The following is a 60,948-nucleotide window of genomic DNA, read 5'->3' on the forward strand; positions in this document are numbered from 1 at the left end:
ATCCCCCACTCAACTAGATGTCAAGGTCCTATTCGAATACGATGGATGAACATCAAATGAACTGTTGTAACTCAACAGTTACCTGTACAAAAATACAAAAAGTTCCTTTGCTTGCAAAAAGCTGCCCAAAACACCAATCATTAGATTAGAAATACCTGCAAGCTGGAGTAACAAATCAGGCAATAAGGGTAAACCCGAGAGGTAGTTTCTGTAAGCAGGGCAATAAAGATTGGGGTAGAAACATCACCAGAATGTGGGGGAAAAACAAAAGAAGATTTCTACCAACGACCGGTTCTCCGAACTGCTAGAAAGTTAACAACCAGTTCTCCCGAATACATACGAACTGGCTGAATCCTACCACTGGTTATTACTCTCATGCCTTCTGTGCATAGTTGCAAACTTTCTGCATGATTGGAATAAGCTCACATTTGAAATTTCAAGCCAACCACTATTACAGATATAGTAGTCTGGCCTTATCATCCAACACCAAGAAACAAAGTCATATATTTGCTTGATGACATGGAACCTTTGAGGATTCTAGGTCTTGGTAGGATCTGCTTACCAACAGTTTCCAAATGCCCCAGATTCCTGGGGGAAATATATGCTTTTTCTACAAAATCAGACTCTTTGCAAATTGTTATTGTTCCGAAAATCAGTTTAAACCCTCTAACCTTTAAAAAAAAATCTGTCTTAAATTCCCTTCTCGTGTTTTATAGTGTAATTTAAGATACCAGTCTATATTTATCGTCAACATACATGCGTCAATTTCATTTTACACCAGTCCTCAAGGAGCATGCCGGCCTTACTTGTAATCTTATGTGATTGCAATGCAATTGCTCATAATGTTATGAAGTGAGCAATCTTTTGGTAACCAGGGACAGAGTGAAAAAGCCAGACTTGTGCAGCTGGAAAGGTAGCATTTTCCAATTTTCTCTTACTTTAGGAGTATCTTTTGCAATGTTATTCCCACAACAATCCTTTTAGTTTATGCTGGGCAGAGAAATACCAGATGGCATTCAGTTAATATGTAAAAAAGATGTGGAGACTCTAGAAAGAGTGCAGAGAAGTGCAACCAAGATGATTAGGGGACTGGAGGCTAAAACATATGAAGAACGGTTGCAGGAACTGGGTATGTCTAGTTTAATGAAAAGAAGGACTAGGGGAGACATGATAGCAGTGTTCCAATATCTCAGGGATTGCCACAAAGAAGAAGGAGTCAAGCTATTCTCCAAAGCACCTGAGGGTAGAACAAGAAGCAACGGCTGGAAACTAATCAAGGAGAGAAGCACCTTAAAACTGATAGAACAATTAATGAATGGTACAACTTGCTTCCAGAAGTTGTGAATGCTCCAACACTGGAAGTTTTTAAGAAGTTGTTGGATAACCATTTGTCTGTAGTGGTGTAGGGTTTCCTACCTAAGCAGGGGGTTGGACAAGAAGACCTCCAAGGTCCCTTCCAACTCTGTTATTCCATTCCATTCCATTCCATTCCATTCTATTCTATTCTATTCTATTCTATTCTATTCTAATATTAAGATGCTGGGGCATTCTGGGAGTTTAAGTCCACACATCTTAATGTTGCTGAGGTTGAGAAACACTGGTTCTGCATCCTACTCTTGAAGTTTTTAAGAAAGGGCTGAATAGCTACCTGGATGCATGGATTGTTTCTAGCACAATGCTGATGGTTGGATTGGATGATCTTAGGATCCCTTCCAAGTCCACAACATTTTTAATTCTATGAACTTCATCTTCACAGCACCATTGGAATAATTGTGGAAGGATAACAAAGGAGGCTGCAGCAGAAAAATTGTTCTGTTACTCTGGAATCCTATTTATTGTCCAGGAAACATTTCTGAGGCACAATTACGATGACATTTTTGGAAAAATTTCATGAGCCACTGTGGTGCAGTGGTTAGAGCGCAGTACTGCATGCTACTTCTGCTGACTGCCGGCTACCTGAAATTTGGCAGTTCAAATCTCACCAGGCTCAAGGTTGAACTCAGCCTTCCATCCTTATGAGGTTGGTAAAATGAGGACCCAGATTGATGGGGGCAGTATGCTGACTCTGTAAATCTCTTAGAGAGGGCTTTAAAGCATTGTAAAGCAGTATATAAGTCAAAATGCTGTTGCTATCAGGCTGCTCTCTATTTAGCAAGAATGGGAAAGCCATGAGAAAGACACAAGGATTGTTTAAACTTGGACAGAAGCAGCTTACGTATTTGCCTTGAGAGAATTCATAGACTCCATTTACAGAGTTTTATGTCAGATGAAGACATTTCATTATCCACCATTTGCTCAACTAAACACCTGAGTGACCTTCCCAAGAAGAATGAAGATAGCATTTGAGGGATTACATCAATCTATATATACTGAGTATCAGAGGTGGTATTCAGCCGGTTTTCTCCGGTTCAGGCAAACCTGTAGCGGCGGCTGCAGGAGGCTTCACCCACCAGCTCCAATGCATGTGTTCACATCTGGGAACTGGTAGGGAAGGTAAGTTAATTCCATCACTGCTGAGTAAATATATTTAGCTTGATGGGAATCAGTGTCCCATCAAGCTTGATGGGAATCGGTGCCCATGGGCGCCACCTTGGTTTCCTGTCCTATGTCATAGGAGGGAAGGTGTTAGGTAAGCTCCCTGTTGAGAGAGCGAGTACCTTCAGAGAAGCGTTGTTAGAGTTGTGTTGGAGAACACACAAACCAGCATACAGAGACACTGCAATTTAAATAGGCTTTTACTTTCGTGGAAATAGAGATATCAGAGTCCATCAAACAGTCCAAGTCATACATGGATAAGACAGTTAGTCATCAATGTCTTTCAGATAAGGGATAAACCAAATAACATAGTCCAGTATCATATAATCGGTTCAGTACACAAAGTTTGCTAGCAGTTGCAAAACTTACAATAGCTCACGGCACTCAAATCAGATCTGAGCCGAGGTGGCGCAGTGGTTAAATGCAGCACTGCAGGCTACTTCAGCTGACTGCAGTTCTGCAGTTCGGCTGTTCTGCAGTTCGGCTGTTCAAATCTCACCGGCTCAGGGTTGACTCAGCCTTCCATCCTTCCGAGGTGGGTAAAATGAGGACCCGGATTGTTGTTGGGGGCAATATGCTGACTCTGTAAACCACTTAGAGAGGGCTGAAAGCCCTATGAAGCGGTATATAAGTCTAACTGCTATTGCTATTGCTATTGCTAGATCAGCCCAGCATCTAACAAACAGAGAGCTAACAGTCATTCTGGCTCCCTCTTATGGCCGATTGAGGAACACAGCATCCAATCACACTTTACAGTATGATTTAAAGAAACAGGTATAGGATTGTTACATGATTTATATATTGCCAACCCAACCGTTAGTATTATATTCCTAACAGAAGGTAAATGAATTCCACTGCTGCTGAGTAGATATACTCAACTTGATGGGAATTGGTGTCCCCATCACAGCTTGATGGGAATCGGTCTCCATGGGCGCCACCTTGGCTTTCTGTCCTAGTTCATTTAGAACTCTAGAAAATCAGTCCTTTGAAAGCACATGGCAATACAGATTCGATTACCTCACTGCCCCAGAATTTAGCATTATTTATTTTATATTTCCACTGTTGGTATAAATATATGGAAGGGATTGTTTTCTAATCTTGCTGTCCATACCTCCTGCATAGGATCAAGACTGTGCTGTTGCCACATAGCAGACAAGCCATTTTGTGCTACAGACATTGCATTTGGACTTTTAGCTACGATAAATAATTGATGTGATAACTCCCTATGAATTTGTAATTTTTTTTATTTCTGTTATGTTAAAAATGACTATCTGGTGGGCAATTTTTAGACAGACCTGGGGCATGTGTAAATAGCGCAGATGTTAATGTGTTTTATAGTCAACTAGCTGATAACCCAGAGTTGCATGGGTATTTATTTATAGGGGGAAAATGTCCGGACCAAACATAATTTCTAATGTCAGATTTTTTCCCTTACCAGAGGGAGCCCCCTTGTTGAGTACTGTGAAGCCGTTACCATGACAACTCCACTGCGCTGTACAGTAGAAGCCATTTTACGGCAGTACAGTAGAAGCCATTTAAGGCACAAGAGCTGTATCTTAACAGAATACACACCCCAGAGGGGTTTAGGGATGTCTTACCCCCCACAATATTTTTCCCAGAGAGTAAGACATCTGTGTACCAAATTTGGGAGTAGCCCCACGGCAGAATTGGGGGCAAATAAATTTAACAAATAACTAGAGAGACCCTTTGTACTAAAAATAAACCTTTACGGTTGTGCTCCTTATTTAAAGAAATGCAGGTTAGTGAAGATGTGAGGATAGATGCATGGGATTAGAGTAAGGCTGGAGGCTTGGCTATCCTGGATGCAGTTAACACTTTATATTGCATCTAGTGTACTGTACAGTTTGACCCATTTAGCCTTGATCTTAAATTTGTCTTCTAGGCAGCACTGGTAGCAATAGGAAGAGGCAAGTATCTTGAGATAAGCACGTCAATAGATCGTCTGTGTCACAAATTCAGTCTGAAGAAGGAGCACAATACTGAAGAGAAGAACCAAGCTTCATTGCACTGAACTTTGGGTGCCTGTTTTGCAAGTAAAGAGGGAACCCAAACAGTGGAAAAATACAGATTTGTATAGCCCAAAGATGCTTTTTCAGGAGGCAACTCGACTTTCTTGTTTTCTCTTTTGAAGACGTTTCGATTCTCATCCAAAATGCTCTGTTAGGATAGTGCGGATGGAAGGAGAAAGAAAAGAGGCATGTGACAGCAGAGGTGCACGATAGCAAAGAAAAGTGGACATCCGGAGGGACGCTCCCCTTAACCCTTAGCGCTGGGGGCTGCTTCATCGCGCACCTCCTTTCTTTCTCCGGCCCCTTTCTTTCCTTTGCTTGCTCTAGCAGCACCCCGGTGGTAGTAGCCAAGCAAGGGAAGGAGGTGCGTGATAAAGCAGCCCCTGCCACCAAGGGAGAAAAGGAGCGCCCCTCTGCTTAACCCCACACTGTCATTTCTTTGGCCCTTGTGACCAGGCAACGCAGGGGAGAAGTGGAAGGAAAAGCAGTAGGAGGCGGGTGGGAGAGAGAGAAAGAGGGAAGAAAGACTCACCTGTCCACGCACTGTTTCTCCCAGACAGGTGGTGCTGGCATTGCTATGACATGTGTCTTGGTTAGCCCACTCTAACAAGCGAAGAAGGCACTGGCCACAAACTGTCTTCCCGCATTCAAACTAGCCCGCCTCTTCTTTCCCCTCATGGGCTCTCTGGAGGGAAGGTCTCTCCCAAGACCGGCTTCTTTCCTGCCCTCCTGCGGCATCAATCTTTAGGGGGAGGGCATGGACCATTCAGCGCTGAAGTAGAAGCAGCCATAGCGGCGGGGAAAGCGACACTTCTTTGCCAGCTTCCCAGCTGGGAAACAGAAATTTTAGCAGGTTTGGTGGGTGTGGCTAGGTGGGGGGCTGTGACTGAGTGGGCATGGCCGTGAGTGACATCAAGTTGGCCACATCCACTTAGTCACATGCCCGCCCCCCCACCTAGCCATGCCCACTGAACCAGTAGTAACAAATTTTGAAACCCACCCCTGCATCAGAGACCGATTTCATGGAAGACAATTTTTCCACAGACTGGGGCGTTGGAGGAACGCGCAATCTAAAAACCCTCACATGTGGAGTTTACAGTGGAATTTGCACTTCTGTGAGAATCTAATGCCTGAATATCTGAGGTGGAGCTGACACTATGATGCTAACACTGGGAAGCGGCTGCAAATACCCAAATTGAGCTTTGCTTGCTCGCACACCATTCACTTCCAGCTCTGGGGCTTGGTTCCTAAGGCAAGTTGGGAACCAGTGATGGATTTTTAAAAATTTACTACCAGTTCTATGGGCATGGCAGGGGAAGGATACTGTAAAATCTCCATTCCCTCCCCACTCCAGGGGAAGGTTACTGCAAAATCCCCATTTCCTCCCAATCAGCTAGGACTCAGGAGGCAGAGAATAGATGGGGGCGAGGCCAGCCAGAGATGGTATTTACCAGTTCTCCGAACTACTCAAAATTTTGACTACTGGTTCTCCAGAACTGGTCAGAACCTGCTGAATACTACCTCTGTTGGGGACCCCTGCCTTATCTAATTATTAGGCAAAATGACCCTTTCAGGAAGTCAACAGAGCGAAGGAAGTTTGTTATGAAGGAGATGGAGCTTTTAAATCCTCAAATGATGGAAGATGGAACAGCTGGGGGTTTTTTCAGGTTGCCATTTTGTTAGGACAGATTTTGGACTCAGCTGTGAGCTTGTAGGAAATTTATGTTCTTTGGTTTGATGGGATTGCAAAGGGTTGTTTGTGCAGGAAGGGTCAATTTGGGTTTGGTGGATTAGGCAAAGAGAAGAGCTGGGTTTAACCTTGGCCATGTCCAACAGGGAAAAGGGTGTGACTGCCATTGTGTTAGGTTTATTTTCTGTACGATATCTTGTTGGTGATGTCAAAGATAGTACTGAGTCTTATTTACCTGCTAAGGGGCACTACTTTATATTAGCCAATGTGTAATCAAGAGCTGCAATTTTTCCTAATCCTCTGCCTTGTAGGGTACAAGCAGAGAAATTCCGACAACCCTGTGTCAGAAGTCACAGCTGTGTTTCCCACTTCTTCACCACTGATTACTATTTGTCAGATCATGTTGCCAGAGCCAAGACGAAAGCCATGTGAGCAGATGGCATATTTTTCTTTCAGTATATACCCAAGGCATTTGCAGAAATATTGTAGTTGCTAAGCTACTGCAGGGCAGTTCTGCTACAGTTTTTAAAACACCTGGAAATAGTGCCAACAGTGAACTTTCAGGGGATAAACAGGCAAAGGAACTGAGATTTCAAATTCAGACAAGACATATTTGGGGCAAAGGAGAGGGGAGCGGAAATCAGTTCTCCTGCAGTAGCTTTTCTGCATTGTAATATTATTTTATTTGGGCCACTAGCTGCCTATTAGCAACAACATTCACACTTTTGTCAGTTATATGAAAATATGCATGATATCTTAAGCTCTGTCATTTGAGGCCATCCATTTATTAATTTGTATAGAATATCAGAGGCGTTAAAACTGGAATTCTCATTGCTGTGGCTCACCAGCAGCCAGTAGAGCTGGCAGCAGATTCAGACAGTGAGGAGGTTGGGGAGGAACAGGGGCCAGTCCTGGAGTCTGGGGAAGGCTCTGATGAGGGCTCTGTGTCAGAGGCAGAGAGGGGACCAGAGCTGTATGTCAGTTATCAGCTGCATTCAGAGTCAGACATCTGTGAGGCAGATGAACAGCTGGAGCCTGTTCCTAGTGTGTGCATGAGCAGAGTTGCCAGACGAAGAGAACAGCTAAAGTACAGGGGTTGACTTGGGAGTAAGGCCACAAATGGACAATGAATGGCCCCTCACAGAGGAAATAAAAGAGGAGCGAAAGGGGAGTGGAGTTTGCAGGAGACAATCAGTTCGCTTAATTGGTTTGTGATTCTCCGAGACTCCTTGCCAAGTTTTGCAGATATTGGCCTGTCAACTCTCCAACCCAGATAAGGTCTGTGACTGTAAATCCTCCCTTGAAAGACTTTGCTGGATGCCAATGAACAGAATTCACAGTCAATTAATAAAAGGGTTTTTTGTCGGGACCAGGAATTTGCTTCATGTTCTCAGGAAGCCTCGGTCAGAACCAAGGGTGGGTTGCTGCCGGCGTTGTTGCCGGTTTGCTGTGCACGCACTTTTCACCAAAGCGCATGCGCAGAAGGATCTCATATTTGCGTGCTCTCACATTTGCGAACCAGTAGGAAAGGTAAGTGTATACCACCCCTGCATCAAACTTTTTTTTTTACCTCAGTGGATGACTCTTTCACTTCTTCACAAAACAGACTATAGTAAGAAATCTCTTCAAAGCCAGCACATAAACAGTCAAACTGTCTTTCTCTTTGCTAAATGTGTTCAGAGTAACACCTGTGTTAACAACATGGGAATTACCTACCTGTCTGAGTAGGCCTAACCCACCTACCAGCATTTAATAGCAATAGCAGTAGCAATAGCAGTAGACTTATATACCGCTTCATAGGCCTTTCAGGCCTCTCTAAGCGGTTTACAGAGAGTCAGCATATTGCCCCCAACAATCTGGGTCCTCATTTTACCCACCTCGGAAGGATGGAAGGCTGAGTCAACCCTGAGCCGGTGAGATTTGAACCGCTGACCTGCTGATCTAGCAGTAGCCTGCAGTGCTGCATTTAACCACTGCGCCACCTTGGCTCTTCTCACCCAGAGGCCCATCCAATGTATCTAGTAAGGCCACAAATAGCACATTAAAGCATCTTTCTCCCATCCTTGCTAGAAGTATTCTAATATGTAACGAGTATAAAATGTTCTCTTCTTCCCAACTCCATCCTCTTGGGTTCAACCTCCAATCTCTCAGCTCTCAGGTTCTCCAAGCGCAGAATCTCTGGAGTGTGTATCAGTAGTGTAGCATTTTCAGCACTCGGTCAATAATACTGAAATAGGTATATGTTGTGGCCCAGCAGGAGCTGTTGGAGTTGCCACCAGACTCTGACAGCGAGGGGCCCTATGAGTCGCTCTGGAGGATGTGGAGGACCCTGGACAGGGTTCTGACTCTGAGCAAGGTGCAGAGAGGCTGATTGGCCACCAGGAGGCACCTGAGCCTTGGACCAGTGGGGAGGAGACAAGGGAGTGTGAGTCTGAGGTCAGCAGTGAGTTGTTCCTGGATGCCCGGCACCGAAGAGCTAACTGTCAGGAACAGTTGCGCAGTTACAGGAGGTAATTGCACTCAGCTGGTGGTCATTAGGCTCCTCTCCAGACTATAAAAGGACTGCTTGTGCACATGCCCCTCTTGCAGAAGTCAATGCAGGAACGAATGTTGGAGAACATTTTTGTGAGCTTGGCAGGCTGGATTGCTGCCAGGACTTATCTGTGCTGGATTGCTGCCCAAGCTTGTCTGTGCTGGTTTGCTGCCAAGGACCTGTCTGTCTATTAATTAAATGCAGTAACTTATCTTTGGCTCAGAGTGTGTTAGTGTGGGATGAGGGGGGTCAGAATAGGTATACTAGGCAACTACCTATGCATTCCGACCATAGTAACTTTGTGGGGATTGTTTGTCCAAGTATAACTACCATACATTGTGTTCACATCAATGCAGACATCCTAATTCTTGCCTATAATATAATTGACTCCACATGAGGAGAGCTTGGCTAAGCTTGGATTCCAACAAATATCCTAAACTTTCCAAACTTTTCTAACATAGCCAAATGGCCATTAATGTGACATCTTTTCAGGGTGAAGACAGCAGTAGGTATTTATAGCATGAATCAGGCATCTGTTTCAGTTCATAATCAGACATTATGTTCTCTATTTCCAAAAGACAACTACACGTCCATATATATATTACGTTCTTCCATATCACGATTCCTTATCAGGTAGGTAAATTGATTAACATTAAAGCATGTGATCATCAGACTCCGAGAAGACTCTGGACTGTTGGTATATTTTATTTTCCAACCTATTAACATGATCTACAATGACAAAAACATTGTCCAAATAAAGAAATAGATGGTGGCAGGATGCAATTTCCCTGTAACATCTTTTCCCCCCCTGATTTTTACATGTAGTGCTAGAATGAGGAATGGTTAAATAGCTTTATTTCACGCAAGAGCACTTTCTTACAAAAGGGAAAGCTTTTAACTTGATGTTGCTCTCTCCAAACATTATTTCCATTCTATTAAGCTGTCTGCTGTCCATCAAACTTCTTGCAGATCTCCCTGGAATAATCAGCTGCCACCACTCTTGAGCTGTAGAGCAGTAGGCTTTTTCTTGTCAAATGTTTCAAACCAGCATGTGGTATGAGAGGTATTCATCTTTGAACATACCTAGAGTAGGATACCAATGGCTGAATATATTCAATGCCTATTTATTTAAGGAACTTCTCAGCAGCTATATCCCAGTATTAACTGAAATAACAATATCTGATTACAGTCTATTATGCAACCATTCTGTGCCCTAATCTCTTCCCGCCACTGTGTCCTTCCATATTTCCTATGCCTAACTCTACTTTCTGATTTCTGTCGTCATTTATCCTTTCTCTCTTTCCTTATCTCATGCATTGTGAAGAACACTATAGTCCATAAGGTCTCAGCGTCCCTTCTTATATGCTAATTCCAAGCATCAATAATATGCTAATACTATATTCTCTGGAAATATACACACTAATAATGAATTAATTCTAAATATGGGTGGAACAATGCATGCAAGAGATTCAATAATTATTTTTATTTCAGGGTTTTACATCTATATTTGGAAGTAATTCCCATTACATTTAGTAGGTAACTCTTTAGTAATTGTTTATGAATCTGCTAGTGTTATGTGATTGAAGAATATATATCTGAATTAAATGTACACCTATAACGTATATTAGAATAGAATAACAGTTGGAAGTGACCTTGGAGGTCTTCTAGTCCAACCCCCTGCTTAGGCAGAAAAACCTACACCACTTCAGACAAATGGTTATCCAACATCTTCTTAAAAACTTCCAGTGTTGGAGCATTCACAACTTCTGGAGGCAAATTGTTCAACCAATTAATTGTTCTGTCAGGAAATTTCTCTTCAGTTCTACCTTGCTTCTCTCCTTGATTAGTTTCCACCCATTGCTTCTTGTCCTACCCCCAGGTGCTTTGGAGAATAGTTTGAGCAATCAAGTGTTATCAGCTGTTCTAACAAGATCTAAAGATCTTGGAAACTGTAATTTCATGAAATCTTGATGATTTGTTAGTTATTCCATAGTCGTAGAATTTAAATCCCCATGGTTCTCTAGTAGAGAGAATAAATGGTATCTTAAACCTGGATCACATGCGCTTGGATTTCAATGTGCAAATTCATTTCAAGAAGACAATAAATGAGAAATTCATATCACAAATGTGTCATAGTTGTTTAAAGAAGAAAGCTTTCATTTATTGTCTCTTCTCGGATCTTCTTCAAAGCCACAAAGAGAGCTTATTTTGGATATTCAGGTGACTATAACAGTATAGGAGAAAACATGCTTAAATTCCTTTAGAATTCAGTGCCTTGTCTCTCCTCTTAGACATATCTGAAGAAGACAAACATACAGGTAGGAACAGCAAAAGTGAAAAAAGTCACTATCTCCACCTCTGGCATTGCCAAGCTCCAAGCCATATAATGTAATGTAATGTACATATAATGTACAGAGGCAATGTAGTCAGTAAAGCAGTGTTTTGCAAACTTAGTCACTTGAAGATGTGTGGACTTCAACTCCCAGAATTCCCTAGCAAGCTAGGCTTACTGGGGAATTCTGGAACTTGAAGTCCACACATTTTCAAGCAGCTAAGGGTGGGAAATACTGCAGTAATCTGTCCCTGAAATTCCACTCGCCAATGCCAGTCCCGGTTGCTACATGATCCGTTCATGTTTGTGTTAGCAACTTCTCTGGAGAACGTTTACAATGGTTCAGTGTATAGCACTGTGTTTTTTCCATATGTCCAGTTCTAAATTTTCCCCTTTATGCAACATTTAAGAATATAAAGTTGACTGTGGGAAGTTAGCACCCACCCTTCTCCTAGAAAAATGAAATATTTTAGGAAATATTAAAAGGGCAGAATATTTCCCCTAAAAGGGAGGCAGAAACTCATTCCCCCCCCCCACTTGCCAATGGACCATTAAGGCTTGGGCCAGTCTATTCTACATAACAAAAATCTACCTCCTTCAGGCAGAGCCATAATAGGAATCCCAAAGCCCTTTCATTACATCATCATCCAGCAAGAGTCAACCAAGCTTGGGACACAGGACACCCTACAGAGTTGCCCCTGCATGGCCCCATGGGAGTCTGACAACCAATCAGAATACAAGCTCAAATTCAAAAGCCCAGAGAGGGCACAAAACCCAGGCACTCTCCGCATCGCTTCCCTTTTTGCCCAGGGCCAAAAAAATTGTGTGATCCTGTCCACCATGAAACCATCTTCCCAAGCAGTCTCCGTGTTTCCAGTATCTATTTTTCCACTTGGAACTGAACCCAGATCAGTGGTGGGTTGCTCTTACCGTCACTACCGGTATGCTGATCGCGGTCTGTCCGTGCACGAGCCTGACGTGCACTGTGCACACGCGTGATGTGCACTATGCATGCATGCGCAATCCACTGCCCCTGCGACACCCAGCTGCTTGTTGGAGCGTGTGCAGGCACCGCATGATGTGCGCGCATGCACAGTGTGCCTTTTGGCATAAAAACAGCCTATAGAGCATGAGCGGGTGGGTGAGCCAAATAAGCCACCCTACTGTACCTTGCCACTACCGGTACGGCCGTACTGGGCCATACCCGCAGCAACCCACCTCTGTATGCCTCTGTTCTGTGAATGTCAATTTAACACAAGGAGAACCTTCAGTGAAGATCAAGCAGCTCTGCTAAACATCTGAGACATCATTAATCCTGCTCAACAGGTGTTGTTGCATGAAAGTCTAGCTAAGACTTAAATATTTGACCTGGTTTATGACTCCGGGCCAAACATGAACGCTCGCGGGGTCTCTCACTCAATCCATTTAAGAACTAGAGATGAGTGCAATAGAACAACAAGCAATGACTCTCATTGTTTTGATGTTCTGCGGAATTTTATTGTGAACCACTTTGACATTTTTAAAAGATGTGGAGGTATAAATATTTTAATAAAAGACAAGTCAACAAGTATAAGCTTGTTAGGCTACCAGCCTTAGCTGGGCAATCAAGAAATAATTGGGTTCCTGGGGTTTTAAGTGCTGTGCTAAATAAAGTCATGGCAAACCCAGCCATTACAACTGTTTCTGTTGCAAACATGCTAGCAAAATGTTAGCCAGGCAATCTCTGAGTATAAAAAGGCAACACAACACCTTGTACTAACTTTAGAGAAGTTCTTCCTGTTCTTGATTAAAGAGAGGGAGCTGAGTGGGGTGAAGTTTCAGGAAGAGAGGAGTTTTGAGGTGGGCTTCAAATTGATGACTCCCCCCCCCCCCGCCCATCCCAAGCACAGATGAAGTCAGCAGAAACTCCTGAAAAGCAGCCAATGTCATATTCCCAAGTTGCTTAAATCATTCCTAATATGATATTCACAATCTTCTAATAAAATAATAAAAGAATTAAAAATTGCTACCTACAATGTTTGGTAGAGAGCCATTTCGTGTAGTGGTTAAAGGGACAGGCTAGAAATGGCTAGAAAGTTCTAGTCCTGCCTTAGGCACAAAGTCAGTTGATGGGTGGGTTACTTCTTCTCAGACCTAGGAAGAAGGCGGCAATGGCAAACCACTTCTGAAATCTTGACAAGAAAACTACAAGTGCTTGTCCAAGCAGTTGATGGAGGATAAAGGGAGGCTCTAGAGAGGTGACAGGTGAGCATATGTTCTCTACCAGAACCATAGCTTTGAGTAGACTGGCTGTCTTTGGACTCTCTCAGTTAATCTCTCTCTATATAAAAGCCAAATCCACTCACTCATCATGAAATCTCCAGAACTGTAAAGCCTACAAACTTGAAATTTGGCACGTATGTTCCTCTTGGCTTCTAGGTGCTAAGAAAGGATTTTTCAAAATGACCATCATATCATTAGTATTTCTTATACAGTATTTTTATATATAAACATGCTCTGATGCTATGTAATTAGCCATTCTACTCCCCCTCCCCACCTCAGATGCATTGCTCAGGACTACCCTCTAAACAATATTGCTGGTTTTGCTCTCTGACTGGAGGATGACCAGGCTGTCAGGTGAACTGACTCTGGAGCATGCCACATACCACTGGCCATGGGAGAAACAGTCACTCCTTAGATGCACACCAGCCACTTTCAAAGTCTGACCCTGGTGATAGCATAACACATCTTAACAAGAAATTGTAGATGTTTGAACTCGAAGTGGTAGTGTGATGGGATCAAAGGAATTCAGGGGATGAAAACAGTTTCTCCAGGGATTGATTCCTGTGAAAATTATGGCTTCGATTACATGTTTGTACGTGCCTGGTGCCATTGTAGAGTTTCGGAGGGCTTAGATGGCATAACAGCCTGATTGAAGCACCAACCGTGAGGTAGAGGACATGAGGTGGCATTCCGGGTGGGTGGAGAGTGTGCAAGAACTCCACAGGGTAATGTACAGCATCCTTGACCTTAACTACTCATTAATTTTCAAGCTTTAAATGTCAATTTATCAAGCCCAATCAAATAGTTTCGTAGCGAAGCATGGGTATCCAGCTAGTATTAAATATAATGCTGTTTTTTTAAAAAAAAAACCTAACAAGGAGAGCACTAGTGCAGTGGTATCCCTCTATGGTTACCATCTGAGAGAGATGTGGAAAACCTGTTTGTCCTACAAAGTTGTTCCTTTCATTGTTTGACAGCTGCTAGCCCTCTGCAGGCTCTTAATTTGGACTACGATATTATCAGCGAGACTGTTGGTGGTGCAATACTGGAAGAATGGACATTAAAAGTAACAAACCTAGCAGAGATGGATAAAATATCAGCATATCTCAAGGATCACTCAAATGAGAGATATAAACTAGAGTGGAGAAGATGGATTGACTATACTCAAAATAAATATGAGACTAAGAAATTCCAGATAGCTTATGACTGAAAAAGCAAGGAATGATATAATTTGCTTAGAGTTAGCTTAACAAAAGAGGAGTTAAAGCACAAATGAAAGATGAAGCCAAGTTATTTTTAGTTTATTTTAGAATATGATTGTTAAAGATTTATACCCAATATTTGCTCTGGGAAATCGGGGGGGGGAGATTTGGGAGGGGAAGGTGGGCTTGGGTGGGGAGGGTGGGGGAGGGAGGTAAATATTTGTAAAAGCTTTTTAAAATTTTCAATTAAAAAAAATATTATCGTTTCTTATTTCCTGTTGAGTAACGGCAAGGCTGCCCAGTGTCATACAATGCCATTTTGTACCTTTGAAGCTAAAACTAATGGATAATGCAAAGTGGCTACACATCTATTTAATGGCAAGCATCTACTAAAAACAGCTTTGGTTCCTTTCTCAAGTTACTATCACAGATGGAACTTTTGAAGCTCCTATCATCTTGTGTAATCTCAGAAGGTCGAGGCTAACACAGGAAGTGCCTGCATTGCGAGCCTTCCCCTGATTATTCACACCCCAGCACCTTTCAATTTCCAAAACATTCAGTAAAAAGATCCTTAGGACAGGGGTTTTTAATACCACCTATTCCCCTATAGCTGTGATGCTTTTTGGCACTGAGTGCCCAAATTGGAATGTATGTCCATGCGTGTGTGGCCGGAGCGCCAGAAACCTGAACTGGTTTCTGGCCGGTGTGCATGCCTGTTTTTTGGTCATTTTTCAGGCTGTATTCATGTCGTTTTTCGGGCTGTTTTTAGCCCCAAAATATCGGGAAAATGGCCTGAAAAATATCCTGTTTTGGGCCATTTTGCAGGCTGTTTTTGGTCATTTTTGAAGTCAAAAATGGCCTGAAGCCATGCCAAAAAATGGCCTAAAATGCCCCTGAAAACCGGCCACAAATGTCCCAAAAAACAGACTGAAAAATAGGCCGGAAAACGGATGTGTGTGCCGGAAACCAGAAGAGCAGCTGGAGACTATCTGTGTGCCCACAGAGAGTGCTCTGTGTGCCACCTCTGGCACATGTTTCATAGGTTTGCCATCACAGCCCTATAGTTTCCAATGTTTTAGAAGCACTGCAAGGCAGGAAGTACGACGTGCATGTCACAAATGTGGAAATGTGCTACCGCAGGCCAAGGATTGAAAAAATCGACCAAACTTTACCATTCAATCCGAAGACGAATGCCAGAGAAGGCGACATGTTCATATGATCTGCAGTTGCATAATTCACATATAGCTCACAGCCATATGGGAGTCACATCAGGGGAGACAGACCCAACCCAACAGGACTTTTGCAGGGCTATCTTTAGACAGGCATTTTAATTAATTATTTTTCTTGTCAATATCTGAAACCTAAAACAGGAGTAAGGGAGATTGCTTACAGAACCGTTTAAGTAATACCCCATCTCCTCCCTCCTGCAGAATGCGTAGAATTTGTTGGCCACAAATTATGGTGGCCACTCCTGGTATGTGGCAAGACGCCTAGAATGGCCTATTCTTAGCTGAGGAAAACATAAGTCGGTCAAGTTACAGAAGTTCCTGCAAACATCATACCTCCACAGAAAACCATCTTAGTTTGTTTTAAGATTAAAACAACACTTGTTCTTTCCTTTCGTACCAGTTTTGACCTCTGACAAGATGAAAACTTGAACATGTCAATACATAACATTCAGGAGTGGGTTCCGGCAGCCGTTACTGCCGGTTCACTCAGGGTTGCAGTACCACTAAACTTGCTCTGTGCATGCGCAGAAGCAAAAAACAAGATGGCTGCGCTTATGGCACTGCCGGCAGAACCAGTTTGGGGGAATGGCAGGCCTGGGTTGCTGCTGGTTCCAGCAAGCCAGTCCGCCAAGTTACTACCGGTTCAGTCTAACCAGTCCGAACCGGTAGGAACCCACCTCTGATAACATTGTACTTACCTGTGTGAGAACTGTGGGGAACCAGAAGAATAATTTATTAAAGAGCAGACATGGAGGAGAAGGGTGGCATAAAAAGACCATACAGTTATCACCTTACCCTCTGATCTATTCTAAGTTCTTCTCCCCTACATTACATAGTCCACAATTTATGAAGTTCTTGCAAGTTGTTACTATCCTGATCCAGTATGTGTGTATGGATGCATATAAGCACCCACCTGAAAAGTAGAGATTCTTTTTAATTTACAGAGATACTAAAGTAATATTTTTATTTTTCCCGGGCTAAGCTGCTGTATACATAACAATCATTGAATTTCTTCTTCAGTGTCATCTTCGTATTCCTCTACTTCTCCCATCTGGAGCCATTTGGTGGCTCGCATGCTAACAGGATGTTCTAATTTGTTAAGAATAACATAAATTTCTTGGTGAACATATAATAGATGCCTGGAAATTAGGACAACATGGGGAATTCTGATATATACCAGAGTTTCTCAAACTCAGCAACTGAGGAATTCTGGGAGTCCAGGCATCTTAAAGTTGTTGACAGTAAGGAACACTAATTTAATTTTTTGAAGGGGTAATTCAAGCAATATGACACAAAATTAGTTTGTATGGGATAATGTTTGCTTCAAAAAGCTAACAAGGATTGAACTGTAGAGTTAAGTAGCCTATTAAGAGAGCCACTCCTTCAAAAAGTAAATTGATAGTAAAGAGTACAATAACATCACTGGTGGATAATTAGATAGCATCATATTTAATCATAATTGTAGCACTATTATTTTACTTCAGGAGTTTGTCAAGGTTCATGTCAAAGATCCATCCCAGAGAGTGTCACATTCAATTAAAATTAATGCAACTGTATTTTTGCTAAAGATGGCTATAATCATCATAATGGCTTCAGCTCTGTATGGCACAATAACAGAACTGTAAACTGTTATAAATTATAGTGTAAAATGCAGCTCTTTTCCATTAACTGATCAATAAATTGCTAAGGCATCTTTGAAACATATTTTGAGTGACAGCCTTCTCCAATATTTGTTGGGAAGCTTGGATTCCAAGATACAAACCATTTCATGTCAAGGGTAAGTGAACAGACATGAAATTGCTGTTTATAGAAGATGGAAATGTATAATGCCTCATTTTAATAGCTTTCTGAAGTTCTTCGGGTTGCATTTATCTTCATATAAACACAAAAAAATTCTAACAAGACAGAATTGTTACTGATTCCAAGGCCTAAGGACTGGATTAAATGCAACAGCATTTAGATTTATATTCAACCCCATAGCACTTTACAGCACTCTCTGGATGGTTTACAATATAAGCATTATTTGTATATTGCCCCAGAAACAATCCTCATTTTCCTGACCTTGGAAGGCTGAATCAACTTTGAGTCCCATCAGATCAAACTCCAAGCTGAGGGGAAAATTTGCCTGCAATACTGCATTTTAACCACTGCTCCTTTAAGGAGCAACTCCACATTGTGAACAATCTGTTTGATTCTGCATTGATGTTAGACAGTCATATATCAGAGACACACTGTAGTGGAATGTAGTCTTGATTCCTAGTAGGGACAGGCTGCTTTCCAGAGAAGAAAGAGACAGCAAAGCTTAGATTGTTTGGTCAGGAGAAAGAAAGTTTCTCCCTGACAATCCTCAGAATATAACGATAGTGTTAGGTGCAGATTAGTTAAGATGGTGACACAACCATGTGAATGAAATTCCATCTCTTTTTATTGTGTACAGTACCTTTACTTCTTATAGCCCCACTGGTGGGATCCTGCCGGTTTAACAACTGGTTCGGTGATTGCGTGTTTTGATCCCAGATCGAACTCCATGTACATGTGCAGTTTTAACAAAACTTACCTTCCATGTTACTTCTGGGGAGTAACATAGCTGAGGTGAGGCAAACTGCTTTGTCGCGCGAATCAGCTAAGAGGATATAGGTAAGTATAGTGCGGGGGCGGGTGGGCCCACCTGATCGGTGGAGCGAACTGGTTTGCTCCCAGCTGATTGTCAATAGCTACAGGTTCACCTGAACCAGTCTGAACCGACTTAATCCCACCCCTATATAGCCCTCTGAAGACATGGTTGAATATATGACATATACTACCAGGAATAACTACTGTTTGAAGTAGTGGGATTAACTCATTAAAGGAGAATGCTTTTATCAAGGTTTCACATACAATTTCCAAGCTCAGAGACAAGATCATCAGAGACAAAGAAAAAAGGACATCTGTACCCTATTTGTATCTTCATTGAAAACCAGTGTGTGGCATGATTAATGAAGCTGCAGCATGCTGACTGGGGAATTCTGGGAGTTGAAGCCCACACATCTTTCGGTCACCAAAGTTGAGAAACACCAAATTAAGGATTCAGATTATGACTGAGATCATCTAGGCCAGGGGTGTTCAAACTTGGGAACTTTAAGACTTGTAGACTTCCCCAAGCCAGCTGGGGAATTCTGGGAGTTGAAGTCCACAAATCTTTACGTTCCCGAATTTGGACACCCCTGATCTAGGCTCAAGTCCATTCACCCTTAGCCATGGAAGCTTGGTTGATATAGGAAAGACAGGGAAAAGGAAGTGCTATGCACATCAGCTTGTGCTTTGGTAGGAAAAGAACAATATTTGCTTAATAAATCTTCTACTCATCCCTTGATCTTGACCCAAAAGCCAGAAAGCAATAAAATAAATTCCATAAACAGTTTTTGGAAACAAAATGCTGTACTTGATATGCATTTGATTTGGTCCAACAAGATTCTTCTTCATTCAATCTTTTTTTAAAAAATAGGATAGCCCAGGTGGAGGAGGAGATCAACCTTAATCCAGAATTTTGTTTTTCACAGGTGCTAGAGAAGGGAATATTGAGACATAGTCTCCCTTTCATGGATCTTCTGAAACTAGAATTTAGAAGAACACTGCATGCCAGTGCATTGATAATATTGTGTCTCAAAACAAACAGCTGACGGTAATCATTTTTCTCCTCCTTTCCTACTGACCATTACAATAGAATTTGCCTTTTTTACATATAGGTCAACAGCTTCACAGCTATGGCCGCCAAAATCATTTTCCTAGTGAGCTATCGGCAGTTTAAGCCTTCATTGGCCTATACCCTCAGGTGTTTTGTGGACCACACTTAAAATTAAATAGCTTCCTCATGTTGTACAAATGCCAATTAACCATCCTGATTAAATGAGTTGCGCAAACAAGACTGCAGGCGTATATTTACGTTTTAAGCTAAAATCTTTTTTTTTCTTTCAAAATTCTGCAGCCTTTCCTACTCTAGAGAACCCAATTCTTCCTATGCCTGCAAAAAAAAGTTATTTGGATGCCATCTAGTGGCTTGAGATGCAAATATAAAATTTTTAGCACCTATCCAACCAGTGCCTTTTCTTCCAGCCCCATCACATTTGAAAATTTTCTGAACTTAGCTTAGAATACAAAGTGCAAAGTTGGCTGGGATTTCAGCCATACCACTAGCAAACTTTCTCATTCACCTGGTGCTATTCTTATTTTCTCACATGAGATCTTGCAAGATGAAGCCAATTTGAATTTTATTTGGGGGTCTACAAATGTTCTGTGCTAACAATCCCTGCTCTACGAAATGGTTTCCATGTGATTAGATTCCCTGAGTCTCTTTTTTTTTTTTTACAAGGACAGAATTTTCTGACTAAAGGTTTACTTGGTTTTCAACTTATTCACTGCCTGAGCTACTTTGTTTTTATCCTGTATTGTACAGGAACTCAAGGTGATATGCGTATTACTTTCGCTTATTTTTCCTTCATAACAGCAATCATACAATGTACAGTATATTGGGTTCAGAGCAAGCAAGAGACTCATAATCACTCAGTGAGCTTCTGGGGCTCAGATGGGCCGGACCTTAGGCATCCTTGATCTTGTCCAATATCTCAACCATTGTACCACATGGTTCTTAAAACTCTCAGGAATATTTACCTTGTAAAAACATTTAATCAGGTGACCAGGTTTGGCAACTTCAAGGTTTGGCAACTTCAAGGCTTGTTGACTTCAACTCCCAGAATTCCTCAGCCAGCATGTGGGTTGATGTCCACAAGCCTTCAAGTTGCCAAAGTTGGACACCCCTGGCCTAAATGATATGATCATGTTAATGTAACACAATGTTTCTCAACTTCTGCAACTTCAAGGACTTCAACTCCCAGAATTCCCCAGACAAGCTGAAGTCCACAAATTCTACATCAATCTAGCCATTCTGTGCATCTGATGAAGCAAGCTGCAGTTCACCAAAACGTATGTCTTTTAACAAAATGTATTAAGAGAAGTTGCAGTCGGACTCCTGGTTTTCTTTTCTTTTTACTTACTAGACCAGTGTTGGCTAACCTTTTTGTTGCCGCGTGCTAAAAGCGTGCAACACTACCCCGTCCCACTCACCTGTGCATATGCGTGTGACCCTCCCATGCTCCCCCTGCCCCCCGCATCTTTGCATACTCCCCCCATGCTCCACTCCACCACCTGCACATGCGACCCCCAGCGCCCTGTTTTGGGCCTAGTAGGCCTCCCTGCAGCCTCCTTGGACCAAAAACAGGCTGCAGGGAGGCACCTCACACCCCCAAACATATGCACGCATCTCCCGCATGCGCCCTGCCCCCCCCCCCCCCGGCTTTGGTTCAACAGATAGTTGGGCCATACTGACCTGAATGGATCTCAGAAGTTAAGTAGAATCAGCTCTGGTTAACACATGAATGAGGTGCATGTTGGAATTCCAAAATTATTGGCTTGACTGAAAACATCTTGGAAAAAGACAATGAAAAATGTCTTCCAAAACATTACCAGGAAAATTAGATGCTTTAACCTTTGCTGTAAACCATTCTCTACTTGGAAGACCACAGGGGGAAAATAGAAAAGTTGGGTCTGTAGTATTTATGCTTCCCCAAATACAAGAATCTGATACTTTTCAATATAATTCAAGAGGGCTGTAGCAAGCACAGAAAAGAGCAGGAAACCCAACTTTGCACCATATTTATCTCAAAAAATGCAGCAACAAGGCAGCCCCATGGGCATCAACTGGTGGTCTTCTGAAGAAGGGCAGCGTAAAATTATGAAATCAAACAATGAGTGAAAACTCAGAATGATGTTTTATTGTGTGGCTATTAAGCAAAACTAAGTTATACATTTCATTTCCTTTGTGAACAGATGATGAAAAGCCTCAAATAATTTTGCTATTTATCCATGGGCAGAATGACTATATTTGATAAACTGTAACTTTAAATTGAGCCAGTAATATAAATCTAGAGAAAAATTGCCAAAGTAGAAAACAAAACAAAAGCAGCATATTATGAGTCTTGGGGGGCGCAGTGGTTAGAATGCAGCACTGCAGGCTACTTCTACTGACTGCCTGCAATTTGGCAGCTCCAATCTCACCATGCTCAAGGTTGACTCAGCCTTCCATCTTTCCAAGGTGGGTAAAATAAGGACCCAAATTGTTGGGGGCAAATATGCTGACACTGTAAACCACTTAGATTGCTGTAAAGCACTGTGAAGTGGTATATAAATTTAAGTGCTAGTGCTATACTGTTCCCATATGATCCTAGAAGTCAAGAATTCTGTCTTCCATTAGAGATATGATGTGGTAGGAGAAAGCTCCAGCTACCTACTTTTCCCACAAGGATATATAGGGTAGATGTTAAATAAATAAGGTAAAGAAGTACCAAAGGGACATAATGGCTCAGAGGTTAAAGACACTGAGTTTATCAGCTAGAAAGCTGACAGCCCGTGTTCGAGACCCAAGTGCTGTGGGATGGGATGAGCTCCTGTTCTTGCTCCAGCTTCTGCCCACCTAGCAATTCAAAAGCATGCAAATGTGAGTAGATAAATAGGTACCAGTTCGGTGGGGAGGAAAAAGTTCTTTGTATTCCTTGGCATATAGTGATACTGGTCACACGACCATGGAAATGGTATTCAGATGTTGACTTCCTTGAGTAAGAAACGGAGATGAGCATGTCTAGAGTCAGACATGACTGGAGAGGGGAAACCTTTACCTTTAAGAAGTACCAAGACCTGCTCTGAACAATTGCCTAGAATTGTTCAAGTAGCTTGTGTTCCAATGCACAGAGGACAATGAGAGAACTTAGTCCTTGTGGTTTTCCTCCAAGCCACTTTGAAATAGGACCTGACTCCTTGTTTTCTTTTCCCAGAGGTGGGACAATAATTCTTTTAAGAGTCACCACATTATTTTTTAAATGCCATTAAAAAAAAGCAGGTATGTTTCTTATCACTCTTTTCAAGGGAAGTAGAACATACTACTTCTACTTCACCGAGAGCACTCAAATTATCTCATTGGAGTTGCTGGTGAGATGAATTTGGAATGGTGACCAGTGTTCCCATTTTATTCTGCTTATATCAGGAGTGGGAGAACTTAGGACCCTCCAAAGGTTGCTGAGCTACAACTGTCAGCAACTTCCACCAGTGTGGTCAAAGTAGGAGATGCTGGGAGGTATAGTTCAGCAACTAGACTTCAGCAAGGTGACGAATATCTCCCTTCTGTTTATATACACATATGCATTCATTGTCAGCTTTGGAAGCCATATTAACACCGGATGCTTCCGCACTTCCTTACTGGAGTTAAGATTTTCAGGAACGTTGACATTCATACCATTTGGAAAACCACTTGTTAACAGTCTCTTTAGATTGTCAAAGAAATTGATCTAGGAAATAGTTTATCTCCTGCAAAAAAAATAAAAATAAAGTATCTTGTTTGGTTTCTGCACACTATGCCAACAGAACAGGTACAATTCAAATATGTGTGTGCACACGCACACGTATGCACAATTGGAATAAGGGCTTGATGCGTCTTTTCGCATCATAAAATTAGTCATGCTTTTTCTTCATTTATTAGCATCAGCAACTGTCAATGCAACTGAACCTAAATATAACAGTCTTCAAGAATTGTGTTGCGATTAAATTCACGTGAACAATATACATTGTCTCTGCATGTTAACTGGATAAAGATCAGTGTCTATTACAGGATTCACACTTCCAAAATGCAAGATTTCCCATCCTCATGGTTTAGCAGCCTGGGAAGTAAGGATGCTTCACTAACTTTGATCTCTGTTCCCAGCCTCTCTGATCTTAGCTGCCATCTGATTTTAGGCTTTGTGTTTTTCTTTCTTGTTTTCCATCTTTCCATTTTCTTTTTGCTAACCTCATTGACCATGTATAAGTTTTAGAATATAAGAAACTACTCAAAATAAGACACATGTTTATTCTGAGTATAATCTGGCTTTCTTTGATAGAAAGACAGCCTAGTAGTCTCTACTTTTCTATTCACCTGTCAGCTCTAAGAATAATCTTCAGTGAACAAGAATTAATACTGGTGTTCCAAGTAAGGATCTCAGCCCTCCTTGTTTTGGTGATATGTTTCTAGACTTTGTCATGAACACAGATTCCATCATTGATATTTCTCCAGCTTGTCCACCATAACATAGTGCCATCTGGTGCTTTCTGATTTCTGCAGAGCAACTCCAGCAGCTTAAATTTCATATTTCACAAGGCTGTTAATTTTGTAGTTGTGTCTTCTGCCTGGCTGTCTTCTTTGTTGCTCTGCGATGTCAGAGTGTCAGTGGATTCCAGGTGGTTCTCCTCAATTTTTAAAGCAAGGTTGTCAAATCCAGTACTATCTGCCATTGGCAAGGTGGTTGAGGGAACTTCTGCAGTACGGGTTGGGGTGGAGCAATACATGATGAAGCCAATCATGATGACCACAAAGGCTAAGAGATACAGCACGGAAAACTGTCAGAGAGAGAGAGAAGGGGGGGGGGGGACAGAGATGAATAGTCTTTTCCATACAAACATGGGTAACCATAACATTCATCTACCCTGATAGAATAGAATAATAACTTTGTCGGCACTCTGAATGTGCACTAATCAGTATACATTAAAGTGAAATTTCATTGCATGCAGTTCTCAAAGGATCACCATCTGCAATATATGCTACATAAATGTAACAAAATAAATAAATACATTAATTATGCCTAAACATGGGCATCCAGAGGAGTGAGGGATATTACATGTGTTAAAACATCATTGCATAAACGATGTAAATGATATCATTTGCACCAATTATAAGGTAAAGGTTCTCCTTGTGCTAGTCATTACCAACTCTAGGGGACAGTGCTTATCACCATTTCAAAGCTGAAGGGCCAGCCCTGTCCAAAATCATCTCCGTGGTCATGTGGATGGCATGACTAAATGCCGAAGGCGCATGGAACACTGTTACCTTCCCACCAAAGGTGATTCCTATTTTACTTGCATTTTTACATGCTTTTGAACTGCTAGGTTGGCAGAAGCTGGGATAAGTAATGGTAACTCAATCCATTACGCGGCACTAGGAATTCGAACCGCCGAATTGCCAACCTTTCTGATTGACAAGCTCAGCGTCTTAGCCACTGAGCCACTGCATCCCTGTGGATCAATTATATGATGATACAAACAACCCCTCAATTTGTGTCATGTAGTATATGATAATATGATACAGTTGACATCAACATGGTTTATACTAGATGGCAAGGCATTTTGTGGGTTCTTTTTAACAGCAAAGGCTTTACTGAAACGACAGAGGATTCACTGTATCAAATTCTTTCAATTACAATGAATTACATAAATTACTGGGTTAACTCAAGACCTGTGCTATTTGATGGACAGATTAAGAAAATGGGAGAGGGAGGGTTAATTCTAGGCCTTGCGCCAATCTCACATCACTTTTTTGCTCTCTTTAGCCAGCTGTACTTTTCACCTTCCCTCCCATTATTGATTCAAACAATTTGACAAACAAACAACAGAAGAAAATGCAGTAAGTCTTAGGTCTAGCATTAGCTTCAATGTTCCTTCAAAACTGAAGATGATTTAGCTACAGGAGCAGATTTATGCTGGTGTCCATTGGTATCCATCTTGAGCTTTGACCTTTGATTTTGGTATGTAAGCTGAAAATACTTGGATGCAGAAGACAAGAAAAGCATTAAAAAAATCTGAAGCCACCTTCGGTCCCCAGACTAAGGATAGCTGATCTGCCTGCCAGAAATTCTAGAAGAATCTACAAGCAGCTCCAATCTATCCAGCACTAGTGAAATAATGTACTCAGGGCTTCATACATGAAGTAGCAGCTCTAATTCAAGGCACCAAATCCATATGCAAAGGTGAGACTCTATCTCAAAATGTTTCATAACACTCTAATTTGGCAGTCATTCAAATCAGGAGAACTTTTGCTTCCAATGTAATATTTTAATTGCTGCTGGTAGACAATGAAAATTACAGAATAGGCATGTATTATTATTTTTAATAATTTTGACTTGGGGGAAGGGAACCCGAAGACTCATTCCCACAGAGACACTCTGATCTCTGTCACTAAAAGTTAGAGGCCTGATTTACTGCTTTTGGTCAGCAGTTGACCACATGGTTTCCCCCCCCCCCCCCAAGGCTTCCCGAAATCACATGAGTGCCCTAGAGCGCTCCTATATTAATATGCCTTTCCTGTTTTATTGGCAACTAAATGAAACAAGCTTGGCACCAGTGGTGGGATTCCCGCCAGTTCGCACCACTTCGGGAGAACCGGTTGTTAACTTTCTGAGCAGTTTGGTGAACTGATTGTTGGAAGAAATCATTAGGGCAGAGAACCAGTTGTTAAATTACTTGAATCCTGCCACTGGTTGGCACTTTCTTCTTTTGAGATGGTTTTCCAACCTCCAAGTCAAGTTTATAGCCCTGGAATTCCCAGTGTTTCCTATCCAAATATTAACTGGATCCAATCTGCTCAGTTTTTTCAAGGTCACCAAAGGTTGGCTAGATACCATCACCTGCTGTAATTGGGGAGTAATTATATTAACCATAATTAATTACATTTCTGTTGAAATATAAATGAAATGAAACCAAGTTTACTTTTCTGCCCTGACTCCTGGCACCTCACTCAAAATCAAAGTGCGGCCTTTGGTGGCCCAAATCGTCATGCATTCCTGCTGCAAACATTTAGAAGTCTTTAAATCCAATCACAAATAAAGTGTTATCCAATTAAACATTGGTCTGCACATATTTGAATGAATTGCTCTGAGGTGTGGAAAGCTCTGCTGTGGTAAGAAAAATGTAATTAGTTAGTTAAATATAATTCTTCTTCTGAGAAAAGAACCTATTAAGAATTCTGAGTAAGCTGAAAAGCTTCAATAATCTTTAATCAACAAGAGTTAGTGCAATAAAGGTTTGCTTTTCAAGGTAGCTTCATATCATTCCAGCTCTGTATTAAATATTCTGAACTCAAAGTTGCTTCTCCAAAACTGCCAAGCATGCTTATTTCCTATCCTTCTGTTGAAGCTCAAAGAGGTGTGACTGAACTATGGACCTTATGAATGGAAACAAAAGCTGTTTGTGAGTCACTTCCTAACCTTGCCTAATTCAACTGTCAATATTATAAAACACACAGCAAGTCAATGTTATGGTATAAAGATGTTCTTGTCAGATACACACAATCCAGAGGTAGTATTCAGCAGGTTCTGACCAGTTCTAGAGAACCGGTAGTGGAAATTTTGAGTACTTTGGAGAACCGGTAAATACCACCTCTGACTCGCTCCTCCCCCATTTATTCTCTGCCTCCCAAGTCCCAGCTGATCAGGAGGGAATGGGGATTTTACAGTAACCTTCCCCTGCCATGCCCACCAAGCCACGCCCACAGAACCAGTAGTAAAAAAAAAAAAAATTCCACCACTGACACAATCCAATCAGAAGTACAAAAGTGGTCTGTATGGAAAACAAAGAGCTTTAAACCCAAAAAAAACTGCTCTTTTGAAATTAGCTGGAGGCCAAGAATCTGAGACAGCAGCTTTGCTAGGAAAATGACCTTTTGGAGTCATAAGTCTAAGCTTCTTAAAAGAAGCTTAATCTCCTCCCCACACAGACATTTTAGCAAATCAGTTATCCAAATGCAGTAGATAATGCCGATTTACCACTCTAAAACATTCTGTGTTGGAGACTTGCAGCAAGCCCGCAGAGTTCACCAAATAAACCAGAGTAAACTTTTACAGTTTGTTTATTTGTTTGTTTGAATCCCTAGTGCTGCGTAATGGAGTGAGCTCCTGTTACTTGTCCCAGCTTCTGCCAACCTAGAAGTTCGAAAGCAGGCAAAAGTAAAAATAGAAAAATAGGAACCACGTTTGTTGGGAAAGTAACAGCATTCCATGCGCCTTAGGCGTTTAGTCATGCCATCCACATGACCACGGAGACGTCTTTGGACAGCGCTGGCTCTTTGGCTTTGAAACGGAGATTAGCACTGCCCCCTAGAGTCAGGAACGACTAGCGCATATGTGCTACTTTTACCTTAAACTTTCAAGGTCTTATTCAGACCATGGGGTTATTATCTCTGGGGAGCTTACAGAGAGCTAGCCTCTTTTCATGGTAATATGTGCTCTGACTTTTCCAAATTGCTATTCTCTCAACGCGGTGGCACCACAGATCTCAAAATTCATGGCAGTTTCAGGAGCCCAAGTTTTAGGGAAACGCAACACCGCTTGTGTTCATACTTTTGAACTAATTCACAAAAATGCTTAGTTTGCTTTTAGTGGAGTAGGACATGTGTTCCCAGCAAGTGTGGTTTCGGAATTGTGGTTTTGACTCAGTGAAAAATAAAATCAAAATGACAATAAGTCAACAAGTCAGAGTTAAAATGATAGGGAAACTTTTTTTTAATTCCAAGAATTTTACCAGCTATAGACAAGGAACAGAAACAGTTTTCCATTGGAAAATGAAGAGGAAAATTGGGATATTAAAGAGAGGCTTAATAAATCCAGCAAAGCTGCACGCTTCTATATTTTACTACTGAATTTTGGGGAGGTGACTTATGAGGGCTCTTGGGGCCATAAAAGGAGACTTGGAGTTCCATGTAGCCACTAGCTGTCCTAATTTAAGCTAATGTGAGTAACTGCCCACCTCATTTGTTGTCTGCTGTATGATCAGTCACTTGACAGTCACAACTGCATTACCAGGGAAGGTGGCTAACATCGTTTTATTCCACCAAAAAATAAGGTATCTGCAGATACTCTTTTATTCTTTGTGCATCTGACGTAGTCTACGAAAAAGTCTGCTGTAATAAATGTGAATTCTAATCAACAAACATTAACACTACAATAAATCAGTTAGTTATTAAAGGGTTGCAAAACCGCTGATGCTTTAAGACCTTATTCCAATCGTACTTAAATGTCCTCAGTTATCGGGATCCAGGTTTCACTTACCTTGTAGCCAAACAGGAAAAGTCCAAAGAAAAGACTGTAGAGATCAGCTGTCAGGATGCCCAAATTGACGGAGGTGGCACTGGTCACTCTAATCACAATCGGCATGAAGCTGTACAGGCCAAACATGCACAAGGCAAAAGCCACGAAGAGCAGGGCTGGAGAAGAAATCAACGACTTGTCAGTTCAGAGATTGAATCTCAAGAAGATAAAGGTGGGGCAAGGTGAAACACCAATACTGAGAAATTGCTTCTTCCCCCTCACCCCCGCCCCATCACCAATACTTTTGTAAAACTGTCGGAATCTATGTCAGGGGTGTCAATCTATGTCAGGAGCCAGATCGGGCCCATGGGGTGCTTAGATCTGGCCCATGGAGCCAATCTGGAAACAGTGATGGACCGGCTCGCGGTGCCATTGGCAGCAAAAATGGAGCTCCGTTTTCACTGGCAGAGGGTCATCGCAGCCAAAAATGGAGCTCAGGAGCCCATCTTCACTGGCAAAGCACTCAGGCCACTAAAGGTGCCCCCGACACAAGTGAGGTTGAGTTGGCCATGCCCAACCTGGTCACACCCACCTCAGTCCCCCGAGCAAGGTTGGGTTCTGGCTGCTGCTACTGCCGGTTTGCTAAGGAATGCGCATGCGCAGTCATAAAAAAAAAATGTAAACCTACTTGGCCAAACCGGTCCAAACCGGTAGGAACCTACCTCTGCCCCTGAGGTCAAAAACAACCCTGATGTGGCCCTCAATGAAATGAGTTTGACACCCCTGATCTATGTGCATATTGTCCCAAAACAACAATCCCTAACTGCTGATCTTGCTGGCTGGCAATGAACAGTAGCCAAACAACAGATGGGAATTCAAGACTGCTAAATTAAACACTTATTGACAATTAATGTTATATCCACAGACTTATATAGCAAATGGAGATGACCTCAAAATGAAGACATATACAGAGTGACTTCATTTTGCATTCATTATGCAGGGAAGATTGAGTTTAATTGTACTGATCCTTTATATTTGATGCAAGCAGAATATCTGGATTTTACACAGTTTTTTTAAAAAATTGTTAACTACATAGCATTGCAAAACAAAAAAACAATCCTCTCTAGCCCCACTTTGTTATTTATTTTAATTCACTAGGTAACATAATGAAAGTAGGCCTGATTTGCAAAACAATTCAGTTTATTGTTCCTGTTCCAACACTCATACATACCAATTTTCCAGTTCCACTGAATATTAGCTATGTCTCTGTGTTCCACAATAGCTCTAAAAATGGCAGGGGAAAAAGAGGAGGAAGAATAAAAACAGAAAAGAAATGCTCAATAAAATGTGAGGCTATTGTTTTCAGAGTCTAGAATAAAATAACAAGTAATAGATTAAATTAATAGACAAATCATCTTATAACAAATTAACCTTTACTTAAAAGTTAGTTCCACATCTAATGGTCATAATGTATAGAATTACAGCTTTTAGACACATTTTCTTGCTCCTTAAAGAAGAACAGATTTATATCCGAGTAAACCTTTAGAGAAAGGAGTCCAATTTGTCAAATAAATTTTCTTAAAATAAAACATTGTGCTACAAAGTGTTGGGGGGGGGTAGGATTCAGATGATGGTGATATATTAAATATGTAATAAGTTTTTGATGGGTTGAAAACCGTAACACACAAGTTAAGAGGGTTGTTGTTTTTTTAAAGAACCCAGAACTTTCCAAAGCTCAACTAAAAATCTATAAAATGGTTTTATTGCATTCAAGTACATAAGTGTATATCTCAACATTTGGCGTATCAAAAAACAGATATTCATAGTACATTATAACGGACAAGAAGTTTACTAACTGAAACATATTTACTTGTTAAATCAATCAAGAATTAAATCAGGACAGAGAGGATTAAAATGGAAATTAAAAGCCTACTTATTTAATATTCCTTCCACGTCCTTTTCCCAAAGTTAATCAGCATTTATAAAGAAACTAAAGAAGTATATTTATTCTTTAACATTTTTTTCTCACTTCTTTTTACCAGAAATCTGTTCTAAAACAAAAGTGTGTGTGTATGTGTGTGCGTGTGCGTGTGTGTGTGAGAGAGAGATTAGAATAGAATAACAATTGATTTAGTCATTTGACCATATCAAAAGTATAAAACTGGTCCCAATATACAAGTAGATGCAAAGAAAACAATAGTTCATAATATGTCATCAGCCCTACAGTTAAGGCCTGAAGTAAATCCATTCTCTTCTAAATGGCCTTTGATATGTAAGAGTGTGATCTTACTAATAATATGCAGGTTTGTTCCCTGACCTCCCTTGAACTACTTCAGTTATATAAGGAACCACACCCAGAAATTCAGCTTGCTATTAATATTAAGTATTACTTAAGAAACAGTACGAAGAACACTGTGCTAGCAGCTAATTCCCAGCTTCAGACTTTATTAGTCTAGTTATTACAATCAAATAAGTCAGTATGGAGAATGTGAATCCTTTTATAAACAGCAAGTCAGTCCACATGACAAGAAACATGAGAAGAACTGTTTCAAATCATTCAGAGAGATTCTGTAATTTTGGTCACCATACTACTTAAAAGATGCTGAGTCTTTGGAAAAAGTTCAGAGAAGAGCAACTAAGATGACCAAAGGCCTGGAGACTAAACCATATGAAGAACGGCTGCAAGTTTTTGGCCCCGGCTAGTCTAAAGAAAAGAAGAATTAGGGGCGACATGATAGCAGTATTTCAGTATCTGAGAGGCTGCCACAAAGAAGAGGGGGTCAACTTATTCTTCAAAGCATCAAAGGGCAAGACAAGAAATACCAGTTGGAAACTAAACGAAGAGAGAAACAACCTGGAATTAAGGAGAAACTTCCTAACAGTGGGGACAATCAATCAGTGGAACAGCTTGCCTTCAGAAATCGTGGGGGCTCCATCACTGGAGATTTTTAAGAAGAGCCTGGACAGTCACTTGTCTGACATAGTACAGGTTCTCCTGCTTGAGCAGGGGGCTGGACTAGAAAACCTCCAAGGTCTCGTCCAGCTCTATTGTATTCAATTCTAATTCTAATTCTAACTATGTAATTACAAATAAGAGTTGGGAATTCGAAGGACCAACATAGATGTCTTACAAATTCTAAAGTAAATAAGCAAACTTAGAAATGAAACAGTGACATGAACAGTTGAATTTCTGCTAACTGAAACCGTAAAAGATTTCAGTCTGTAGCAATGATTGCAGAAAGTCAGGATCTGAACTTACTAATGGTTAACCTCACAGAATCTTTAATTCCATGACTAATTCTATGAAAGTCAAAGCGATTATTTGCATGAATAACCATTGGCTGGACTTGACAATCCAACCGACTGCACAATCAGCTCATAAACGGATGAATACTGAATTCAGGCTATGAAATGTGCACATTAGATCAGGCCAGCAAATCAAAACTTATTCATCTTCAGATGTTAAGGTGCAATCTGAGAGCTTCCCCTGTAACCTTGTGTCCTGTTTACTATGGAAGGTAAGAGGTACACATAGGAAAAGACACAAAAAGTTGAGGAGAAGCAATAAATATAAGAAAGCTTGATGATGGCCCAAGTCAAGAAATGTGAAGATCTCGCCTGGTTACACCCTTGCAAGTCCACAGATGCTCAAACACCCACAAAGGTTAATTGCGATGTTAACAAGGGATTAATAATTACACCCACCAATACATAAAAGAGAAACCATTCTGTGATGTGAATGTTTTTCTTAATTACAATTGCAATACTTAATAGTAGATCCTTACAGCTGCAGACCGCTGAGAACAGTCCCAAACAAGCCCACCATTCCTAGAAACTCCATTCTGCTCAGATTTTTCACAATGTATTCCTCACTCACATTCGAAATGGCATATAATGAAGCGCCAAGGAGGACTAAGACATCTCCAATCACTACGTCACTTCCTGCACAGAAAACAGAGACAATAACAGAGGGAATTTGAATGGTAAAATTAAAAAGGGTGATTAATAACATTTCCAATATTGAAGTCTTTATAAGAAGTCTCCTTTCTCCTTCTTCTTTTATATATATAAAAATGGCTGCGTGTATGTGTGTGTGTTCCAGCATAATACTGGAACGCCTCGAACAATCTCAACCAAACTTGATACACAGATGACTTACTCTCTGGAAACAAATACTGTGGGGGTAAAGGTAAACGTTCCCCTTGCACATATGTGCTAGTCATTCCCAACTCTAGGGGGCAGTGCTCATCTCCGTTTCAAAGCCGAAGAGCCAGCATTGTCCAAAGACGTCTCCGTGGTCATGTGGCTGGCATGACTAAATGCCGAAGGTGCACGGAACACTGTTACCTTCCCACCAAAGGTGGTTCCTATTTTTCTACTTGCATTTTTTTAATGTGCTTTCAAACTGCTAGGTTGGCAGAAGCTAGGACAAATAACAGGAGCTCATTCCATTACGTGGCGCTAGGGATTTGGACCACCAAACTGCTGATCTTTCCGATCGACAAGCTCAGCGTCTTAGCCCCCGAGCCACCCCTAACACTCCTCTGGGTGTGTGTTCTGTTAAGATACAGCCTGTTGTGCCTTAAAATGGCTTCTACTGTACTGCTGTAAAGTAGCTTCTACGGTACAGCCCAGTGGAGTTGCCATGGTAATGGCTTCACAGTACTCCACAAGGGGGTTCCCCCTGGAGAGGGGGAAAATTCAATATTAGAAATTGCATTTGGTCCGGATATTTTCAATAAAATCAGGACTTTTCCCGTCTAATACAGGATTAGGATAAATAAATACCCGGGCAACAGTATGTGGCCCTCAATGAAATTGAGTTTGACACCACTGGGCTATTCCTTTCGAATGGAAGCATCTTGGTGCTTTCTAAACAAATATAAATGAGGGGACCCTGGAGTGCTGTGGTTCATGGGGTGGTAAAGAGTCGGACACAACTTAGCGACTGAAGAACCTTTTAATTCAATCAGTGTAAAAACTGATGAGCAGCGAATTCTATTTGATAAGATATTTCTGTACAAAGCAAAGTATTACCTGATCTTGGATATTTTAAGAACTCCAGCAGAAACCGCACATTCAGTTAATGTCAATGATTATCTTGTCCAGAATCTTAGATTTCCTCCCCACATCTCTCTCTGTATTTTGCATTAATGGCTTAATTTAACTTTCCATGAAAATCAATAGATCAATCTCCTTAAGAGCTAGACCAAAGTTCTGCATTTCAGAAAGGTTCCAAAGGGATGTTATTTTATTTTATTTTCAGGCCAAGATTTTTAGTCCTTGTTTTACTAAGCCTTGATGCAACACGATCCTATTAAGAACCTTGCTCAATGTCCAAATTGTTCTTTTCAACAGAAATGCATATTTTTTATGGGCGGGGGATATTTTTCCAGGCAGAGCAACAAGTTTTTTAAATAAGTGATATTAAACAAATGAAAAATTTCTGAGGACTACGTTGCTATTGTAAGAGGGTTAAGAGCTATTGGACTTCTGCCTATCATTAGGGCAGACTTCAGCATGTGGGTCCTTTATTGAACTTATGATTTTATCTAGAATATGAATCTCGTACTTAAAAAAAAAACACGTATGAAACTTAAAAGGTAGGTGCAGCTTCCAGGGAAGAAATTGTGAGCCGAAGATGGTTCTGCTAAAAGCAGATTCAAAGATTTGCACCACAATGAAAAGTCAGCCAGTAGACCAGTTCTTCATAATTCCTCTCCAGATAAGAAGAGGATGTAAGATCACTGACAAGGGCTCCAAACAATTGCTCCTCACAAGGAGACTGCAAAAGAGAGTTTTCTGGCAGCTATGAGAAACAAGGAAATAGCCATCTTTGGCTCAAACTGGGGGGGGGGGGGGGAAGGTCAGCGTATTCTAAAGGACACAGAGTTCATACTCCGGTAGTCCCTGATTTACAACCATTCATTTAGTGATGGTTTCAAACTACATCAACATCGAAAAAAGTGACTTATGACCGTTTTTCACACTTACAACCATTTCATCATCTCCACAGTTACAAGATCAAAATTCAGATGCTTGGCAACTGACTCATATTTATGACAGTTGCAGAATTCCAGAGTCATGGGATCCCCTTTTGCAACTTTCTGACAAGCAAAATCAATGGGCAAGTCCAATTCACAAAACAACCGTGTTACTCACTTAACAACTGCACTGATTCACTTAACAACAAGCAAGAAAGGTCATAAAATAGAGCAAAACTACTTTTAGAACATAGAATAACAAAGTTGGAAGGGACCTTGGAGGTCATCTAGTCCAAACCCTGCTTGAACTGGAACAGTGCCATCGTATCTGCCTTAGTCCTTCTTAGCGACAGAAATTTTGGGCTCAGCTGTGGCCATGAGTTGAGGACTATCTGAACTTTATTTTCTAATCACTTTGGGAAATTGCTTTTAATTGCTTTTCAGCTATGAAGAATCTTTGGATCGGCAAGTCTGAAAAACTTTTTGAAGATTCCTTTAATCTTTAGTGAAAGATGTTCCAAATACATGTTTAAGGACTTCAAACATATTTTTTTTGGAATGAACAAAAAAAAGAGTAATTAGAAATTTGATTAGAAATGAACTAAGGACCCAGATGGATTTTGGAGTCCTTCACATAGAAAATGCTTTTGTTTTGAATTCTTTAAAAAAAAAACATGATAGGATAAGCCTTTGAAGGTTGAACACCAGAAGGGAAGCTGAAGGAACAAAGATTACAAGGAGAAGAACACTTAAATTTCACTTACTCATATAGAATGAAGCAAAATATTTTAACGCTGGACATCTCAAAGGATATTTTTGAACAATGGGCCCCAAAGTTAATATTTAGAATATCTTCCTCTATAGGCAGACCGTATTTAAAAGATGTTATGCCAGAGGGATAAATTACTGGACAAGCGTGCGGACAATTAGAAAGGATTAAAAAATAATAGGCTTCAAGAATGGTATGGAAAAAGATGCTACACTAGATATATTAAAAGAAACTGGCTGATGTCTTAATTATAACAGACATACAAGTAGCAAACCAAGAGACCTAGATAATTTTTCCAATTACATAAGAGGCCTCTTAAAGCTTTGGAGAATTGTGTGGCCGAGTTAAGAACTGTATGAATAGAGGGGTTGGCAGCAAAGGGCTGGATTTTCCTTCCCATTCCCCAAGGACTGCATGGAATAAGGGATGGAATACCTTGGCAGGGAGGGAGGGGTCTCAGATGCTTTCCTCACCACAATGTCAAACCTTGGAGGAAGACAATTGCTCCCCATGTTTTGGAGAAGACCACAGGACCGTGAAGGCGGACCAATGGCATGCGTGCCACAGGTGGCACACGGTGCCCTCTCTGTGGGCCCGCGAACCGTCATCTCAGTTCTGCTCTGCCGCGCATACGTGCATGCCACCTTGGTCTTCGGGTCTCTGTTGCACCTGCTTGGGGGGTGGGGCATGTCTGGGGGGCCCACACGCACATGCATGGGAGTGGGGCATGTGCAGGGGCGAGGTTCATGCAAGGAAAAAGGAACGTGCGGGGTCGGGGGCGTGCAAGTGGCTTTGCACAAGCGTGGGGGAAGGGGTCATGCGGGGGCCACATGCGCATATGTGGGATGGTGAGGAACATACACGGGGCCAGCCCACGCATTGCATTTTGGTGGTTCGGACACATTCTCGCGCACGTGTGAGCTTTAGGCACTCAGTCCATCACTGGCATAGTAGAGTGATGGCTAACCTTTTTCTCCTCATGTGCTGAAATTGTGCACATACACAGCGCATCTTCCCACACCCATAATGCAATGCGTCCTGACCTTGCGCATATGTGCACCCCGTCCTTCCCCTTCACATGTGCATGCCCCCCATGCCCCATTTTTGGCCTAGCAGGCCTCCCTGAAGCCTCCTGAGACCAAAAGCCAAGCGCAGGAGCACATGCACTCCCGCCCGCTCCCCCTGTGCATGCATGTGACACACACACCCCCACTTTCCCCGTTCATGCACGCCTTCCCATGTCCCATTTTGGGCCTAGCAGGCCTCCCTGAAGCCTTCTGAAAGCAAAAATGTGATGAGAAAGGGTGTGCCATGCCCGTGCTCCCCCCACGCCCCCGTGCATGCACGTGTGTCTCCCGCATGTCCGGCAGAGACCTAAAAATCAGTTGGTTGGCGGGAGGCATGCACGGTAGAGCTGAGCTGGGTGACAGCTCGCGTGCCCACAGAGAGAGCTCCATGTGCCCCCTGTGGCATGCATGCCATAGGTTCACCATCACAAGCATAGGATACGCTGCAGGAGAAGCAAAAAACAGTAAGCTTTTTTGCAGCTAAGGTGAAAAACCTGAAGTACAGTGATACTGCAAGTATCTTGAATAGCAAAATATGAATCAAGGATTTTTCTCTAAGCTACCTCCCCCCCTTCTACTATCTAAAGAAAGCAGTAATTGTATATCTACTATCAGATTTCCTCATAAGAACAGTTTGTGACATTTCCATCCAAAGAGAAACTCACTCACTGTTCCAGGATAAATAAGCAATAAAAACAGAGTATTGCTATAAGTCAGCAGCCCCCAATCGTTTGGGCACCAGGGACCAGTTCTGCGGAGAAATGTTTTTCTGCTGACCGGAAGGGGCATGGTTTTGCCTGCTGCCTACACGCCATCAATGGGGCTTCCCATGTTTGCATGGGCCAGTTTCTGGCATGCTGTGGCCCAGTGCTGGTCCACGGACTGGTGGTTAAGTACCTTTGCCGTGATGCTCTCTACACTCAGTCAAGTCATTGATCTATTAAGCAGTTAACACATGGATGGGCAATCGGTTACTTACATCCCACTGATGCTTACCACACACCCAGCTCCCTGAACATCCTCAAATGGCTCATCTTTTTGGCCCATATGTGGAATTGGAGGGATTTTTAAAGGGCAAAGCGGATTGACTTAAGTCTTGCAATGGCGTAAGGCACATTTTTTCCCCCTTTAAAATAAATCCACCCACAACAAAAAAATGGTTATGTTTTCTCAATACACTTAGTCCTCATGACAATTGAGCCCAACATTTCTGTTGCTAAGCAAGACAATTAAGTGAGTGTCGCCCCATTTTACAATTTTTCTTGCCACCGTTGTTAAGTGAATCCCTGCCGCTGTTGTGTTAGTAACACAGTTGTTAAGAGAATCAATCTGGCTTCCCCGTTGACTTTGCTTGTCACAAGGTTACAACAGATGGTCACATGACCTCACAACACTGCAACTGTCATAAACACAAGTCAGTTGCTAAGCATCTGAATTTTGATCACATGATCATGGGGATGCTTCAATGGTCAAAACAGGAAAAACGGTGAGAAGCCTCTTTTCAGTGCTGTTGTAATTTGAACAGTCATTAAATGAACTGCTGTAAGTTGAGGTACGACCTGTACTGTACAGCACAGTCAGCACTTGGCAATAGTAATTCTAAATATTTGGAGGTACATTTTTCCCCCCCCGGTTTGTTTTTGATAAAACAGAGAGAACAGGCCGTTTTCCTGCCAAAGATTTTCTTCTAAATTGATTTTGCTACAGGTATCTAGGTAAAAGTACCATATTTTTCAGACTATAAGAAGCACCGGAGTAAAAGACGCACCAAGATTTTGAAGAGGCACATTAAAAAAAAGTTGTTGCACTCTGCAAACCTCCCAAACTCTCTGCACGCCTCATTTTTTAAAATAAAAAAACGGGACATGCATAGGCTTTGGGAGGCTTGTAGAGTGCTCATGGGGGTTGGGGGGGGCAAAAACGAGCAAAAAACAACCCATTTTTGCCCTCCCCAGCCCCCAGGAGCACTTTGCAGGCCTCCCAAACTCTGCACATCCATTTTTGCAAAGGGGGTGTAGTTTTGGGAGGCCAAAAATGCTATATTCAGTGTATAAGATGCACCCAGATTTTCACCCTCTTTTGGGGGGGGAAAGGTGTGTCTTATACTCTGAAAAATACTCTATGTGTTCCTATGTATATATACATACACATATATATTTATCATTTAATTTAGCTAGCTATCTTATTTTAGGCTAAAATATCTAGGTTACTAATGAAGCACACTGACTTCTGAACTTAGCAGAGTATAAATTTCTTTTCCATCCAAACAAAAAAACTATTATTTTGTCTAGCCAGATTTTTCCGGAGAATTTTCTTCACCACTAGGCACAAACCTGAGTCTCAGCAATGGATTTAAAATATTGAAAAAGCCCCTTGCTGTTATCATGGTTAGAGTTTTAGCAAGTTACTTTGCCCAAATCTTACCTTCACCATCTTGCCTTCCAGCTAATATATCCGCACCGACCATGGTCCCTACGCCCAACAGGCAAACAGCAACAGCAATGAAATGGATTAATTTATATCTTGCACGGAGGATGAACCATGATAAAGCCATCAGCACAGGAATCCCAAAACAGTCCAGGAGCTGCCATATGCAAAAAGAAAGATCCCCATCATAAAAAAGAACAGGAAGTGGTATTTTCGCATCCAGATAGAGAGATGTTCAGGTATCTGACCGTGTAAACAGCCTAAATCAGAGGTGTCAAACTCAAGGCCCAGGGCTTGGATCTGGTCTGCAGGGTGTTTAGATCTGCGGGCAGAGGTGGGTTCCTTCCAGTTCGCTCCTATTCGATAGAACTGGTTCATCAACTCTACCGAACGGGTTAGAAGAGGTTCCACCAGTGGACCCGGAAAGCAGGCCACACCTACAGAAGAGGTTCCAAAATTTTTTGAAACCCACCACTGTCTGCGGGCCACCCTGGATACAGAAAAAGACCATCTCGCAGTGCCTCTGCCAGTGAAAAAAGACCAAGTGTAGCCCTCCTGAGCTCTGTTTTCGCTGGCAGAGAGGTGCAGCCGAAAACAGAGCTCAGGAGCTCGTTTTTGCTGGCAGAGCACTTGGGCTACTACAGACCCACACACACACACAAACACACACACAGACATGGACATGAGTGACATCGAGCTGGCCATGCCGAACCTGGCCACACACACACACACACACACGATCAAACACAACCTTGATGCAGCCCTCAATAAAATTGAGTTTGACAATCCCTGGCCTAAATGGCTTTTATACAGTTAGAAGCAGCAATAGCAATAGCACTTAGATTTATATACCGCTTTAGAGCCCTCTCTAAGCAATTTAAAGAGTCAGCATACCGCCCTCAACAATCTGGTCCTCATTTTACCCACCTCGGAAGGATGGAGGGCTGAGTCAACCTGTTGAGATTTGAACTGCTAGATTGCAGTCAGCTGGCAGTCAGCAGAGGTAGACTGCAGTACTGCACTCTAACCACAGAGCTACCAAGGAAACTATTTGATCTTGGGTAGATCAACCACAGCCAAGCAGAATGACACTTAGTAAATATATCAATGAGAGACCATGAGGAAGTCTAAGGACTGAAGCCTACGCTGGGGAAAAAATTCTAGAAGGCAAGTCTTTCCAGACTGTTGCAGAGAAAGCTTAATGGCTGAACTCAACTCAAAGAGATATTTTCAAATTGTCTTCAATGGAACACAGGACTATATAAACTAACTCTAAAGTCCTTCCAAAGCTGCTGATAAATTGAAAAATTAAAGACAGTTACTTTATACATAGTCATGTTATTAGCTTTAGATTAATGAAATATATTTTCCTTACTCTAAATTTAAATTAAACCAAAGTTATGCTTTGTTTTGGGAGATTTTTCCCCTCATGCCAACTATATCTTTGTCCTGGCCAAAGTTTAGTGCCCTAGTCAAACTTTTTGACAAAACTTTAACAAGATATGAATAAGAGCAACTAAAGTATGCTAATTCATGAGGTGATCGTGAGTATATTTTGAAATTAAAACCTGGCCACCACAGAGCAGGAATCAAAGAGATTCTTCCTCTGATCTTTGTAATTTAGCATCCATTTCCTCCTGATGTATCCCCAAATGTCCATACCATAAGAAATAGTGTGATGTAGTGGTTAAGGTGTTAGATTAGGACTAGTAAATCCCAAGTTCAAGACTATCTTCAGCCATGGAAATTCATTGTGTAACTTTGAACCAACAACTCTCTGTTCAGCACAGTTTAAAAAGGTAAATTCTGAGCTTTGGAGGGAAGCTCAGGCAAGATATAAATTTAACAAATAAGTACTGTAGACCAGTGTTTCTCAACTGTAGCAAGTTTAAGATATTTGGACTTCATGCTGGTTGGAAAACTTCATTCTGGTTGGAGAATTCTAGGAGTTGGAAATCCACATATCTTAAATTTGCTACAGTTGCGAAACAGTTACAGACCTTCTAGCTAACACTAGATTAGTGGTAGTCAACCTGGTCCCTACCGCCCACTAGTGGGCGTTCCAGCTTTCATGGTGGGCGGTAGGGATTTGCTGTAACTCTGCTTTATAAATTTTATAAAGTAAAGTTACTTCCCTACTTTATAAATCACCATTACTGTGGAACCGGTGGGTGGTTAGAAAATTTTAATACTACCAGAAATACAAAAGTGGGCGGTAGGTATAAAAAGGTTGACTACCCCTGCACTAGATCATTTGCTCCAATGTTAAGGTAAGGCTAAGATATTTTTTTAAAAAACTACCTTATTTTTTGGACTATAAAACATACTGGTGTATAAGACGCACCAAGATTTCAAAGACGTAAGTCAGGAAAAAAATTTTTTGTCTTCTCTGGCCCCCAGGAACACTCTGCAGGCTTCGGCAGGGCTCGGGGGAGGCAAAAATGCACCTGTTTTTTGCCAAAACTGGGGCATTTTCCCTTCTCCCCGCCCTTCTGAAAACTGCAGAGTGATTCAGAGGGGTGGGGGAAGGCAAAAATGTCCCATTTTTCACAAAAATTGGATGCAGGGGCAGGGCTTCGGGAGGCCAAAAATAGCTGTATTCAGTTTATAAGACACACCAACATTTCCACAATCTTTTTTGGGGGGGGAGGTGCGTCTTATACTCCTAAAAATACAGTAATCTTTTGAACTTTAAATAAAGCCCACAGAAGAACTTCGTACTAGAATTCTAGGATTTTACCCAGATTTCCTCATAAGGAGGCCCCACTTAATGCGAGGAACCTCAGTGCCACTTGTGTCTTAGCAGCTGGTAAACAGCAATAGCAATAGCAATAGCAGTAGACTTATATACCGCTTCATAGGGCTTTCAGCCCTCTCTAAGCGGTTTACAGAGAGTCAGCATATTGCCCCCAACAATCTGGGTCCTCATTTTACCCACCTCGGAAGGATGGAAGGCTGAGTCAACCCTGAGCCGGTGAGATTTGAACCGCTGAACTGCTGATCTAGCAGTAGCCTGCAGTGCTGCATTTAACCACTGCGCCACCTTGGCTCTAACAGCAACTGGGTTCCTACTACTAGCAGCCTCAAAAGAAAAAAAAAATATCTGCAAAATAGTTCTTCAAATTAAAATCAGTCTGAAAGCAAAGCAGACAGCATTGGTTTTTCTTATCGAAAACAAGCAGCTGGATCACTCTCACTTCCTAAAAAAAAACAACCTGCAACTTTGCCAAAGTGATTCCCAAAGAAGTATCTATGGGTCAGTAGGTTAAGGAGACCTTGAGAGTTTCTCTTGATTTATGGGTCGAAATATTGCTCCCCAAACACCAACTGAATTATAACATCAATATGTCCCCAGGTGCTTAGAAAAAGAATAGTTAAGCATGTTAATCAATAGTCTAAATTTGAGATTGGGGTATATTTAATGTTTATTACTCAACAACAACATCCTGAATCAATCCACTGCAGGATGAAGACCTCTTTGCTATGAGATTATGGACTGTAAACTTCCACTTTGATCTAATGCAGGTTGGTAGACAGATGCAGTATCTTTGATTTCCCAGTTTAGGGCTGAGACAGACTGATCCAAAGTCACCTAGCCAACTTTTATGCCTAAGAGACATAATTCAAACAACAATCTCCAAGCTTCTAGTCCCACGATGGCGAACCTAAGGCATGTGTGGTGGCACGCAGAGCCCTCTCTGTGGGTACGAGTGCGATCGCCAGCTGCTCTTCTGGTTTTCGATGCGCGCATGACGTCACCCAACTGAGTTTCCAGGACTCTGGTGCACACTAAGACCAGCTGGCTGGTGTACATGCACGCACTGGAAACCAGAAGACCAGGTGTCCAGTGCACATATGCGCACCAGCCAGCTAGTCTTTCAGTTTCCAGGGGCTGGTGAGCACACATGTTCCAGGTTGGGCACTGTGTGCCAAAAAGATTTGCCATCACTGTTCTAGTCCATTACCTTTAACTACTACAACTAACTATCTCTGATTTTTTAACATTATAGAGCAAAATGTTGGATTGTCAGGCGGGGACGAGAGTACCTTCCACCAAAACCTCCCTACTTTTCTGGGAAGTCACAAAATAATTATATAAAAATAATTATAATAATAAAAGAGCCGTGGTGGCACAGTGGTTAGAGTGCAGTACTGCAGGCTCCTTCTGCTGCCTGCTGCCTGCTGCCTGTCTGCAATTTGGCAGATCAAATCTCACCAGGCTCAAGGTTGACTCAGTCTTCTATCCTTACCAAGGTGGGTAAAATGAGGTCCTAGATTGTTAGGGGCAAGATGCTGACTCTGTAAACCACTTATAGAGGGCTGTAAAAGCACTGTGATGCGGCATATAAGTCTAAGCACTATTGCTATAATGCTTCTTTTTCAATTCAGTCCTAATTTTAGACCGATAGAAATTTTCCTGCTTCAGTAGCATCAATACAAATATATGTATTATCAAAAAGATCTCCTCGTAAAGAAAAAGCCACTGATGAAACATCAACAGTGCCCTGTCAGCAAGGAAATGATTGTATCTAGTAGACTGCAGACTAAAACTCTGTTTGCATTTATTCGCAAAGTTGAGAATCCATTCACTGTTAAACTGTGAGTTCAATTGCACAATCCATCTCAGCAGCCGTGCCAAAGGATGTTCAGGCCTCAGACATAACAAAGGGCACAAAAGTGCAATGTTTTTACTTTGCAAAGAAGCTGATATAATTCAAGGCTATGTGAAGAAACCCTCAGAGTGCATGCTGTGATCTTCCATTAATGGCTTTTCTTTTCCTGAAGGCTTTTAACAGCTTAAAAATCAGGGGTCAATGTGATCATTAAAACACATTTTAGGGAGTGTATAAAATGAGGTCATTGTAAGTTTCGGTACAGCAATGTGGGATAACTTTTCCATTTGAATTCAGGAGCTACACGGAGAGGACCAGTGCTGTATTTTAAAAGCCATTTCGATCTTAAAACAGATGGAATCGGCATTCTGATAAGAGCCGTGGTGGTTGCAGTGGTTAGAATGCAGCATTGCAGGTTAATTTTGCCGACTGCCAGCAGTTCGATCCTGACCAGTTCAAGGCTGACTCTGTCTTCAACCCTTCTGAGGTCAGTAAAATGAGGACCCAGATTGCTGGGGGCAATATGCTGACTCTGTAAATTAATTAAAACAAAGATGGCATACTATGGCTCCTTTATGATTTGTGGACTTCAACTCCCAGAATTCCTGAGCCAGCATGGCTGGCTCAGGAATTCTGGGAGTTGAAGTCCACAAATCATAAAGGGCCATAGTTCTCCAGCCCTGCCTTAGAGAGTGTGGTATATATGAAGCGGTATATTGCAATATGCTATTGCTAATGGTATTCTAATTTATTGTACAATATTGAAATTACGATATTTTTCAGAGTGTAAGACACACCAAGGTTTTGAAGAGGCAAATTTTAAAAAAGAAGTTTTTGCACTCTGCAGATCTCCCAAAAACAACCCGTTTTTCGCAAAAACTGGCCCGTTTTTTTTTCTTTAAAAAAAAAACACAACATGAATAGCCCTTAGGAAGCTTGTAGAGTGTTCCTGGGAGGATGGGGGGCCAAAATGAGCAAAAAACGGCCTGTTTTTCACGAAAACGGGCCCATTTTTTAAATCAAAAAAGGGCATTAGGAAGCTTATAGAGTGCTGCGGGGGGGGGGGGCAAAATTGAGCAAAGAACGGCCCATTTTTTGCTCATTTCTTCCCTCCCCAGCCCCCAGGAGCTCTCTGAAAGCCTCCTACAAGCTATGTGCAGCCATTTTGGTGAAGGGGCGTGGTTTCAGGAGGCAAAGAAAAATGCTGCATTCAGTGTATAAGATGCACCCAGATTTTCAGCCTATTTTTTGAGGGGGAAAGGTGTGTCTTATACTCCGAAAAATACGGCATATTTCAATGAATCCAAGTTGGCATAACTGATGCTTTTCTACTATTACTGCATTCTCGCACCAACCCTATGAAACACAGAGATCCTCTCAAGATCACCAATAGTTAGGATCTAATTTAGATCATCCTATTATATTACATTGTAAATAGCAGTTGCCTAGACAAACTCTTGTCGCAGTAGAAATAATAATGCGTCACATGCCAAAATATTCACTATTCTTTTTACCTGGACACTTGTTATAGTTGTATATTGATAGGCTTTTACAATGGTGTAGTTAGCTTCAACATCAGCCAATCCAAGCAAAATGTACTTCCACCATTTCTTCTTTAGGATCTGCAAGAGTCCATCACCATCTGAAGAAAAAGCAAACATTTCAGTCTATCTACCAGTGGTGGGTTTCAAAATTTTTTGGAACCTACTCTGTGGGTGTGGCCTTTGTGGGAGTGGCTTGCTGGCCATGTGACCTAGTGGGAGTGGCTTGTTGGCCATGTGTTTTCTTTCTTTCTCTCTCTCTCTCCTTCCTTTTGTCTCTCTGTCCCTTTTTTCTTTGTTTCTTTCATCTCTCTCACACTCTTTTTCTTTCTTTTTTCCTTTTTTATTTCTTTCTTTCTTCCTTTCTTTCTTTCTCTTTCTCTCTCTCTCTGTGTCAGTCAGTCAGTCAGTCTGTCTGTCTGTCTCTCTCTCTCTCTCTCTCTCTGTGGCAATGGTGGGTTTGAAAAAATTTTGGAACCTCTTCTGTAGGTGTGGCCTGATTTCCGGGTCCACTGGTGGAACCTCTTCTAACCGGTTCGGTAGATTTGACGAACCGGTTCTACCGAATAGGCGCGAACTGGTAGGAACCCACCTCTGCTATCTACTATTCCACAGATGCTCCCTTTTTCTGTTCTACCAACATGGGAACTTAAAAGGGAATGTAAGAAAAAGGCACACTTTGAAGCAGAGGTTAAGATAGTTGGCTGTCCGCATCATAAGAGGTATATATTGGATTTGATGCCTCTGAATCTATATGAGTGGTTAGAGTGCAGTACTGCAGGCTATTTCTGCTGACTGCCGACTGCAAGCAGTTTGGCAGTCCAAATCTCACCAGGCTCAAGGTTGACTCATCCTTCTAAGGTGGGTAAAATGAAAACCCAAATTGTTGGGGGCATTGAGGACCCAAATTGTTGGGGGCAATATGCTGACTCTGCAAACCGCTTACAGAGGGCTATATAGGTAAAGCTTCCCCACGCACATATGTGCTAGTTGTTCCTGACTCTAGGGAGGGTGCTCATCTCTGTTTCAAAGCCGAAGAGCCAGTGCTATCCGAAGACGTCTCTGTGGTCATGTGGCTGGCATGACTAAACGTCGAAGGTGCACAGAATGCTGTTACCTTCCCACCAAAGGTGATTCCTATTTTTCTACTTGCATTTTTACATGCTTTTGAACTGCTAGGTTGGCAGAAGCTGGGACAAGTAACGGGAACTCATTCCGTTATGTGGCGTTAGGGATTCGAACCACCGAACTGCTGACCTTTCTGATCGACAAGTTCAGTGTCTTAGCCACTGAGCCACTGTGTCCCATAAGTGCTATCTGAGTGCTATAGCTATTTATTATTTTAGTTCTATGCTAGTCACCAAGAACTGCCTTGGTGAGTTGGTGAGCCTTATAAATGGGATGTATGGATGTATGGAAGGAAGGAAGGGAGGGAGGGAGGGAGGGAGGGAGGGAGGGAGGGAAGGAAGGAAGGAAGGAAGGAAGGAAGGAAGGAAGGAAGGAAGGAAGGAAGGAAGGAAGGAGAGAAGGATAAAATTTAAGAAGAATTAAATTAGGGGATGGAATGGACTATTCTGAAGGAGGACATGGTTGGAGAGTAATACAGGAACTCTTTGAACTCAACGTATTCCATTTTACCTTTCCTAAATGCAAGAGTTGTTGTGTACACTAGGAAAAGCAAACAATAGTTTATGAAACTCTGCAACATTGGAGTGTTGATGTTGTATTTCTCGGCAAGAAACTGGCTTGTGACCGCAGTCCCGCAAATCAGCAAGGAGAGTATTTGACCCAGGAGAAGTGTTTTCACAATATGCCTGCAAATGGAAAAGGAGAGTGGCCGAGAAAGACTTTATTTATCTATTTACAGAATAGGGCAATTCATAATACATGACAATGGCCTTGCAAATGCACTTGTACCTCTATTAGCAAGAAGAATTTAATCAGCCAAGCAATTATCAGTTGACCCAGATTCTGGGAGAAAAGTAACAATCAAGGGGCATTCAGTTACTTGGGTGAAGAGAAGAAGGCCTGATCCTACTGAACCAATTTCCACTGCTATCTAGCTCTCACTGTTAGGTAATAGCATTTCAAGTGGAGAAAATTTTCTACCATTCTCACAGGGGAATATTTAAACCGCAGAAGTTAGACTAGCAACAACAATTTCTAAGGATGAAGGAGAAAATGTTTTACAGTGGGATATGCACTTCTATTATATATATATATATATATATATATATATATATATATATATATATATATATATATATATATATATATATATATAATAAAATAAAATAAAAACACAAATATAACAAAGGCAACAGTAAAAATATTGGGTTTCTGTCGTGATGGACTCTTGTGACGAGCCGATTGACAGATGATGGAAGCACTTAGCTTCCTCCCATAATTGGGGCTTACCAGGGGTTGTGACACTAAAATATATACCTTCTTCCCTGGCTTCAGCTGATAAGGAGACCTGTGGCATAATGGCTAAGACGTTTGCCTGAGATGCAATACAGCACAGGTTCAAATCCCAGTAAGGGTATGGCTAGCTGATGAGAGCTAAATAGCTTGAAATAGATCTATACTAGTCTCCCTTTATTTATTTATCAGCACAAATAAAAACACAAATATAACAAAGGCAACAGTAAAAATATTGGGTTTCTGTCGTGATGGACTCTTGTGACGAGCCGATTGACAGATGATGGAAGCAGTTAGCTTCCTCCCATAATTGGGGCTTACCAGGGGTTGTGACACTAATATATATAAATCTAAGTGCTATTGCTAAGAAGGTAATGGCAACAGAAACATTGGCAAGAATCCTGCATGGACTTGTTCTTGAAATCACCCAGTGAGTCACAGTTGGTTTGATGAACCATATCAGCGATAAAGTAAATTGACAGACATTCCTAGAAGACTAAGAGCAAGTGGTGATCACCAGTTTGTTTTCTGGTGAATGGTGCTATCCAGTGGTGGGATGCAACCAGTTTAACAACCAGTTCGGTGAGTGTGCGCTTCAATAGTTAGTTAGTTAGTTAGTTAGTTTATTGGTTTTGTATGCCACCCATTCCCGAAGGACTCCGGGCGGCTCACAATACCTTTTTAAGCTTCAAAACTTACATTCAATGTCAACGCCTGTGAGTAAAACAGCTAACACGCGGCAATCCGCTGTCTTGCGCTAATTAGCTGAGCCAGTGGTGAGATTCAATTTTTTTACTACCGGTTCTGTGGGCATGGCTTAGTGGGCATGGTACAGGAAGGATACTGCAAAATCCCCAATCCCACCTCACTCTGGGGCCAGCTAGAGGAGGTATTTGCCGGTTCTCGGAACGACTCAAAATTTCCACTACTGGTTCTCCAGAACCTATCAGAACTGATGAAATTTCACCCCTGAGCTGAGCTAAAAAAACAGGGGAAGCACGGGGGGGGAGGGGGGAATGCTCACCGGAACTACCGGTTCACCCAAACTGGTCCAAACCGGATGAATCCCACGCCTGATGCTATCCATCCACAGCAACTTTTGTATGAATAGGCAAACATTTTATGCCGGTAACAATGCCCATATGTGCTGTCATAATTTTAACTGTCCTCAAACATTGCTCACAACTTTTTTTTTTATGTGATTTTATAGGCCGCCCTTTTCCCTGAGGGGACTCAGGGCGGCTTACATAAAATAAGGAAGGGAGGGTACAAGACAATAAACACAAAACAATACATAAAAGTAAAATAGTAAACAACATTCATTCATCATTCGGGTGGGGACAGATTATCTTTATCCCCAGGCCTGACGGGCTAGCCAGGTCTTAAGGGCTGTGCGGAAGGTCTGGACGGTGGTGAGGGTACGAATCTCCACGGGGAGATCGTTCCAAAGGGACGAAAACTTCTTTTGCTTATTTACTTTAAGAATCCTACCACATCTTACTTACCCTCATTGGTCTCAGAGGCTTGTTCTTCAAATGCAAACCTATTAATTTAATGTATTATTATTTACAACAATTTTTTTCCTATACTTTTCCCCAGTGCAATATTACATACAAGTTCTAGCATTAAATTGCATAGAGGCATTTTGTTATATGAACAGCTCAATGCGTCATAACACCTAACTTTTGCCCCATGGAACACAATCAATATTGGAGATTAATAGTACATAAAAAGATGTGCCAAACAGAAGTGCTGTCAGAACGATGGAAATTAAAGAGGCAGTGCATTCGCAAATGGTTTAGTAGCGAAGGAAGACAAAGGAGAGGGGTTTAACATTATAATATTGGAACGATGGCCGAAAATACCAGTAATATCAGCTCTGGAAATCTATTTTCCATAAAGAAAGGACTGCAGGCATGCTTGCATAATAAGCATGTTTTTCTCTGCTAATTTTCCTAATTGTGCTACTGGGATAGCTATTGATTACCGCTTCTTATCAATTATTTATCATCCCATAAATAAAAGAATTATCTTTTGGCTGCCTTTCCCTACCCCACTTTACAATGACAGAAAAGATTAATAGCTTCTTCTTGGATGAGGTAATGGGAATGATCTCAGACAGACTTTTAGTTATGCAGAATAAGATCCTGATTTATTCTGCTGACCCAAAACCACAATAAGGGTTGTTCGCCTGTGAATATACAGTATCCTTGATCATTTGCACGTTCACTGCAAGGGTGTTAGCCCTATGGGTTAAAAAAAATCAAATTAAAAGATGGAGGAAGAAGACCATTGTGCAAGGAATAACATTAAAGGAGGATGTGGCTGAAGGAACTGATGTTCCTAATTCTATTTGAAGGACCCTGAATGGTTGAGGGTTAGAGTGCCTAAGTGTAACCCCATATCTCAAGTGGAGGCTCTTAGCAGATAACAACACAGTGTGTGAATGTAGAGAGATGCAGAACTCGGCCCATCTGTTGGTATGTTGGCTACTACCAGAAACAAGTACCAATGATGACTTATTTTTAGCCAATGAGAAAGCCAAGGAGGTGGCTTCATTCCGGCACTTTAAAGTTTAATCCGGAGGTGGGGCTTGATGTCGCAACGACACGACATGCAATCTTGGGGCTCCAGGATTGCTGTCGATATCTCTGTTGCTGGACGGTCCTTTTTGGATCTAAACTGTTCTGAAGGAATGGTGATAGAGAACAGCATGTCCTGCTGATCTCAGGGACATCGCAAAGTCCCTGATCGATCCAGAAGAAAGCTCTTTTTGCCTGCTACAAGAGAAGCAGTCAAAATGGCTGCAGAAGGTTGGGACAGTCCCCTGAAATGGAAGCAGAACAGGAGAGACAGTGTGTTGAAATGGTGAGAAAAATCCTTATTATTAGAGAAGAGGAAACACAAAAGACAGTTAAAATAAAATTGAGAAGGAAATAAGCGGCAAATTAACCCTGGTTTAAAACTATCGTGTTATCTTTTCCACTTTAATTTTGTTTGTTTTCTATGGATGGACCTTTTACAAATGCCTCTTACTTTTAAATTGGATTGGTCTTTTTTTTCCCTTCTTCCTCTATACTTTTTCCATTTTTTGTATTTGTGGATTAAAAGTTTCTTTCCTCGCAAGGCTCGGCCGGATCTTTAAACATTTTTTTCCTTCTCTTCCAGAGTTCAGAGCTTAGAAAGAGAGGCAAAAACAGAGGGAAAGGATGTAACATTGCCATCTAGAGGCTAGAGGCTTGGCAACATCTGATAATACAAAGCTATTGGCTTTGTTTCCTGAAAGGGTCAGTGTAAAACGTCTTGTTTATATAGGTGTTTCTTTGAAGGAAAGAGAAAGCTTTGACCTGAAAAACTTTACTGAATTTGTTTGAAACCTAGCAAAAGCCAGATATAAGCACCCCACAGGCCAAATCCAGCCTGCAGGCCTTGAGTATGACACCCCTGCTCTAGTTCATTCCATGAACTAAACTTCATTCAAAATGTGGTCTGGCAAGTGTAGAATAAACCAGAACTAGCATTAACTATGATCTGACCACCAAGTAATTGTGTAGGGGGACACATACAAAAAGAATAGCAAATGGTTTTATATTTTATTGTTGTTTTATAAGAAGACACAAACAGCTGAAGTATTCCATGTGACAAAGAGAGAATAAGTGGATTGATGTTTTTGTTTTTTCTTCCTGATGTACCTGAGTCTTTTCTTAGTGAGATATGGGAGGATAATGAATATGAGCAAATGCAGTGAAAAGAAGGAAGGGGCGCGGGGGGAGGAATTAAAATGTTGTGGGGAAGCAATGGTGGAAGATGGTACCCAAGGAGAAGTGGTTGGAAATGTTACTGCCAGAGATCAAAATGACCACAACAGCAGGAGATTCTCTTGGTTCTGATGGATCTCTCAGCAACAATCAATACCATTGATTGTAGTATCTTTGGACCATCTGGGAGTTGCTGGAGAAATCAATTACCATCAGTATGTTGATGATAATTTGTTGCATATCTCAACTTCCAACAGAACAGTAGACCTAATCAAAGTCTTTATCCAGTACATGGAGGCTGTCAGGGTCTGGATGACTGGTTCAGCCTTGAAAATTTCTCCTTGAACAAGAAATTTTAACAAAGACTATTCCTGTGATTGTCATTTCTCAATTAGATTAGTTTAATTAATTCTATGTAGGACTTCCCTCAAGGATCATCAGAATGTATTGTTGTTGTTAGTTGTAAAGTCCTGTCTGACTCATGGACAACGTTCCTCCAGGCCTTCCTGTCCTCTCCATCCTCTGGAGTCCATTCAAGCTCACACCTACCGCTTCAGTTACTCTATCCAGCCACCTCATTATCGGTCGTCCCCTTCTTCTTTTGCCCTCAATCATTCCCAGCATTAGGCTCTTCTCCAGTGACTCTTTCCTTCTCATTAGGTGTACTAGTGTTTGAGTTTCATCTTCAGGATCTGATCTTCTAAACAGCAGTCAGGATTGATCTCCTCTAGAACAGACCGGTTTGATCTCCTTGCAGTCTAAGGAATCGCAGGAGTTTTCTCCAACACCATAGTTCAAAGGCTTCAATTCTTTGACACTCAGCCTTAGGGTCCAACTTTCACAGCCATACATTGCAACTGGGAAAACTATAGCCTTGACTATCCATACTTTTGTTGACAGGGTGATGTCTCTGCTTTTTAGTATGCTGCCTAGATTTGCCACACCTTTCCTCCCCAGGAGCATGTGTCTTCTAATTTCTTGGCTAATTTCAAAGGAAGTGGCTTATAATGATGGGTCAAGCTCCATATACTCAGTCCAATACCAGTCATCCAACTCATCTGTTGCACTATATCCAGATCTGGGCACTGAACTTATAACAACATGCAACACAAAGAGACAAGCTATTCTTTTATTCTTCAAGGATTGCACCACTTTCATTGTCTTTTTGGTGGATAATCCAGTTTATTTAAATTATAGCGGGTGCTTAACATACTTATTCTAGTACTTATTTTCAACAAAAAAGGAGAGAGTAGTTTGACATAATCACATGGCTGTGCCCTTCCAAGGGGACCAGACACAAAAAAGAATCAAACTGATCCCAGTTGAGCTTTAAGCTTATAAGAAAAAGATTATAAGGTACAGGTAAGATTCCCCTTGCACATATGTGCTAGTCATTTCTGACTCTAGGGGGCGGTGCTCATATCTGTTTAAAAGCTGAAGAGCCAGTGCTATTCAAAGAGTCTCTGTGGTTATGTGGCCGGCATGACTAAATGCTGAAGGCACACGGAACACTGTTACCTTCCCACCAAAGATGTTTCCTATTTTTCTACTTGCATTTTTACATGCTTTCAAACTGCTAGGTTGGCAGAAGCTGGGACAAGTAACGGGAGCTCACTCTGTTATGAGGTGCTAGGGATTTGAACCACCGAACTGCCTATCTTTCTGATGGACAAGCTCAGCATTTTAGCCACTGAGCCACCGTGTCCCTTTTAGAAAGATTATAGACATTTTCTATTTTGAAACAGCTTTGATTTTTAAATAAAAAACTGAAGTCATCTTTTGTTTTAAAGACTTTTGATGTCTGGTTCCTTAATCTGACCATTTTTAAGTAGAAATAAGTGACAATGGATAACTTTCAACATTTTGACAACATTCCAAAATTGCATTCCATTCCCATTTATAACTGACAAGAGTTCATAAATGTGTTTTTAACTAACAAAGTGAAACACAGAGGTGTGATTGGAGGTAAATTTTTAACAGTTAGGTTACTTGTAAATCATAGATTACCCTATAAATTAAGACGAGAAGGCTAAATTAACTCAAAAGTGATTTATGTTCAGAAGCATATTATATAAAAATAATATTGTTGCAAACAAGAAAATACGAATTTTGGATGGAATGCCAAGCAGAATGAACTTCCATTGAATTTGCTAATGCCTACACTATAATTCAAACTATTAGTTTTGTCTAATGTTGAAATTTAATTTGGTCTTCCCTTTTCAGACCTTAAAAACTAACCATTTTGTCTATAAAGAAAAAGAATCCAAAATCCATATTACTGGAACACTTTACTGCCTTTACTATAACTCTTCATTAAGCAAGCTGGTAAACAAAGAAAAAGAGAATAATTAGGCCAAGAAGCTATTTTAAGTTGGGGTCATGCATCGTAAGAAGAAAAAAATCCATTTAGTTTTGAATTTGTCAAGATGAGTAAATTCACTCATATGGATTTGTAAATCATGTTTATCAGTGGTGAAATCTAATTCACCACCACCACCACTTCTGTAGGCATGGCTTGGGGGGGGGGTCATGGGACTGGGTGGGCATGGCCAACTTTTTTTTTCACTTTCAGCTATTTTTTTTAGCTTTTTAAAGCATTTTTCCCTGCCAGTTTGGGCGAACTGGCAGGAAAAAAATGCTTTAAAAATCTATTTTAAAAAACCTTCCAACGATTGTGCGGCTTATATGTGCGCCGTGCGATCGTCGGAAGCTTTTTAAAAAGCTTTTTAAAGCATCTTTCCCCTGCCAGTTCGCCCAAACCGGCAGAGAAACAATGCTTTAAAAAGTGGAAAAAAAGCTTCTGACGATTTATATTATATGTAAATCCAGCACTCTAATATCTTCACAAAACCCTATTGAGTAAAATATAGCTTTGCATGGTGTGTGAATCTAGTATTGTCCCAGAAGAAGCCAAAGCAGGCTAGCAAAGCTTGATTTCGCATAGTGCATTATGTATTATCTGTTGAAAAGCCATAATTGGGTGGATTCACACATAATGAATATAAACAAACTTTTTTAAAATTGCTACGTAGACTTTAAGAGAAAACATGTGAGTTGCTAATGTTAAACACCATGACATAACTTGGGTAAAATACCACCTTTTTAATTTGAAAAAAAAAATGTTTTTTTTTCTTATGTCCCATCAAGTTATTTTTGATGCCTAGTGGATTACATAGAGAGATTTTATACCAGGGAACCAAAAGGATTATATTGTGACCAAATCCTTGTGATTTGAAACTCTTTGTGGGAATCTGGGCAATGACCACTGGATTGTGTCAAACTCTTCTGCATGTTTGAGCCTCACTTTAATCATAATAATAGGCCCAGCCTTTAAAACCATTTACTCTATCAATCCCAGTAATGCCATCTGGTCTTTCAGGTCTCGAAACAAGTTCCTTAAGGAGAAAAGGAGCAGGAAGATCTTGGCTGCCAGAGAGGAAAAATATTTTTCTTTGCAATCCATTTTGCCACCTTAACCCATGAATGTTAAAAAAAAAAAAAGTTAAATTGCCGGTAATTATCTTCTGAAAAAAAAGTTTGCATTTTATTTACTTTCAATTTAAAAGACTGTTCAGGACAGTCATGGAACAATAATAAAATTATAATGCAGAGACAATGCACTTTAGGCCAAAGAATTCTCCAGCTGCTCAAAATAAGACCAGGTCTTATTTTCTTTTGGGTCCCAAAGTAAGCACTAGGGCTTATTTTGGGGTGTCTCCCCCCCCTCTTCCCTGGTACAGGAGGTCCACTTCTTCTGCTTGCTCATGGCAGGGCAGGAGGCCAAACAGCACATCAGCGGCGCCATCATCGGGCAGGAGGAATGGAGCTGCCCCGTATCGGCTTACCTCAGGGCCCTCGCAGCCAGGCCACCCATGCCCTGATACCTGCCTCACGGCCACGGCACTAGCAGCCCTACCCCGCATGGCCTCCGACCCACTTCTTCTGCTTGCTCAAGGCCACAACAGAGGAGGAGGCCAAGCAATGGACCGGTGCCGTGGCCATGAGGCATGGTGGATGGAGCTTCCCCATGCGCCTCACAGCGGCTTACCTCAAGGCCCTTGCCACCAGGCCATCTTCATCCCAATACATGCCTCACCTCGTGACTGCAGCACCAACACACCATTCAGCCTCCTGCTCCATTGTGGCTGTGAACAAGCAGAAGTGGCCGGTGGCCACGTACATGGATATTGGTGTTGCTGCCACGAGGCAGGGGTCGGAGTGTAGATGACCTGGCTGTGGGGGCCCTTAGGTAAGCCGCTGGAGGCGCATGTGGGGCAGCTCCATCATCATCCTGCCTTACCTCATGGCCGTTGCACCACAAGCAACAAGACGGAAAGGGCAGCTGACCGGTTGCAGAGGGTCTTAAGTAGGGCTTATTTTGGGGGTAGGGCTTATATGAGGTGCACATGTAAAAACATGCTGTGACTTATTTTCAGGATAGGTCTTATTTTCAGGGAAACAGGGTATTTTAGGCTATTAGCCTGGCAAGAAGAGATAGATTAATCAAGGCCTTAAATAACAACAATGTTACTTAACCTTGGTAACTTTTAAGATATGTGGACTTCAGCTCCGAGAATTCCCCAGCCAGCAAACTGTCCCTGAGTATTTCTGCTGAAGCCTTCAAGGGAGAGATTTTTCTATGAATTTCTGTGGTCTTTTTAAAACAGGCATTATAGTAGGATCCATAGGAAAATTAAAAAATGTTGCTTCACTCTTTTGGCAACAGCCATTCTAATGATGCCATCTGCTGCAATTATTTTATTTTATTTTAGCCTTTTTTCAAAGAACCTCTTCTCCTTCCTTTTCTAACTCCCTGTCCATTTAATTCTACTTTAAAAGCATTTAGCAATTAGCATTTGTTTAAAAATATTAGTTATTAATGTTAAGTATTATACATAATCTACAGGAGATACAACTAAAAGACTGTGCATATTTCAAAGGAGAACCTAACCCATTTTATAAAAATCTATACTAAGAGAGAAAAGGGGAGGAGGAATCCTACATTATACACACACAAAAAAGTCCCAAAAAAGAGAAAAGAATGGAAGAGTCCATTAAAAGTCCATTTTAAGGAGTCCATTAAAAAAAGTCCATTAAAAAAAAGTGGATAAAGACCAAATTCAAACTTTTAAGGTTGACTATTATTAGTAAGGCACCTTTTATCACTGGGCATATAGAAGTGCATAAACACTATTTTTACCACTTCTACAAACTTGATACATCCAAAGCTCTACAGAGATGGAAGAATTCCAAATTCTTGGGATGTAATAATCTGTAACCTATGCTGTCTTGAAGAACCTGGTTAATCATTGTAATAATATTTACCCTCTAAGGATTTACAAGTGAACAAGCCCGTAAGACAAATATCCAAGTCCCTTCAAACTTATTACAGCTCTAGCATAAAAAGAGTGACATTAAATGTTTTTTGAACATTATTTGAGGAGTCCAAAAGACCTTGGCTGTGTGTATCTCTGTCGTGAATCAATCTATGCCAGGGCTGTCAAACACAAGACCCGCAGCCCAGATGTGGCCCGCGATGTGACTGGATTCAGCTGGTGGGGCTGTTCCGGAAAATGTAAGGAGCAAATGGGGAGTGGTGTCAAGATGGCCACACCCACCCAGTTGGTCATGCCCACCCAGTTGGTCACACTACCCATTCAGCCATTCCCGAAGTCAACCACAGCCCTAATGCATCCATCAATGAAATTGAGTTTGACACCCCTGGTCTATGTACTTTCTGTAATGTTAGTATAGATTTCAGGCAGTATGGTATGTTGATTACCTCCTAGACCCACACACAGTAGCTATATTAAATTACCTTAAGCTGGTCAGTTACAAATTAATATGGTAATCCTAGTTTTTTCAACATCACAAAGCACTTAGACTTACATACCTCTCCAGAGTGCTTTATAGCAGCGGCCCTCAATCATTTGGGCATCAGGGACCAGTTACTTGCAGAGATGTTTTTACATGGACCGGAAGGGGCGTGGTTTGGTGTGCTGCCTGCATCCTGTGGATGGGGCATTGCTTGTTTGCGCTGATTAGTTTCTGGCATGCCGCAGATTACTGCCAGTCCATGGACCGAGGGTTAAGGACCTTTGCTTTACCATATTCTCTGAGCAGTTTACAATATCAGCGTATTGCCCCAACAATATAGGTCCTCATTTACCAATCTTGGAAGGATGGAAGGATGAATCAGCCTTGAGCACATCACAATTGAACTCCTGATTATGGATAGAGTTAGCCTGCAATGCTGCATTCTAATCACTGAGCCACCACAGCTCAAGTCAATGGAGGGGAAGGCTGATATGCAAACTCAATAATAAACTATTTCAATATTACTTACATATTGTACAATTCCCTCTAATGGGTTTAGTATCCAGCAAAACATGCTGTGCAACTACAACTACAGGGTTAGAAAAGAAGAGATAAGTGAAGGTTGGGTCTGCTTTTTTATTCTCTACCAGGGAATAATATTAGTCCATTGCATCCTGGAAAAGTGGTTTCGCTTTGTGGAGAGGAATGTAATTTTAAAAGGAGGGATATCAGTTTTCCAAATAGAAACCCTCTGGCTCAGTTCAGATATGGCTAAGCAATAGGAGCAATTATTCATGTTTTATTTATATTTCGCATTTCTTAACCACCTGTCTCCCTTATAGCAATAACTAGAAATAAAAAATTGGTAACTTCTTTCACAAGCTTTCTGGAACCTCTGAATTATCCTCTTTAGACCATCTTTCAAAACAGGAATTGGGAACCTCCAGATAATACTGAATTATAACTCTGGATATTCTTCCATTTGGCTGCTTAACTGGGGCTACTGGCAATTGTAGTTAAAGACATCTGAAAAATCCAGCCACAGGTTCCCCACCTTTCTTCTAAAGTACAAGGCATACAACATCCCACAAATCATTTTGGGCACCTTCAGACATTCTGACACACAACAGCTATCTATCTGCAGCTGTTTACTCAGCCTTTTCTTCCAAAGCTCTCATATCTCCTACATTCAATAAGCATGTGGTCAGGGGTTGGCTTCAAAAAATTCAGCAACAAGTTCTCTGCCCAGTTGCTGGGTGGGTGTGGGGCATGGCCTAGTCGGCCTCCTGCACCGCAGCGTTTTGGTCTTCCCCAGGCTCCAGTGGCTTTCCTCAAGCCTCTGGGAGGGCAAAAACTGCCTCCCCCGGGCTCCGAAGGCCTTCTGGGAGGCCCATTTTTCCCCCTCCCCTAGCCACCACGCGGGCCCTGCACTTACCTTGCATCCAAAATGGCCGTGAGGAGTCTCCTAGGGGAGGGGCAGGGTAGGAGGGGAGGGGAGGGGTGGGAGGGCCAGCCAGAGGTGGGAGTTAACGGCCATAACATTAGCTACGGGTTCTCCCAAACCCAGTTGAACCGTTAGCAGCCCACCCTTGCATGTGGTTGGTATTGAGTAACCTTGAAAGATAAGGTGCAGACCAAGCTTATCCTATCAGAAAAGACCAAGGTTACAATGCCAGATAGGAAAAGTTTATTAAAAACAACATAAGTGGCAACACTGAGCCACTTCCACACTATTGTCAAGAAAACTACATTGCTGTGTCTTCAAAGTCAAGAGAAGTTAAGTATGTGAAGGAGATTTATATCTGCATCTCTGCACTTAGGAACACCAGAGATTTCTCACCTGGTCCTGGAACTTTTTAACTCAAAAAGGAAGAGGTGAACCCGGAGGGCACTCTATTCTGCGGGTCCTTTTCCCTCAAAGTAAAAAAATAATAATACTGTGCAGATAATGCTCAACTTACAGCCACAACTGTAAATTTATGTTGTTAAGGGAGGAATTTGTTACTTGAGTTTTGACCCACTTTTCTTGCCATGTTTGTTAAGTAAATAATTGCAATTGTTAATTGAGTCTGGGACACTGCAACCATCAAAAATATGAGTCAATTGTCAAGCATCCAAATGTAAATCACACGGGAATGCTACAACGGTACCATTCAGCGCACTTCGAACGGTCACTATAAACAAACTGCTGTAAGTCAAGGACTAACTGTAATGCTTTTGACAATGATCTGTAATGAGTCCTCCGGCATAACCTCACAGTAAAAACACATGTCCTGTATTGAAACTCAGCGCAGGGCATCTATCAATTAATGGAACAGGATGTCTTTGGAGATTCTTGTCCCAAAGGTGCTTTGTTTCCCCAAGAGGCAACTGGACTTTCTTGTTTTTCTTTGAAGACCATTTTGCTTCCCATCCAAGAAGCTTCTTCAGCTCTTACTGGACAGTGGGGTGGAACTGAAACAAAATCACCTTTTTCGGATAATGGAAGGGGAGTTGAGCCACGTGCAAAGGAAGGGTGGCAGCCAGGCTCCTTCTCCCTTCCCGGGGTTCCTTCTCCAGCCAGGTTCCTTCTCCCTTACACCCATCCAGCTCGTGTGAACCTCCCTCTGTCTCTTTCCCGCTTCCCGTTTCCAGCTTCGCTTTTAAAAAAATAAACAAACATTTCTAGCTGCCAATCTTGAAGTTCACGGCGGCGGCAGGAAACCGGGGCAGAAGAAACACGTGCGAGCAACTCGGAAACGCCAGCTTGGAACCTCTGGGTCCCACCGGCTGCGCAAGGCGCCCTCGCCCTCCGTTTGGAAGAACCGGGCTAATCCGAAGGCGGCTTGGGGTGGGGTGGGGTAGGGTGGGGTGTGAGGATGTCCATCGCCTGGGAGGGGGGGCGCTTCCAAGCCGCGGAGTTCTCCTCCCCCTCCCTTCCCCACGCAGCTTGCAAGCGGGTTGCCCTCCCCGGTTCTTTGCGAAGCGCCCTTTGCACCTTTTCGGCTACTCACCATGTACAGAGTTTCTTCCTCAGGCGGAGCCAGAGGTTGGAGGTGCAGGAGGAGCGCGGCAGGGAAGCCTCCGCTGCTGCTGGCGGCGGCGGCGGAGCGGCCGGGTGGCCGTTTTCCAGCACCGAAGCGCAGCGCACGCTCTCCATGACGAGCTTGCGAGCTGCTCTCACTTCCAGCCCGGCTCCGGGATGCTCGCAGAAAGGGCCGCACCGGAGGAGGGGGAAAGGGCGGGGCCACTGCCGCGCCGCCCGCTCCGGTTCTACAACCTGGCGCCCGCCTTCGGGCTCGCTCCTTTGGCTCCTGCCCACAAGGCAGGCCCGAGGGGAAGCTGGCGGGAGCGTCCCGGCCAGCGATCGGCAGCCCGCCTGTATTTCGAATCCGTCTGCTGTGCTTTGTTTGCGCGGGTTATTGCGGGCCAATTCGCAGAACAAGAATAACATGGGAATAAAAACGGGGCGTCTTTTTTTATCCAGGCTTAAAAAATCCTTTGATTTTTATCCTGGGTTAGGGAGGCTGGCTCGCCTCTATCCCTGAAATAAATAAATTAAAACTCCGCCGTTGCCGGTCCCAAGCCCGAAAGAGAAAGGAGGAGGGTTGGGGTCAGGTTGGCAACCTGGCCCCATAAAAAAAAAACCGCCAACCCATACAATATGGTGAAAAAAATGAATAAAAATTTTATACCGCATTATTATTATTATTAATAATAATAATAAATAATCAGGAGCATTGAAGAAAGAAACAGAAGGCTTTATTTTGGCAGCTCAAGAACAAGCCTTAGCCACAAACTGCATGAAGGCAAAAATTCAACCTGTTACCACCAACGGCAAATGT

At 41.9% G+C, this 60,948-nt stretch overlaps 1 protein-coding gene across 1 annotated transcript; it reads right to left on the bottom strand.

Moving 5' to 3' along the window:
- Positions 1-22,290: 22,290 nt before the first annotated feature.
- SLC35F2 (solute carrier family 35 member F2) lies at positions 22,291-60,313 on the bottom strand. Its single transcript, XM_032219217.1, has 8 exons — positions 60,118-60,313; positions 46,767-46,942; positions 45,102-45,229; positions 38,972-39,131; positions 32,513-32,669; positions 29,959-30,011; positions 28,749-28,903; positions 22,291-24,270 (listed from the first exon to the last, which is right to left on the bottom strand). The coding sequence occupies exons 1-8, from the start codon at positions 60,261-60,263 to the stop codon at positions 24,025-24,027; spliced, it is 1,221 nt and encodes a 406-aa protein (XP_032075108.1). The 5' UTR covers positions 60,264-60,313; the 3' UTR covers positions 22,291-24,024.
- Between the last annotated feature and the right edge of the window lie 635 nt (positions 60,314-60,948).

Source organism: Thamnophis elegans, chromosome 6, assembly GCF_009769535.1.
Source record: "Thamnophis elegans isolate rThaEle1 chromosome 6, rThaEle1.pri, whole genome shotgun sequence".
NCBI lineage: Eukaryota > Metazoa > Chordata > Lepidosauria > Squamata > Colubridae > Thamnophis > Thamnophis elegans.

What these genes read in the sequence shown, in the direction of transcription:
- SLC35F2 (XM_032219217.1), bottom strand. Translation starts at nt 60,263, where the DNA reads ATGGAGAGCGTGCGCTGCGCTTCGGTGCTGGAAAACGGCCACCCGGCC. An exon ending in AGGAAGAAACTCTGTACATG is followed by an intron (nt 46,943 to 60,117) that starts GTGAGTAGCCGA and finishes TTCCATTTGCAG; the next exon opens with GCATATTGTGAAAACACTTC. An exon ending in TCAGTGGAACTGGAAAATTG is followed by an intron (nt 28,904 to 29,958) that starts GTATGTATGAGT and finishes TTTCTTCTCCAG; the next exon opens with CCCTGCTCTTCGTGGCTTTT.